The sequence below is a fragment of the Cupressus sempervirens genome, chromosome 4 (assembly GCF_028749045.1).
Source record: "Cupressus sempervirens isolate cs-2001-9-10 chromosome 4, ASM2874904v1, whole genome shotgun sequence".
Classification (NCBI taxonomy): domain Eukaryota; kingdom Viridiplantae; phylum Streptophyta; class Pinopsida; order Cupressales; family Cupressaceae; genus Cupressus; species Cupressus sempervirens.
The window spans coordinates 716,844,137-716,916,225 of NC_143121.1; positions in this window are offsets into that span (position 1 = coordinate 716,844,137).

The following is a 72,089-nucleotide window of genomic DNA, read 5'->3' on the forward strand; positions in this document are numbered from 1 at the left end:
TTCAGCACTAATGCATAACATGTTATACAAGAAATTGAGAACATTTATTGGATAATTGTGCTTGATACAACTAAGAAATTTAAAATGATATGCATGCAAGTATGAAAATATTCCTTCATAGGTGAGGTACCTAATAATGTGCATAACCAACTTGTTGTATGGTGATAGAAGAGACATCCTTTTGGAACCTTGCTTGGTGATATCCAACTGAGGGTCAGTTGGTATGAATACTTCTACTATTCACTCTTCTATAGCAACAACTGTTAAACCCCATACAATAGCTTCTCCCTCATTAAATGTTCTTGTAAATTTCGTAGCTACTTCATCATCAAACACAATTAAACTTAGGAAATACTCTAACTAGCCACACACATTAAATCTCCTGACTACCTCTACATTTGAGAGTAAAATAGTATGCTCCACTAGTTCTCATCACTGCAATTGTCCACCCATTCTACCTGACAATTTTACTCTCTGCTTTGCTTGCACTATTTCCCTTCTACGAATTCAGGCTTTTAGACACATTTTCACATTTCATTTTTTTTAGCTAATTAATTTCATAACAATTTTTTATGAGTAGTAATAATGTGGTTTATCATGGTTATGTGAAAATGATTTGAAAATAGAATCGAGATCACTTAAAAATTAAATATGGGTCACATCACAACTTGACAATAAGGAATCATTCAAGAATAAGGTGTATAACACCTGAACACTTGCGTACTTATAACAATTGAGTTTCATAAAAGAAGTATAAAGATTTGGGAAAAAAATATTTATGAATAAATAGGAATGTCATTAGGTTTTAGTAACATTCCCTGCCCCCTACAAAATATGGACAAGTGTCCACACTTGTCAGACTTAGTACGGGGTATGGAACTGGCATAACACTGCCATAATATAAATAATGCAATATTATATGTAACCAGAAAAATCAATGTACTATAATTGAATTAAGATTTGAAAATCTTATACCTATGAGTTGATTTTTGCACATACCAGAAGTGGTAGAAAGTACATCAACATTGACAACATAAGTCAGCAAACTTATGGTGTTTATTGAAAGTATTTTAAAATGATGACATGGAGGGTGGGAGGGTGGTAGGTAAAGAAGTGGGATGAGTTGGAAAAGAAGAAATTACAAGATGAATGGAGAAATTTGGAACTTTATGTGGACACAAAGTTTTTATTATGGGTATGCATGAAGAAATTAATATTGAAGAGTTGCAGGCAGGAGGTCAACACCTTCTGCTGCAGGAAGAGTTACCTAGTGTACATTTGAACTTGGCCGTTGGAATTGCTACAAGAAGTCCTCTTTTGTTTGTGGCCATTTATATAACTTGAGTCTATGGCCATTAAATAGTAACATAAAAGGAATTGGATCAATGGTAGTTAATTGGATGACTCCATTTGCAAAGACACAGATAATTTTATATGGACCCGACCATTGTGTCTACTACTTGCCTGACATATCTTTAAATGTGGAATCATATAGCAAAGCCCATTCAAAAAATTGAAATTATATGTTGCTAATATGGGAGTCATGCCATTATTTATTTGCTTCTATATAATTTCAGTGCATTCCAGAGCAACCTTGTGCATTTCATCCCAAGAATTAAGATGTAGAAGTTCAATATTTAGCTCCAGTGTGGTTCTTAAAGTTTTATGTTCAAATTCAATGGGAAACATTGCTATTTTCCCATATAGGAGCTCAAATGGTGTGAACCCTGTAGTAGTATTCCATGTTGTTCTGTAACCCCAAACAACTTCTAGTAATCTGCTACTCCAATCCCTACGATGCAAATGAACTATTTTTGTTAAGATAGCCTCTATCTCCCAATTTGTGACTTCTGATTGACCATTAGTTTGAGGGTGATAGGGGCTTGATTTTTGGTGCCTAATATTATATTGTTTCATCAGTTATGTGATCAGATAAGAAGTAAATTGAGCACCTTGGTCAGTGACTAGTTCTTTGGGTACACCATAGTGAGTAAAGATTTCTTCATACAAATTTTTTGCAACTTTATGATCAGAAGCATACTTCATGGCTTTGACTTCTACCCATTTTGTTAGGCAGTCAGTGCACACAAGGATATATGATTTCCCATTGGATGGAGGATCAATTGGACCAATGAAGTCCATACCCCATTTGTCAACTGGTGTTAATGCTAGTTGTGGATTAAGAGACATTTCATTTATTTTTGTTGGTCACCCTATCCTTTGACACTTGTCACACTTCCATTATAGTTGGCTACATCTTTGTGAAGCATAGGCCAATATTAACCAATTGTTAAAATTTTCAAGGCTATTCTTTTTGCTGCAAAGTGCCCTCCACATGGTTCATTATGACATGCATGTAGAATGTCATATGTCTCATCCTCTCTCACACAACTTCTCATAACTTGATTAGGTCCAATGTAAAATAAGATATTACCAATCCAAGAGAAATGGAAACTTTTCTCTAAAAGCAACTTCTTTTCCTTGTAAGAGAAATGTTCTGGCATTTTATTAGTTGTAATATAATTAGCAATGTTTGCATACCATGGAGTTTGAACAACAATATGAAATAAATTTTCATCTAGAAATGCATCATCTACTAGAGTAGTGTCATTCTCATCATGGTGGATTCTTGAGAAATAATTAGCTACCACATTGGATCTTCTAGGCTTATCAATGATGGTGATATCAAATTCTTGCAACAATAGTAACCATCTTGCTAACTGGATATTATAGTAGGTTTTTTCATGAGATATTTAATTGCTACATGATCAGTATGAACAAATATGGGATAGCCAGTTATGTAATGCCAAAATTTGTTTAGAGCATAAACTACTGCTAGTAGTTCTTTTTCAATCACCGTATAGTTTAATTCTAGTCCATGAAGGCTCTTGCTAATATAATATATTGCATTTTCAAGATGTTGAGATTGTTGTCCTAGAACTGCACCTATGGCATAGTCAGAAGCATCTGTATATATGTGAAAAGGCAACGTCCAATTAGGGCCTTATAAAATTGGGGCTGTAGTGAGAAGTTTCTTAAGCTGGAGGAAGGCTTCATTGCATGTTGACGTCCAAATGAATTCATCTTCTTTAGTCAGTAATGTATACAAGGGACTAGCTAGTCTTTTATGAAATGTCTATAATATCCAACATGTCCTAGAAAAGATCTTACATCTTTTGGTTTTTTGGGTATGGGCAATGTTTGGATTACCTTTATCTTAGCTGGATCCACTTGTATTCTTGTAGTTGATATGAAATGACCAAGTACCACACCTTCCTGCATGAGCACAAAATATTTTTCACTATTAAGTGCCAAATTATGTTCTTGACACCTTTTCAAAACTTTTTCAAGATTCATCATTGCTTCGTCAAAGGTGACTCCAAATGTTGTCAAGTCATCTATATATATTTCCATACAATCATGTGATATATCAGCAAAGATGCTAATAACAGCTCATTGAAATGTTGCAAGAGCATTACATAGACCAAATCACAAAACCAAGTATGCAAAAGTACCCCATGGGCATATGAATGTGGTTTTATCTTGGTCTTCAGTAGCAATACTGATTTAATTATAACATCTATACCCATATAGAAAATAAAAATACTTCTTTCTAGCTAGAATGTGTAGAACTTGATCTATGAATGGTAAAGGAAAGTGATCCTTTTTGGTGGCCTTGTTCAATTCTCTATAATCTACAAAAATCTTCCATTTCCCTCCCTTTTTGAGAACTATGACTAGGGGTGACACCGATTTACTATCAAATATAGGATAAATAAAACTAGCATCAAGCAATTTTTGCAATTTAGTTTTAACTATTTCTCTAAGGCTTGGATTTATCCTTCTCTGGGGTTAACAGAGTGGTAGACACCCTTCATTAATGTATATTCTATGAGTGCATAATGTAGGACTCAATCCTTTCATATCACCATAGTCCCATGCAAAAGCCTTTTCATGCTTCTGAAGTAGCTTTATTAATTGTTCCATTTGTGTGGATGATAATTTGGGGTTAACATGAAGATTATGACCTTTGGACAACTCAATAGTAGTGGTAAACTCTATCATAGTAGCTTCAAAAATTGGACTTATATCTAATTCACATGGTAAAATTTGATGAAGAATGTCTGGTTCTTTGAGAAAAGTATAATTCTCATCACATTCCTCATATATGGTTAATTCTAATGCGAAAATTTCAGATACATCTTTTTTACCACATAATTGTTAGTAAGAATACTTTGAAGTACTGAATCCTCTTCCTACAACTTTAGAAAGGATTGTTTATGTAACATCATAAGTTGTACTATAGATTTTAATTCTTCTTCTTTATCCCCTAAATCTGGCCAGATAAATGTGCTTAAATCTGGTAATGGTTGTGCTAGAGGATACAAATCAAATTTCTTTGTTTCTTGGCCATTTGATATTGTCATATTTCCTAATCTACAACTTATATTTGCATCAGCTATAGCAAACCATGGTCATCCTAGGATGACAGGGTAACCAGATAAGTTATTTCCTAATCTAAAACTTATATTTGCATCAGCTGTAGCAAACCATGGTCATCCTAGGATGACAGGGTAACTAGATAAATTAACTTTGGTAGATAGAATCATGAAATCTGTAGGATACTCTAGAGAGTGTAAGGTTACATCTATGTTTTCTATCATCCCATAAGGAGTGATAGTAGAACTATCAGCAAGTTGCAGAATTGTTGGAGTAACCCTTAATCCTTCTATTTCAACTTCTTTATAGTATCCTTGGTCATGACATTTATAATAACACCAAGATCTATTAAAGCATTTTTAACAGATTGATCATTTATACTCACATTCATAACTAGACTTCCTAGATCAAAATATTTTGGAGTGACCAATTTTCCTAACATAATGTCAACCAATTGTCCCATAACATGGACTATAGTTGGGTCCTTTTTCTTACTCCTAGTCTTCTTCAGGCAGGCTTCTCTAATGACTTTTCCATAGATAGGAACATATTTAATAGCTTGGAATAGGGGTATTTGGACATGCATGTTCTTTAGTTGATCAACAATATTAAAAGACCATTCCTCTGTTTGTATAGGTTTACTTTGTACAAGCTTCTCTGGAAAAGGAGGTTCCACCATTGACTAAGCTTGGCTTGAGATAGTGACATTGGTTGGGTCAACCTCTTTAGAGACAAGGGGTTTTGATGCTGCAAGAGTATCTAGTATTTCAGTTATAGTAGGCAATTTAGGTACTGGTAAAGTTGTACCAGATCTCAGATGTATATTTGCAACATTCAGAGCATAAGTTGGATATTGCTGAGCATTAGCAATACACATGTGTTGTTGCAACTACTAGTTATTTGGATTCGGCTGAGGTTGTGTAGGTAACTGTGTCTACTTTTGAGGTCTAAGATTCATAGGTGGTGGCATTAGTGCAGGTTGTTGAGCTGGGGGTGGTAATTGTGTATTACTAGTATTTTGGTTAGCCCACTATTGAGGTCCTCTCCATTGGTTTGTAGACTACCAATTCCCCTGGGATGGTTGCCATTGGTTCTGCTAGTTCTACCATTAGTTATTCTGTTGGTTGGGCCAAGATGGTTGGGAGTTTTGAGGCCATTGGGGCTATTGCAGATTATTTTGCCAAGCATTACTCCAATTAGGTTGATTATATTTTGGGGGGCCTTGGGGATTATGATTTTTCCATTGATTATCATATAAATTTGAATTTTGCAAAGGGTCCTAAGGTATACCTTGACATTGGGCCCATGGACAACATTGAGCAACAAAGAATACTTGCTCATTATCTCCATCTATCTTGATGTACTCAGTTGGAAGATGTTGGTTCTCCATGTTGGCAACTAGTTTGTATTGGCAATCCTTTTGCTTCTGACAATGAGGGTAGTATTTAGCTAGTTGTAATTAAGCTTCTACATGCTTCTTCTTTGTAGTCATTGTGTTGAGATGTGTAGCGACATCATTTATGATGTCCTACTTGAAATTTGACAATAGGTTAGATATCTCGAGCTTTGAAATACCCTAACTAATTCCTTTAGTGATTGTGGAACAAGGTCTTCGGCCTTTCTTCATAGTTGACCTTGAATAGTTTTGATAGATTTTCTTGAGGTCAACTTAGGAAGATTGATATACATCACCAAAAGCTATCAGAGCTAGTGCTTCTAGACAATTAGCATTCACACCTCTTAAAAATACTAGCTTTTGTGAATCCTCAGACAACACATGCTGAGGGTTCTTTTGCAGTGTATACAAGAAATGTGAAACATAGTCTTCCTATGTTTCTACCTCCTTTTGTGATATCCTAAAGATATCATCTCCTCTTGAACTAGATTCTTTGCAATACTCTTTATATTTATCCAGAAATAGAGTTTGCATTTCATCCCAAGTTCCTACTGCATTGGTTCCTAAGCCCATGAACCATCATAAAGTTGACTCTTTCTGCTAGAAATAATTTGAGCTTATGGGCATCAGTGTTGTAGTGAAAACTATGACAAAGCATGTCAAATTCAAACAAGAAAGTATTAGGGTCTTTGGTTACAAGGCCATAAAACTTTGGAAGAGCAACTGCAGGTATATTCTTGAGATTATCAGTATTTATTAGGCTTGGGAGAGGAAGGAAAAGTAGGTTGTGTCATTACTAGAGGTATTAGATTATGAGGTTGCTGTTGAAAAGGAACATTGGGTATTGGATTATTAATAGTTGGTGGATTTAGAGCAGTATTGTCAAGGAAATTGGCCAATATTTCAGTAAAAGGTTGAAGACCACTTGTATCTATAGGTTCTGCTCTTGAGGATGATTCTGTAGGAAAAATAGGGCTTGCATCTTCAAAAGGTAACTCAAATTCTTCTTCTTCAATTACTTCATTCAAATTAATAGACTCCCTTGGAAGAAATCTACCATATTCATCTCATTGTCTTCCTCTTCGATGCATATAATTGAATTCTTCACACTGGTGAAGAAAGCTCTAAGACTGTAAATTTGTAAAAAGACTTAACTAAGAACTATGAATCAAGAATGCTCCTAGCTTGACACCATCCTCGACAATGACACCAAAAATAGTCCACCTCATAATAAATATATAATAATCATGCCAAAGGCCATACTTAGGAATAGTGTATTCAATCTAAGGATTATTTTTCCCCACCATGAGGTGAATTTGATTTTGTCAACCTAGGGATGTATACTTGAAATGGTCAGCACAGTATATGCACTAGGTTTCTTAATGAGTCATTATTATTATATTGCAGGAAAATAAAATGCAAGGAAATAACCCATACTAGTGCTGTAGGAAACTAAAACACTACTCTTTACTAAAATGAATACTAGAATTACAATTAAATACTAAGGTATATTCCAACTTAGTTCATCTACTATAACTGTTCTTATAGAAGCTATCAGAACATTCACAAAGTATGATGCTACATGAAAGAACTTATAACTTCTACCTGCAATACTAAAGATGCTTGAAAAAAAATCTATACTACTCTAATCTAATCCACCTCCCAAGTGGGCCCCCTTGGTTGGCTTCTACTAATCTACTAACACAAAATGTAAACTAGGAGCTATTTCATTATGTTCTAGAAATTCATTACATGAGAACAATACATGAAATTGTAAAAATAACTCACTGCATGAGTCAGCAATTTCTTGTCATAAACTTTCTTCTAACTCCTTAACACTATTGGTCTAATCCCTATAAATAGAAGATCGACACTTATTTTGAAATATAAAAGCAAAACAAACTAACTTCAAATCTGCCAAAGAAAGGGAAGAAAAGATAATACCTTACTGAAAAAATAATGAAGTTTGGACAACTGCTTTGACACAATAATAAATGAAAAGAAGTATAAAAATTCTTCATAGCTCCTCCATATTAGTAGCCGTGTCCCTTGGTACCATTATGACTCTTTCCACTATAGCTAATCCTTAACATCTTTTCTCCTCAAATGCTATTGGCTATCTTCAATGTTTCCCTTTGAATACTTCTAACCATCTTTATCTTACTTTGCTAATAGGTTGGTTATTATGCAAATAAGCATTATCAAACTAAATTCAAATATTAGAACACACATTCTGATGGTTATATGAAATACTACATTATATATATAATATTGGAAAAATATAACATACTATCTACCCATATGTTAATCATCAGTTCAAGTAAACATAAGTTCATAAATGTCTTAGTGGAGGTAAAATAGAGTGTTTAAAACTATCATAAAATAGAGGCAATAATTAGCCTTATCAACCTTAACCCTATCATGGAGAGAAATCTCATCATGGAGAATAACTCTTCTCACTCTTCCCATAATGAAAGTGAATCCTTAAGATTTCTTCCTTCCCAAGTTGAAAAGATCATTCATGAATTTAACAAATTGGAAAATTGTGTTGTGTAAGAGAATCAAAATCTTGATAGTATTGCTGCTATTGAAGCTATAAAGAAAATAACTCTTCCTAATAGGGGTTCCATCAAGAAGTTTAGGCTGACTACACTCCTTGATGTGTCATACAAGATATTGGCCAAGATATAAGCCAAAGAGATAGGGAATATCTCCCCCTAAGTGATTTATCCAACATAGATTGACTTTGTCAAAGGTCATTACAAGTGAGAGAACTTTCTCACCTACTAGGAAGCTCAAAATTGGGCTAAAAACTCCAATCAATTGGTATGCATGATGCTATTAGACTATTAAAAATAATATGATAAAATAGAGTAGAGATTCATATTCATGATGCTAGAGAGTTTGAGTTTTCCCAAAATAAATTATCAAATGATCAAGACATTAATGAATGATGTCAATATATGGGCAAAAGTAAATGATATTAGATCAAAACCTTTTGATCTATTTTGGCCTATCGAGCAAGGATTACCTCTTGCCCCAATTGTATTTGTGATTGATGTTGATGGCATAGTATACTATTTATGAGGGATAGATCACTCTCTCCTAGAGTTAAATGATTTAGGTTACCTAATGGAAATAACTTATCTAACATATAGTTTACAAATGAAAAAAATATTCTAATTGAATTGGAATAAATAATTTTTTTAGTGAATTAATTCTCAAACTAAATTAAATAATCTAACTAACAAACTAAATTAAATTCTTAGTTAATTGTTGTACCCTAGTTAATTTCTGTGACAAGTGCTCAAAACCCTTAAAAATAGGTGATTTATGGTCTGGTACTGTATGGATACCTTTGTGAATCAAAACCAAGTGAATCTTGGAGTACTTTGAAAAGGGTATTACAATATAACATTAGTTTTGAAACTCCTTTGGAAGTTTGTGAAGTTAGAGACCAAAAACACAGTTAGAAGGTCTAATTGCTACTAGCCCTAGTAGCCCTCCTAAACAAGGGAATCTTGAGATTGTATACAAAATGATGACTCAAACCTCATCAAACAGCTTGTAAATTACTCAATACATAAGCATGTAAGCCCTACATTCCATGGAAGCCCTATGAATGTCTTGGTTCATCCTATGGTGGAATTCAAGACAAGGGATGAAGCTTAAATTTAGAGTTTGTGAAAAGTTTTAAATTGGTGGGAGTGGATTGGTGAAGTAGCGGAATAGTAGAACTATTCCCTGAAGATAAGACCCTAAGAAGGCTATAGAAGATCCTTGAATTCCTTGGTGGATAGGCTAAGGTAGATTAGGAATCCTTCCTCATCAAATTGGTAATAGAGTGAGTGAAAGATTTGGGATAAGTGCATGTCTGACTCAAAATGAGAGTCTATAGGTGAGAGTACCATGGTGAAAAAGGTAGAGCTAGTAAGGGATTTGATTAAAAAAGGGAGAGAAATAGGCTTCTATAAGAGTCCTTAGAGGCCATGAGAGAGAAAATTGAAAAGGTTATAGAGATAATAGAGCAAGTTAAAGGAAAGCTAGAAGGGAATGAAGATAAGGGAAAAAACATAGACGAAGAAGATATACAACCTGAACCAGATTGTCTATTGCAAGAAAAAGATTTCCTTAAATCACTCAGGGAAATGCCTAGAAAGTCACTAGAAGGTATACCCTTGTTCAGAGGTAGGATGGATTCAGAGTTGGTAATAAAATGGATAGAGGGCATGGAGAATCACTTTGAGGGTGAAGGGGTCATAGAGGCTCAAAAGGTGAAAGTTTCAAAGGCAAGATTGAGGGGATGATCCATAACTTGGTTGAAGTTTCTCCAAGAAGAGAAGGAGGAGGAAGGAAAGAAGCCAATAACTAATTGGAAGGCCATGGTAGCCAAAATTAAGGATAACTATCTACCTAAGGATTATGAAATAAAAATTCATAAGAAAAGAAAAAGTCTAAAACAATAGGACATGGATGTTGCCTCTTACATAGAGGAGTTTCAAAAACTATGTTTAAGGTCAAAGATCCAAGAGGATGAAAGTGTGAAGGTTGCTAGGTATCTAGGAAGATAGAGCTGGGGGATTTAAGAAGATATCAATCTATGGACCCCCATCACTATTCACAAGTGTTTTTAATTGGAACTTAAGGTGGAAGGGAAGAAAAAGAAGAGGCAAGAATCCAATTCAAGAGGAAGAGAGAGATGTAGACATACTAGAGGTACCCATTGTGGTTGATATGGAGGAAGGAGCAATGACTCCAATAACCAAGGAGACTCCAAGCTCAATGAGAAAATTAGTGATGGTAACATCAATTGTGGTTACAACAAAGGAAGAGGCCCAAATAGTGGAGGAAGAGGAAGATTTGGTAGTTTTGGTAGGATTTCACATTTTTCTACTATGAAGTGCTATAATTGTGGCAACCTAGGACACCCAACTTATAGATATCCTCACAAAACATCCTCATCATCCCATGTTGAGAAGAAAATAACTTATGCATGAGGAGAGGAAGATGACATGATTCATTCAGAGGTAATCCTTACTTTAGAGAGAGGAGACAATTTGATGTTCAAGAAAGTTTTGATTAGAGAACCAAATAAAGAGGAACCTAAGAAAAGAAGGTCATTATTTAGGATCAAATGAAAAAACCTTGGTAAGTTTTGAAAAGTAATGATAGACTCAAGGTCTACTGACAACACCATCTCAGAGGAAGAAATGGAGAAATTGAAACTTGTTAAGCAACATCATACTCATCCTTATAAAGTGGCCTGGTTGAATAAGGGACAAAATTTGTTAGCGAATGTAGAACCTTGGGTTGACTTTTCTATTAGGGAGTATAATGAAAAAATACTTTGTGATATGTTACCCATGGATGCATGCCATATTTTTTTGGGAAAACCATGACAATTTGACACATATGTTGTACACCAAGGAAGGAAGAATGCCTATACTTTCAAGAATAGTGAGCGAATTACAAAATACAATCCTTAGTAGAAGAGGAATCTGATGAAGCAACAATAGTACACAGCTTGTTGATAAGTGAAAAAGAGTTCTTGAATAAAATTAAGTAAGATGAAGGGGTAGGGTTTTCCATTGTGTTAAAACCCAAGGAAGAAGAAATCATCAAACAATCTACCATTCTTAGTGAAGTGAAGCAATTACTTGAGGGGTTTCAAGACATCATATGTGAAGGGACACCTACTATCTTACGTTCTCAAAGAGTAGTAAGCCATCAAATTGAATTTTTACTAGGGGCATCCTTGCCCAACAAAGTTTCTTACAAGATGACTCTTGATTAACACAAGGAGATAACAAGACAAGTACAAGAATTGATGGATTAAGGCCTCATTAGGAAGAGAATCACCTCATGTCTAATCCCAGTGGTCTTAGCACCCAAGAAAGGAGGTAAGTGGAGAATGTGCCCTAATTCTAGGGCCATAAATAAGATCACTATTAGGTATAGGTTTCCTATTCCTAGAATAGAGGATTTGATGGATTGTCTAGGTGGTGCTAGGTACTATTCCAAGATAGACCTTAAGAGTGGTTGTCACCAAATTAGGATGAGGGAATGAAATGAATGGAAAACTTCATTTAAAACCATAAAGGGTATTTATGAATGGATTTTTACACCTTTTGGCCTTACAAATGTACCCAACACATTCACGAGGTTAATGAATGAAGTCTTGAAGAACTACATAGGTGAATTTGTAATTGTGTACTTAGATGACATCCTCATCTTTAGTAAAAGAAAAGAGGATCACATGAAGCATCTAGAGATAGTATTGAAAAGGATATAAGAGGAGAAACTCACCATTTATCTTGAAAAGAGTGAGTTCATGAAATAATAATTGGTGTACTTAGGCTTTATGGTTTTTCAAGGAGATTTAAAGATGGATCCAAGCAAGGTGGAGGCTATTCTAAACTGGCCAACTCTACAAAAGTTAGAAGCTTCCATGGATTGGCTCATTTCTATAGGAAGTTTGTGAGGAGATTTAGTGAAATTTGTTCACCTATACTAGATACCATCAAGGGAGGACTAAAAAATAAGTTTGTTTGGACTAAAGTGATAGATGAAGAGTTTTAGAGATTGAAGAAAGAGGTTGATACACAACACATCCTAGTTTTGCCAAGTTTTCCCCAATTGTTCATAATGGAGTGTGATGCTAGTCAGATTGCTGTGGGAGCTATCCTAAGTCAAGAGGGTAGACCTATGGAATTTTTCAATGAGAGATTAAATTAGGTTAAGTCAATGTATTCTCCATGTGATCTAGAGTGGTATGCATTAGTCCAAGCTCTTAGGAAATGGAGGCATTATCCATTACCTAAGGAGTTTTTTTGTCTATACTAACAATAAATATTTGAGCTTCATAAATACATAGGAAAAAATCAGTTTGAGGCACATTAAGTGTACAAAGTTCTTACAAGCATATACATTCACCATTAAACACAAAAATGGGCAAACTAACAAGGTGGCAGATGCATTGAGCATGAGGCTCTTAATAGTACAAGAAATTTAGTTAAAGAGCATTGGCATAGAGGGATTCAAGGACCTTTATGAGGAAGATGAATATTTTTCAAAAGATTACAAGGTATGCTCATCATTTAAAAATCATTTTTTTAGTGAGTTTGCTAACTATACCTTGCAAAATGGTTTGTTGTTTAGAGACAATCGGTTATGTGTTCCAAGGGGTTCAATGAGAGAAAACCTCATCCAAGAAAAGTACAATGGAAGTTTGAATGGGCATCTTGGTTTGAATACAACTCTAGAACTTGTGAGTAGGAACTACTATTGGCCAACAATGTAAAGGGATATTAGAAGATATGTTAGCAATGTATCATTTATCAGAAGGATAAAAGAACCTCTTCAAATGTTGGCTTATATCAGCCTTTAACAACATCTAATAGACCTTGAAATGAATAAGTATGGATTTCATAGTTGTTTTACGAAGAACAAGAACTAGTTTTGATAGTGTTTTTGTAGTAGTGGATAGATTTAGTAAGATTAGTCAGTTCATACCATGGAAGAAAACTCATGATGCTAACTACATAGCACACCTTTTCTTCAAGGAAGTGGTTAGAATTCATGGCCCACCTATTAGTATTGTATCAGATAGGGATGTCAAGTTCATGGGGCATTTTTGGAAGATTTCATGGAAGAGGTTAGGCACTAATCTAGCTTACCATCCCCAAATTGATGGTCAAACAAAGATCATTAACCAAGTTCTTGGGAACCTACTAACACACCTAACCAATTAATATGGTCAGTCATGGGATTAGATCATACCAGAAGATGAGGTTGCTTATAATGACAATGCTAATAGAATCATTGGAAAAGGTCCATTTCAAATTGTTTATGGTTTGCATCCAAGGGGAGTTTGTGAGCTTAGAGAGTTAAAGGAGAAATAAGGAATTAGTGGGCATGCTGAAGATTTTTCCCAATCCATGATCAAGTCAAGAAGACTCTCATAGAGGCAAATCATAAATTGAAGAGCAAGGTAGATGAGGGAAAAATAGATATTCAATTTCAATTGGGATATTGGGTGTTAGTACACCTAAACACTCCATATTAAAAAAGGGAGTTCCAAGTAAACTTTGGATGAAAAGGATAGGACCATGTAAGGTCTTTGCCAAGTATGGTCAAAATGCATACATGATAGACTTACCTAAGGAGTTAGCCCTTTCACCAATCTTTAATTTGAAAGATCTAGTTCCATACAAAGGCCCTAAACTAACTGAGGACACAAATAAATTAGAGGTTTATAAAGAGGTCAAGGACATTAGTATACCCACTCTAGTTAAGCAACAAGATGAGAGGATACTTGATTCAAGGGTGAAGAAGAAGACTAGGCACAAAATCTACATGGAGCACCTTGTGAAGTAGAAACATATTTCTACTGTAGAGGCTACTTGGGTAGCTAAAACTAATTTTAGGAATCTAGGTATTGGAATGGATTTGTTACCTGAAGATCCTACTTAATTTCTTGTTGCAGGGGGAGAGTGGTGTAGGAGCACCTAATGATCATAGTGAAAGGTCCTAGAATTTTTGGCTTATAGGTGGTTTTAGCCAACCACTAGGGAATAAGGGATAATATGAAGCCCCAAGAGTGTGATTAAAGTCATATATATAATTAGGTGAGTGTAGAAAGTGGGGAATCAAGAAGTGCACTTAGAATGCCTATGTTGCTTATAATTGGTTAAATAGGTCAAAGGTTGACCAAACTTTGACCAAAAATCTAGAGTTGGGAAATAGTATTAGAAGTTAGTTTTGTAACTTGCTAGACTCATTTGAGATGTCTTGAGGTCTACACATGGTCCAAGTGCAAAGTTGTAAAAAGTTGCTCAAGCAACTTTACATTTTACAAAAGTTGCACTTGACAATATCGACAATAAATTGCCAAAATCAAGCAACTTGAAATTTTTCTATTATGGGTCCATATAGAAGGTTTCCACATGTGCAAAAAGAGTATAAAAAACCATTGCACACCCAGGAGAAGGGTTGGCGATGAGATTTTACGGATTCAATCTTGAAGAAATAACAAACAACAAGCAATTTCCTATTACAATTAACTTGCACGTCCAAATCCACATGCTGATGGATTGATTGGACTCTCTACTTTATCTTGTTAGTTAGAGGATTTAATTTAGTTTTTTTTCATATTTATTTTGATTCCTTAAGGTTGGTCTAGATAGGTGTTTGTAAATTCTTTTGTGATTCACTAGTTCACTGTCCTCATTGGAGTAGCACCAAGAAAAATGACTCTTTCTTGAGTTCCAATGGTCAAAACAAAATGGCCCTTTAGAATAAAGGAGATAAATGTATATAATATTTATATATGAATTTTTGAGTGTTTAGGAGTTGGTTTTCTATTTTTAAAGCAAATCCCTAGGCGAGTATGAGGCTACTTGACTAGGTGAAGTTCAATAAAACAAAGGTCAAAAAGCATAGTAGATGGATTGAAATGATCAATCTAGTTATTTGGATGTAAGAAGTACTCAATGAAGGTAAACTAGGCCAAGGGAAAAGACTTCAAGTTATCTTCTTGAAGGTTTTTTGATTGACGCTAGTTAATTACTTTGACAAGCCCTCAAAACTCTTAAAAATAGGTGATTTGTGGTCTGGTACTGTACATAGACCTTGGTGACTCAAAACCAAGTGAATCTTGAAGTAATATAAAAAGGATATTGGAATATAACATTATTTTGGAAAATTATTTGAAATTTTTTGAAGTTAGAGATGAAAAACATAGTTAGGAGGCCTAATTGCTACTAGCCCTAGTAACCCTCCTAAAAAAGGGAATCTTGAGATCGTATACAAATTGATGACTCAAACCTCATCAAGCACCTTTAAAATTATTGAATTCATAATAATGGAAGCCCTACATGCCATGGAATCCTAGTGAATGTCTTGGTTCATCCTATGGTGGGATTCAAGACAAGGGGTGAAGCTTAACTTTGGAGTTTGTGAAGAGTTTCAAATTTGTGGGAGTGGATTGGTGATGTAGGGGAATACTAGTAGTATTCCCTTAGTGGTAGGGTGAAGATAAGACCTTAAGAAAGCTATAGAAGAGCCTTGAGGTCCTTGGTGGATAGGCTAAGGTAGTTAGGAATCCCTCCTCATTAGTTGGGAGATTTTAGGTATGCCAAAGGGTTTTATTTTGCTATATTATTTACTACAGCTCTACTTGGCTATTTAATCAAGTTGAATTTAACTACATTTATAAGAAAATTAGAGATTTTCTTTGGTCAAATATAAATGGAATGAAAAGGGAATTAAAAAAGACACATTGCTAACTAGAAATGATGTACTACAAGTAAGGGTAAAGGTGGAATGTGAATGAAATATTTGAGGACCTAGGGACTTGCTCTAGTAGCTAAATAGATTAATCTTCCACATTATTTTTGGATTTTATTGTGTTAGTCTTTTTATGGATCAACATTTTTGATCACACCCTATGATCCATCATGAGGATGATTGATAAAGAACATAAGCATAAAAAAATAGTATAATAGAAGACTCAACCACCTAAAAAGAGGTAGGTATAAGAGAGATGAGAGAGATAAATAATAGAAGAGTGAAAAGTGGTAGTGAAAAGACCATAAATATTGTTTAAAAAGGAAAAATAAGACATAATATATATTCATCCATCCACAATCACACATGTATATATACTCAAAAATATAAGTACACACACACACACACACACACACACACACACACACACACACACACACACACACACACACACACACACACACACACACACACACACACACACACACACACACACACACACACACACACACACACACACACACACACATGTATGTATGTATATATACAAATATAACGATAAAGAAAAATTATAAAAAAGAGACCAAATAATTTAAATCTACAACACTAATATATTAATAGTACACTAATATAAATTGTTGATATCTATGTCCATACAACTCATTATGATATGCACACTTGGGGATATGATATTCAATGTCCATACTACCTCCTATTAATTGTACACATAACAATTCACTCACTATGAAGTTCACCAATAAGAAAGGTGTCTCTACTGGTAGTTAATCTTCATAACACCTAGACAATTTTCTAAGTTATCTTCTCCAAAACATAAATGCAAAGTTTTTCCACTGGATATAGCATGTATATTTCCATAAATGACAACCCCATAGTATCCTCTTAGCCAAATTTTCAACAACCATAGGTTCAATAAGGTTTCCAAGAAGAGAAGAAGAGGAATCTAGATCAAAAAGGGCCATGAGTCTATGACTTCTCCTAATATGAATGCTATAAGTAGGCATTAAAGTAGTAAACTAGCTCATACACGAAATATGGAAATAATACACAAAGAGATCTAACCTTATGATGTGAACTTAAATCAAATGTAATGTAATATATGAAGTATACTAAGATAGACCACTAGATAATACAAGAGAATGCAAAGATCTAACTTTGAATAAGAAATCTAACACCAAATCAAAAGTGGAAATGTCATAAGTTGGATTCACAACTTAATGTAATGGTGTGAAATGTAAATCAAGGATAAGAGCCTAATTATATCACATAACCACACATAAATACCATAATAGAGAGAGGGAAGTCAAGGAAAAGAATCCTTTTAGTCCCAATTCTAGAGAACTAGGTCTATAGAGATTAGTGCTAACCAAATAAGCAAGGAGCACAAATGCAAACTAGGTCTACTAAGAATATGGGAAAGGTATCTAAGTCCTTGAAAACCCTAGATGAATATAAGAAGCTAAGGATAGATATATGTAAATATGATGAAAGGACAAAGAAGGTAAATAACACACATTTAAAGTTAGTTTTAGAATGAATGGAAATCGTTAGATCTAGGCTAGAAACTATGCACACACAAAAACCTCAAAAAAATGGCAATCTGTTAGGGGTGAACTAGATCTTTAGGGGAAAAATGGAGAATCAAAGGTGCAGTGTGCCCCTAATTGACTATGTGCAACACTAATTCTTATTTCACAATTTTGAATAAAACTGAAAAGGGTACTCATATTTGCAACCTATTCATCAATTTGATATCCATAACCTTACAATAATAGGATCTCTCAAATTGAATGCAATGTGCTTACTTGACCAATTAATGTGGATCAAGAAGACAAAGATGAATAGAAGTAGATGATGCAACAAATGATCTTTAATGGATTCAAGAAGATTTTGAACATAAACTCCTTTAATTTCTTGAATGCTTAAATTCTTGATCTTCAATAGAGGAATGCTTGAATGGATGCTTAAATACTTGAAGGCTTGAAAACTTGAATATTTGAGTACTAGAATACTCTAATGCTTAAATACAAGCCAAGAATTTTTGTTTTTACAAGTATGAATGAACATGACAACATCATACAGGGATCACAAAGATCGCAACGGAAGACTTCACCGCAATCCCAGCAACCAACAGATCTCCAAATGCCACTACGAAACTGACACACACGAACAAAAGCCAACAACCACCACAAATAAGATGAGGGCACAAGAAACGACCACTCATCAAGAAAAAACCAAGCCGGGTTAAAATGCAGAATCCTGAAATTCGGCTAAGCCTGAAATCTTGAAGCCCTCAAAAATTGGCAAAGTTGGGATTTCTGAAGCCTTGAAATTTTCTAGAATCCTTAACTTGTCTCCGAGAGGTCTGAAACCTATCTTAAAAGATTTTTCACATATATTAAAATATATCTCAACTTATACTTAAATGATATATTTTAAACCCCTAGGAAATCTGTTTTCAATCAGGAAGGTGTAACAACTAAAAGGGTGTTCCAAACCAACTTCTGAACTTTCATCCGAAAAGCCTAGATAGCCCCTATTTCTCATGCGAGAGAGAAAACTGGTCTTGACTTTTGCGCAAGATCTTTCATTTCTTTGCGCAAGAAAGTGCGCACTTCATGTGAGGACTACTGAGCTTCGTGCGAGGATCTCCATTCTTACGCGAGGATTCCTTGCGCATCGAGCTAAGATTTACATTCTCACGTGGGAAGTGTATTCTCTCGCGCGAGGAAAATACATTCTTGCATGAGGAAAATATAGTCTCACATGAGGAAACAAATTAGCACGACACAAAATGCAAACAAAAAGCTAAAAAAAAACAAGGAAACCTCCACACTGGGGAGTATCAGATCTGCACAAATCGAGGAATGAACACTCGAGAGCAAGAACATAAAGGAAAGAGGAACATCTATCCATCTAAACCATAACAGCAAAGAGCATACTGAAATAAACATCGCAATGAATAGAAATATATTAGAACTAAACAACCAAATAAGTACGCGGTTCCTCCCAACTGTCAATAGCATCATAAGACCATCGTGGATCTTAGCCATCCCCCGTGCATAACATCCCAAGCCACTGACCAGATCATCGATACTGTTGTAATAGGGATGTCACTACTAAAAACATGCACAAAAATAGCATAAGGAAATCTAAAATGCTAGTGACAATGTATAAGATAATTCTACAGTAGATAACATCACCTATCACATGCTAAACAACAGTAAGCAATAGATATACTACTAAATCAAATAACATCATCTAATCATATGCTAAACATCATGATAAGAGAATGCGTCAAGTAAACTAACATCATCTAAATATGATATCCAAGCATTCCAATGAAAGCATAAATCACAAGAAAGCATATTTCAAAACTCGAAGTACCAAGTGAAAACATCTAGCAACGGTCACACTAGGATAAGAGACCATCTCTATACACTAGTCCCTTGTAATGGTTAAGGTAGCTATGCCTCCCAACCATGTGGCATCCATAGGTCCACACTCACCGTGCTGATGGAGATAATGATCCAACCACAAACACACAAAAAATACAACATCCAAGGCTAACACTCACGCCAGAGAGTATGATGGCTGGGCCAAGAACCTAAGACAATGCAAGGAGTATAGGTCCTAGTCAGACACTCAAAAGGCTAATAAGTAGGGGCTAACATCATGGAGAGTTTCTTGGCATCGACAAGCCCAAGCTCAGATCATGCATTTCAACTCCTCAATGGAGGGCCCCACACACACATTTTATTATCTTAAGTTTAATTACCAGTCACACATTTTCTTTAATTATCACTTATTTAAAACTTCCTATCCTCTACCAACCCTATGGGACTAAGGTCACCAGGCTGCAAGATAGAAGCCCTCTCCAAATGCTACCATACCCTACCAATGCTCATCCTACGACAAGTGTCCGTGGGCATGCATACTCCCATCCCAACCCCAATGATCAAAACTTCCAGAAAAGACATAGAAGGTCGAGACTTGCAAGTCCTCCGACAAACGTACGCGCACGTACTCGTGTGTAGCACACCACCATCATGAAGATCATAACACAAGGACAGGAATGAGAACACAATGTAAAACAAAACACCGAACTGAAAGCAACTCAAGAGGATAGATTCTACACGAATTCCAAAGCTAATAAAACCATACATCATAAAATCACTCAATTGGCCTCAATCCGAGAGTATAGATTCTACATGAATCCCAATGATGTAACAAAACCAAAAGTCATGAACTTACTCAACTGGCCTCAATCCGAGAGTATAATTCTACACAAATCCCAATCTCTAAGAAACAAAACAAAGGTCCAAAAGAAACCATAACAGGTATAAAATCACTCAACCAAACACAACGTCGGGAGTACGGGTGCGACACACATCCTAATGCAACATCAAAGCGCAAAAGTGGTCTAACTGATATCCAAAAAGATCATCCAGGTCCATGACCCACATTGTGCCAAGAAAACCCGAGAAAATAGGATGGCACACAAATCGAGGTAAAAACCCCAAAATTTGAAAAATAAGAAAATTAAAACCCATTTGACCTTTGGGCACAAAAACTCCAAAAATCCAAAAATAAATAGAATCAGACACCGTATGCAAAAACGACCAGCATAATGGTGGAAAACTCCAAACCCTCATCTCAAAAAATATGGAAATGTTCATACCCACCCAACCAGATAGAACTAACATATAGAAATGAAGGGGAACACTAATTCTCAGCCTCCAACCAAATGGCTACCAAAAATAGAAGCAGAAACAATAAAACGGGAAAGCCCTACCTCACAGCCAAAAGGGAAAAACGAAAAAATTGAACCAAAAAATAAAACGCCCGCAGAAGTGGCTAAAAATTGCGGCAATCCAAGGTTTCCCCGAGCTGGATCCAACAAGCTCAACCTCACGACGATCCCACACCCATAGCTCCCACAATGAACAAAATAGTAAATCCTCATGAAGAGGATTTTGGGTTTTACTCTCCAACTTTCCAATTCAAAAGTGAGAAGTGAGGAATTAAATTCCTCTTTGGATATTTATTCACTTTTCGAGTGAATAATCAATTAGGGTAAATAACTAGCCAACCTAGTTAAACCCTGAATCGACGCAAACAAAAATAGACTATTCTTATAAATAGGAATTCATCTATGGAAAAGCTACTAGAAATTAAAATAAATCAATTAAAAAGCCCGAAAGCTCAAAAACACAGAAATCACCTTAACAACTTTCGCGACAATGCGAACCTCTAAATGCACAGACACACTTACTGGTCTAATCACATAATGCAATGAGTTTGGATTTAATAATCACTTAAAGGTTTAAATTAAACATTTAATTAAAGATACGTCGACCATATAAGGACGACATTGGTAAAATATGAAAGGGTGAATCACTAACTCCATGTGCCACTGCCAGGGATATAAATCCTGCACACTAAACAACACGATCAAGTGCAATTGCATATAATAACATCGTCGAAGCAATAAATGCATTAAATTACCTAATTTAACCATTTATTTAATTATATTAAAATAATCTATTTACATCACTCACGTTCGCATAAAGCATAACAATGCAGGAATGAAGTAAATAACCATAGCATTAAATCCATCACATAACATAATCAGAGGTATGTCCAAATACCAGATATCATCATAAAACACACTGTCATCTCAAAAGGGCATCATCATGCAATATGATTAACTGAACAACATAGTAGTCTAATATCTATGATACTAAAATCAAAGAGTAACATCTGACCCTCAAGTCATCTCAAATGTAAACATAACATGAGTAACAAATATCTCTCTAATAAAAAATGTAACAAGGTAAATGTCTGCAACACATAACCAAAAAATCCCACATGAACAATCCATTCTAATTACTTCAGCATTTAATAATGATTGTTTAAACAACAGTAAAAAGGTGCTTAAAATGCATAAGCAAACACAGTCATAAACATGACTAACCACTGCTATAGGAACCTAGTCCAGTGTAGCATGGTAATAGTACACAGTGCAATCTCTGCACACATCTCAGGGTAATCACGAAACAACCTCATGATAACACATCAATCCTAGTAACCACTGGCACAAACCTCAGTGAACCAAAAATTACATCATAATCTCATAGATCAGTCAAAAGCATAAAAAAAGCAACTGATATAGAAACATAAATCCAAACACCTCAATGGTGTAGACAACTCAGGGTCAAAATCATGATCCCATCACAACAAAAGATCATCAAGGTTGTATCCATCAGGATGACTTACAAAAGTCAAATGGGAGAGGCACTACATCATCCCCCCCAAAGACTAGGCTTACTCCTAGAAGCCTGCAATCCAAGAATAGAAACCAAGACACATAAGAACCAAAATCAAAAGCGAGCAATAGGGATGACTCAAAAACTCTCTACAAGTGAAACCCAAATCACTCCAACATTCTCAAACCATCATGTTAACCCCTAAATAGGTTAACCGCAAGAGAATGGGTGTCACACAGACATAAGGTCCTCCAACAAGGAACCTTCTATGTGCTAGGAAAACCCCATCTAGTCATAAAGTCAACAACACAAGGTAAGGAACAACCCTCTCTACCTCGTCAACAGGTGCCCAACTATGACATGCACCAACCACATGACCACAAAACAAGGTCAAAACATAACACACTTCCAACAAAAGTTTGAAGCATGGGAAATAACCATCCCAAAATTCCCAAGAATACTATCATGTCACACATGATCATTCTGGAATCCACCTAAACTCACCGTTAGAACAAAGCGGATGACAGTTTACTGAAAAAAGGACACACTCCAAAAGACTACTCACCACCAAGTGTAGGAGTACGATGCCTCACCATGGCACAAAAGCCCAACTATCACTGGGAACTAGGGTAACATAACCCAACTAGACAGGATATCACCTTCTCACAAGGTTCAAAGACTTTTGTTAGTCGACACAATAATGTAAAGTCTACATACCAACTCACAAGATGGTAACATGTGTCGAACGATATCATGTCCCTCCAGCATCATGCTAGGAAAACTACACCCAATCTACTGGTAAACTCAATCTCTAGCCTCAAGTCAATGGTTAAAGAGAAAACTTGACTGAGACAATCCACATGAAGATATAAGCTTAGGGAGAAGGATACTATAGAGTATAGGACTGAGAGGGAGTCGCTCTCAACCTCTGCACAAAACCAGCCCAAGATGCATTAGGGAACTCACAATTCCCGCAACCATCAACATACTCACAAGAGAACACTAACTGAGCTAGTAGCATAACCACACTAGCCTACTCTCACAAGAGAGAAAAGGATACAGAGGTGCACCCAAGACAACATCCAAAAAGGAGAATCTAAACTAATCAAAGAATTGAGTCACTCCCAAACAACCATTCAACATCATCCACAACAAGGAATGCTCACAAACCACACTACACCTCACAAGGGTGGGTCAGTGCAATAGGAAACACAAAAACCCAAGCACGAACTACATCAAAGTACCTAGTAGATTATGAAGACAAGATAACTCTTCCATTATGAATAACATGAGGAGTTAAACTTCTCCAATGGCCATAAATATGATATGTCATGATTGAATTGGCCTCTACTCGAGAAGGTACTCGAAACATCAATCAACAACTCCAAAAGCCATAGCTTCAGATCCGGACTCAGATTGGCTCCATTTGAAAAGTGCCAAAAAGACAACGAAAAAAACTACAACAAAATGGAGCTTCAAGAGTCCTAAGACCCAAGATCTGAGTCACCACTCAAGACAAAACAACAAAGACAAAATCAACAGCCTTGGTCAACAAGACAAGCAATGGAAAAAACGTCCAAATCCACACAAGAGCACACATGCCCAAACAACATAAGACATGGAATGAAAGGTAATTCACACATTGAAACCATCATTACTCCTCTTTCATAATTTCATTAATTAAACATAACATAAGCACTAATGCATAATGAACTGAAAGATTTTCAAGCAAGGGTCTAAGAGTCACTTACCATAAAACAAGTACATATCTTTCAATTTCTTCCAAAAATAACATTAAGTTCAATCACCATTTAAACCATTGACTTACAATAACAACATTAAATCTAACAAAGATACACTAGCATGTTCTCCATGATATTATCCCTTGTACGTACTACCAGAGGTTTGAGATGAACATGATAGAGTCACAACACACAACTGGGCAGCATTGAAACACATCTAGAATAGTCATCATGAAACAAAATCAAAGAGCCCAAATGGAGGAATTATCAATTCCAATAGTAAGTACCAAAAAGAGCTCATTTCAACAATAAGTCAAATGTGACAACTATCACAAAGAGAGCGATAGATAAAATTTGATGACTACTCCAAGAGAGGAAATTACTAAAAAATAATGCTAGCTCAACAACATGAGGAAAGTACCTCCAGCCAAATAAAATAAGGCATCAAAAAAATCACATTACAGGTGATGACTGAGTACAGTCACACAAGAGGGATAAATCACCACACAATGCTAAGGAATACATCATCCTAGCATCATTAGAGAACACACTCACACACATCGAGCAATATCCCATCAGTCATCTCATGTATACATAGAAAGCAATAATTTCCATGCAATGCAACATTTAAATATCCATCAAATTAATATAGTATTACATAAGCTTAAGAAGAAATCAGATTGGGGACTTAAGTCATTAACCAAGGGATATAATGTAAAACTACTACTTTGCAATGATTCACAATAAACACTCATATTCAATGAAAGGAACCATTTCATTATTATAACAACAAAATAAAGGATCACAATAAGATTCATCTATTAACTTATAATTAGGAGAAAAATAGGAAATCAATGCACCTAACTCCACAAGGAGAAACAAGAAGAGGCACACAAGCCAAGACATGGAAACCAATCAATGGCTCCATCCAAAAAGGGTCACACAAGCAACCAACCAACAAGGCACATCTATTCTACTTACCAAACTAGGAATACTCACTTCCTTCTCGATACACTACTCTAGTCATATCTACTGGACAAGAAAATCCATCCCAAGTAGATACCAAAGCAACAAGAATCATGAGTTCTCACCAAGACACTCGCACTCAACCAACACAGCAATAACTACATGGGCAACATAAACATAGAGATCCCAGTGTTTGAACATGGGCTCTGATACTAGATGTAATTCCCCACCTGGAGATCCTTGGAAATGAGGATGAAATACAAGCCAAGAATTTATTTTTTTACAAGTATGAATGCACATGACAACATCATACATGGATCACAAAGATCGCAACAGAAGACTTCACTGCAATCCCAGCAACCAACAGATCTCCAAATGCAACTACCAAACTGACACACATGAACAAAAGCCAACAACCACCAAAAATAAGATGAGGGCATAAGAAATGACCACTCATCAACAAAACACCAAGCTGGGGTAAAATGCAGAATCCTGAAATTTGGCTAAGCCTGAAATCCTGAAGCCCTAAAAATTGGCTAAGTCTGGATTTTTGAAGCCCTGAAATTTCCTAGAATCCTTAACTTGTCTCTGAGAAGTCTGAAACCCATCTCAAAAGATTTGTCGCATTTATTAAAATATATTTTAAGAATAAGGAATTAAATACACGCTAACTTAAGTATAAGGAATTAAATATCTTATACTTAAGTTGACGTATATTTAATTCCTTATACTTAAACAATATATTTTAAACCCCTAGGAAATATATTTTCAACCAGGAAGGTGTAACAACCAAAAGGGTGTTCCAAACCAACTTTCAAACTTTTATTCGACAAGCCTAGATAGCCCCTGTTTCTTGCAGGAGAGAGAAAACTAGTCTTGAGTTTCGTGTGAGATCTTTCACCGCTTCGTGCGAGTAAGTGTGCACTTCACGCAAGGACTATTGAGCTTCGTGCGAGGATTTACATTCTCGAGCGAGGATTCCTTGTGCATCGCACAAAGATTTACATTCTCGCTCGGGAAGTGTATTCTCTCGCACAAGGAAAATACAGCCTCGTGCAAGGAAACAAATCAGCATGACAAAAAATGCAAACGAAAAGCTAAAGAAAAACAAGGAAACCTCCACACCGGGGAGTACTAGATCTGCACAAATCAAGGAATGAACACTCAAGAGTAAGAATAGAAAGGAAAGAGGAACATCTATCTATCTAAACCATAACAACAAAGAGCATACTAAAATAAACATCACAATGAACAGAAATATATCAGAACTAAACAACCAAATAAGTACGCGGTTCCTCCCAACCATCAATAGCATCATAAGACCATCGTGGATCCTAGCCATCCCCCGTGCGTAACATCCCAAGCCACTGACTAGATCATCGGTACTGTCATAATAGGGATGTCACTACTAAAAACATGCACAAAAATAGCATAAGGAAATCTAACATGCTAGTGATAACGCATAAGATAATCCTACAGTAGATAACATCACCTATCACATGCTGAATAGCAGTAAGCAACAGATATACTACTAAATCAAATAACATCATCTAATCATATGTTAAACATCATGATAAGGGAATGCATCAAGTAAACTAACATCATCTAAATATGATATCCAAGCATTCCAATGAAAGCATAAATCACAAGAAAGCATATTTCAAAACCCGAAGTACCAAGTGAAAACATCTAGCAACGGTCACACTAGGATAAGAGACCATCTCTATACACTAGTCCCTTGCAATGGTTAAGGTAGCTATGCCTCCCAACCACGTGGCACCCATAGGTCCACACCCACCGTGCTGATGGAGATAATGATCCAACCACAAACACACAAAAAACAAAACATCCAAGGCTAACACTCACGCTAGATAGTATGATGGCTGGACCAAGAACCTAAGACAATACAAGGAGTACAGGTCCTGGTCAGACACTCAAAAGGATACTAAGTAGGGGTTGACATCATGGAGAGTCACTTGGCATCGACAAGCCCAAGCTCAGATCGTGCGTTTCAACTCCTCAATGGAGGACCCTACACACACATTTTATTATCTTAAGTTTTATTACCAGTCACACATTTTCTTTAATTATCACTTATTTAAAACTTCCTATCCTCCACCAACCCTATGGGACTAAGGTCACCAGGCTGTAAGATAGAAGCCCCCTCCAGATGCTACCCTACCCTACCCATGCTATCCTACGACAAGTGCCCGTGGGCATGCATACTCCCATCCCAACCCCAATGACCAAAACTTCCAGAAAAGACATGGAAGGTTGAGACCTGCAAGTCTTGCGAGAAATGTATGTGCATGTGCTCGTGTGTGGCGCACCACCATCACAAAGATCATAACACAAGGAAATGAATGAGAACACAATGCAAAACAAAACACCCAATCAAAAGCAACTCAAGAGGATGGATTGTACACGAATTCCAGAGCCAATAAAACCATACATCATAAAATCACTCAACCGGCCTCAATCTGAGAGTATGGATTCTACACGAATCCCAATGATGTAACAAGACCAAAAGTCATGAACTTACTCAATCGGCCTCAATTTGAGAGTATGGATTCTACATGAATCCCAATGTCTAAGAAACAAAACAAAGGTCCAAAAGAAACCATAACAGGTATAAAATCACTCAACCGAACACAACGTCGAGAGTACAGGTGCGACACACATCCTAATGCAACATCAAAGTGCAAAAGTGGTCTAACTGATATCCAAATGGATCATCCAGGTCCACGACCCACATTGTGCCAAGAAAACTTGAGAAAATAGGGCAGTACACAAAATGAGGAAAAAACCCCAAAATTTGGAAAACAACAAAATTAAAACCCATTTGACCTTTGGGCACTAAAACTCCAAAAATCCAAAAATAAATAGAATCGGACACTGTATGCAAAAACGGCCAACATAATGGTGCAAAACTCCAAACCCTCATCTCAAAAAATATGGAAATGTTCATACCCGCCCAACCAGATAGAACTAACATACAGAAACGGAGGGGAACACTAGTTCTCATCCTCCAACCAAACGGCTACCAAAAATAGAAGTAGAAACAGAGCCGAAACAATAAAATGGGAAAGCCCTACCTCATAGCCAAAAGGTCAAAATGAAAAACTAAACCAAAAAATAAAATGCTCGCAGAAGTGGCTGAAAATTGGGGCAATCCAAGGTTTTCTCAAGTTGGATCCAACGAGCTCAACCTTGCAACGATCCCACGCTAGTAGCTCCCACAATGAACAAAACAGTAAATCCTCATGAAGAGAATTTTGGGTTTTACTGTCCAACTTTCCAATTCAAAAGTGAGAAGTGAGGAATTAAATTCCTCTTTGTATATTTATTTACTTTTCGAGTGAATAATTGATTAGGGCAAATAACCAACCAACCTAGTTAAACCCCGAATCGACCCAAACGAAAATAGGCTATTCCTATAAATAGGAATTCATCTATGGAAAAGCTACCAGAAATTAAAATAAATCAATTAAAAAGCCCGAAAGCTCAAAAACACAGAAATCACCTTAACAACTTTCGTGACAATGCGAACCTCTAAATGCACAGGCACACTTACTGGTCTAATCACATAATGCAATGAGTTTGGATTTAATAATCACTTAAAAAATAATGTGAAGTTTAAATAAATAATCTAGTAAAAACCAAAATAACACGACACAAAGACATTTATCATGGAAACACAAATATTGTGGAAACCATAGTGGGGATGATACCCACAATAAGATTAATACCTTGGGTAGAAGAAATAAGTTATGTCTCAAAATTGTGGAAGTTTGTAGATTGAGATCATACTATTTTAGAAACAAGTGCTTGTTTTTCTCTAAACTATAGAAGTCTGGGGATTGAGATCATACTATTTTAGAAATAGGTGCCCGTTTTAAAAAAAAATAGGCACCTATATAGGCTATCTGAGTTATCTAGTGATGATCAAGGCTGAGGAACACAGTATTGGAAGAGTGTCAGCATTTGATAATTTGTGAAGGAACTGAGATTCCTAGCCAACACATTTGAAATTTTGGATTGGTCAAAGCATGAGAAGGATAAGTATTGGTGAGCTAAAGCATTTAATTCATGATAAACCATGTTTAAGCATTCCTAGGTATGGATTCAAAGAATTTTTTTGAGAAGTATCTAGAAGGATAGGAGGAAATGAAATGATGAAAGGATTCGATGAATCTAACCTAACTTTAAGATCAATGATGATGTTTAAGTGGAAAAAAATAAAACCTACCTATTTAAGGAGACACAAGGATAACCTAGAGAGGTTGGAATAGTTGTTGATTCTATTGATTAGATAACTTAAGTAAAAAGTTTGAAGAGATGAGTAGAGGTGGAGTGTGATTGCTTGAAGGGTTTCCAAGAAAATTAGTGATGGTGATATTAATTAAGGCCAATCAATATATCAACAGATGAGCTACATTGTGATCTATATTTGTAAAGTGAGTTATATCTATCAGATCAACCTGTTGTTACTTTCTAACTATTATATTAGTTAAAATACTTTAATCAAGGTTTACTTAACAATCATTTGTAAACCTTTTAATCAAAATGGCATTCTAATGGAATTCTCTTAAGTCTTTTAATAAGGCTACTCCTAATAGGGTGATTAATCATTTAACAGGGTCACACCTAGAATTTTGTATTGTAACCTTTAATAGGGTTGGATCCTAATAGAGCTCACTTTAGAAGAGTGAAAATTTGGTAGCATGTTACTAGTAGTTCTTCCCAAATTGGGTTTCCACATTAAATCCTAGTGTCATACTTGTGTTAGTGTTGTTTAAGATGTTTTATTGTTTAATGTTTTACATTTTTCAAGTAGGTTACTATTGGGATAGTGAATTGCGAGTTTATGTTACTTATAACTTTTTATAGAGGCTGAGTGGACTAATTAATAAATCTGAGTTGTTGAAAGTAGTTAAAAGTTTAACTAAAACATCTGGACCTGAGGATAATTGATTCACCCCCCTAGTTATTCTAAATCATTCTAACAATTGGTATCAGAGATCATGGTGCTTGGAATTTTTTTAAAAAGGGACTTAAAGCTAAAGAGAAAGATGTACAAAAAGAATGTACCCAAGTTAAACAAGGAGAGCTTCCCTACACGATTTTTTTTGATGAAGCTGCACATTGCTAGAATTGGAGATTCAACAATATACTTCCTGGAGAATAACTACATAGAATACAATCACCCATGATAGCCCAATAGATAAAGGAGAAACAAGTACACAACCATGCAATGTTTGAGATTGCATCTGCCCTAAGTTACTTAGAGTTTGATGATATAAAGGAATGCACTACTGCAAAGAAAATGTGGGACAAAATGGAAAAGATCCATGGAGGAGACAAGAATGTACTAAGGGCCATATCAAAAAACTTGAGAGGAAAGTTTGATGACATGAAGATGGTAGAAGGTGAGAAAATTTCTCAATATGTTGGAAAAATCAAAGAAGTGGTGAATGCTATCAAAGGACTTGAAGGAAAAATTAGTGATGAGGTTGTGATCAACAAGGTACTAAGAAATTTACTTCCCATTTATGCTATTAGAGTTTTTGCAATACAAGAATTGAGATGTATTTTTGGTAATGATCTAACCTTGGATAGCCTAGTTGGTAGACTCACTACTTTTGAATTGTCAAATTTTGATAATTTTCTTGCACCTGATATTGAATCTACTTTTAGGTCACAATTGGATTTACATAAGTCTAAGAAGAAGAAAGGAAAGTATGCGAATAATGAGATTAAATCTTATGATGATGATCTTGAGGATCTTGAAACATTAATGCCTAGAAGACTACCAAGAGGCAAATGAAGATTTGAAGGTAAACTTCCTATAATATATTTTTCATGCAACAAAGTTGGTCATATTTCTACAAGATGTCCTAATAGGGATGGAAAGGATGAAAGAAAAGATAAAAAGTTTAAAGAAACAATAGATGGAAGAGACAAAAAAGGATATACAAATTAAAAAGGTAAATGTAAGAAATCTTGTTACATTTATGATGAAGAGACTAATAGTGATTTCGATAGTCATGATGAAGAAGTTATTTATATTGCTATGAAAGATGATTTTGATGAAGATGAGACAAATACAATTATTTCATATGTGAGTAAAGGTGATAGATGGATAACTAATAGCAATAGCTTACATCACATAAATGGTGATAAAAGTAAGTATTAAACCTTAGAATATTATTAAGGAATCCATGTTCAGTTTGGAAATGATGCACCATGTCTTGTGAAAGGAAAAGGATCAATTAGATTGACTTTTAATATTAGATGTGATAATTCTTATTGGGTTGCATAACTTAACTACAATTTTTTGAGTATTGTACAGTTGAACAATTCAAGTTACAAAGTTGAATTTCAACACAAGAAGGCTAAGATCTATGATGATTTTGGTGAACTAATTAGAAGTGGAGACCAAACAAAAGGTAACTTGTTCTATCCAGACCTATCTAATGATACATGATTTTTTGTACAATGTGATGACATTTTCTTATGACATAAGAGGCTATGTCATGTCAACTTTGATAATTTGGTAAGCATTAGTAAGATGAAAAGAGTTAGAGGGTTACCGAGATTGAAGAAACCTAATAATATAATATGTAAACAATGTCAATTGGGAAAAAAAACAAAGTCTAGTTTCAAGAAAAATACCTATACCTTTGATGATATTTTAAAGTTGGTTCATAGTGACCTTTGTGGACCTATTGGAATGCAAAGTTAATGTGGTGACAAATATTTTATTCTATCTATTGAAGATTACTCTAGAATGATGACTATGATGTTTCTTAAAGAAAAATATGATGCATTTTAGATGTTTAAGTGGTATTTGGCTAGAATTGAAAAGGAAAAATGTAAAATCTTGAAGTGTCTAAGATCTGATAGAGGAGATAAATTCATATATGAGGAATTCAACACATCTATAATGATAGAGGAATCAAGAGACATATGTTTGCTCCTAGGACCCATCCACAGAATAGTATAGCTGAAAGGAGGAACATATCAATCATGGACTATGCTAGGACATCGATGATGAAAAATAATATTGCAACAAAGTACTAGAGAGAAGCTCTACACACTATTCTTTATACCTTGAACAAAGTACAAGTCAGGAAAGGTACAAATATCACACCTTTTGAGTTATGGTATGGATATGCACCCATGCAAAATATCTCAAAGTATTTGGAAGAAAATTCTCTATGTTGAAAGAGAATAGACATGAAAAACTTGAAGCAAAATTTGATGAAGGCATATTCATATGATATTCCACTAAAAGAAAGGCATGTAAATGTTTGAATTCTTACACTAACAAAGTTGTCGAAAGTGAACATGTTAGAGTTAATGAATGTGTATAAAAGAATGAAGTTGAATGTAATAATGAACCTAGAGATTAAATAATTTTCATATACATTGATGAAGGTGATCCCAACACTCTACCTAAATTTGAGAAGAAAATTGTCAAGTAGAAACAACCAATGAATGTCGAGCTACAATTGCAACATTTTGAGCATCAAGCAATTGGTGCCAAACACTAGGAATAGAATGTCAAGCATCAAAAAATGATTTTAGAACAACTAGAATAAGAAGTTGAGATCCAACAAGTGCTACCTAAAATGATATTAGAATATGAAATTGATGAACCAGTGCACAGAGTAAGAAGACAAGAACCCAACCTAGCAAAATATGTGAGAAGATATCATGTACCCGATCAAATAATTGGAGATAAAGATTTAGGAGCTATGACAAGGAAAATATTGAGAAGTGATACATGCTTATTGTGTGAATTTGATATTAGATTAGTCAAGGATGCACTTGATAATGAAGATTGGATTGCAACCATGAATGAAGAGATTGAGAAAATAGAGAAGAAAAAGACTTGGACATTGGTACCTAGATCAAAAGACAAGAATTTTACTGGTACAAAGTGGGTATTTAGAAACAAGTTGAATAAGAAAGGTGAAGTCACAAGAAATAAAGAAAGAGGAGTTTTTAAAGGATATGTACAAGAAGAAGGTATTGACTATGGGGAGACATTTTCCCCTATTGAAAGATTAGGAGTGAGAACTTTTCTTGCATATGCTTCTTATGAAGGATTCAAAGTGTATCAAATGGATGTAAAATCTATATTTCTAAATGGATTACTAGAGGAAGAAGTCTACATTGAACAACCTAAAGGATTTTTTCATCCAAGCATGAGGAATATGGTATGTAAGTTACACAAAGCACTTTATGGATTGAAAAAAGCCCCTAAAGCATGGTATGAAAGGTTGCACACATATTTTGAAAAGATTGGTTTTTCAAGGACAAATGATAATGATAATCTATACTTGAATATTGAATTTGAAAAGGGATACTATTAGCTGAGATATTTGTGGATGATATCATATTTGGAGGATAAGATTAATTTTGTCAATCATTTGCTAATGAAATGAAGAAAGAGTTTGAGATGTCCATGTTTGGAGAGATCAAACTTTTTGTTGGTTTGCAAGTGTATCAAATGAAGAAGGGTATATACATTACATAATCCAAGTACATTAAGGAGATATTAAAGACCTTCAAAATGGAAGGCTCAAGGCCAGTTGGAACACCTATGGCTATTAGAAATAAAATTTCAAAGAATGATGATTCTATTGATGTGAATCAAATCTTGTATATATGAATGATAGGAAATCTACAATATGTTGTTTACAATAGACCATATATTGCACTAGCAGTTGGGATTGTTGTTAGATTTTTTGCAAATCCTAAGGAGAATCATATGATGGCTGTAAAAATAATACTAAGATATCTGAAAGGAATAGATGATTATGGATTGTATTACAAGAAGAATGACACATTTGAACTAAGAGTGTATATAGATGCAAATTATGCTAGAAATATTGATGAAAAAAAGAGTACAAGTGGAAAAGCTTTCTTTCTAAGAAAGAGACTAGTTTCATGGACAAGTAAGAAGCATAACTACATTTCAAAATCTACAATAGAAGTTGGTTATGTAGAATCAATAATTAATCATTCTAACATAGTGTAGATCAAGAAATTGTTGAAAGGAATGAAGGAAGAGATCACTGAACTTGTTGTTATATTCAATGATAACACAAGTTTTATAAACATATCTAAAAATCTTGTGATGCACACCAAGACCAAGCAGTATCATTACTTGAGAGAGTTGGTACAAGACAAAGAATGTGATTGGAGTATGTGAATACAAAGGAACATATAATCGATATTTTCACAATAGATTTACCTAAGGATGCTCATTAATATCTAAGAAGTAAATTGGGAGTTATTCCCTTAATTGAAGATGCTTAAGCTAAGATGGAGCTCTGTAACAAATGTTTTGATCAAAATATCTTAGAAATTGATGTAGAATGTCACACTTTAGGATTTGCCTAAAGCTTGTGAGGAGTTTGAGCTACAAAGTTGACATTATTTCAATCATAAGAAAGATGATAGAATGAGAACCTAGTTCAAAAATAGACATAGAGATATCTACATGTTGTAGATGTATGAGATAGATTAAAGTGTCTTTGCCATTATTATCAAATGATGCAAGGAAGGATAGGGAAAACTAGGGCCAAAGGCAGACCCAACTTTCTGAACCACCCTGCAAGAGTTAACACAATGGAAGCAAACACAAAGAAAAACAACCAAAGGAGGAAGAAGAGTAAAATACTTTCATTTATTCTTCAAATATTCAACATACATGCCATATCATTTGATTGATGAAGATGATTTGAAAAGAAGAGATAACAAGAAGACCTAGTGGAAAGGTTGAGTTATGTGGAACTACAATGTGCAATTGATCCGTTGGATCTTGAAAAGATAATGTATTGTTTAATCATTATACTAATTGAAGAAGATATTTGAAGTTAAAGCCTAGTAGAGATGATCAATGAAGGACCAAATGCATAGGCTTAATTGAGAAAAAGAGCATAAGATTAAGGAACTTATAGTAGAAGCTAAGATGTGCTAGTATTGACCAAGTGGACAATAGAAGGTCAGAAAATATAGTATCAATTGACCATTAGTAAAGACTGCATATCAAAAAAGTTAGATTGAATGAAGACAATATAAGCCAAGCAAGTCAGTTAGTATTGATTGAGTTATCTAGTGATGACTAAGGTTGAGGAGCATAGTATTGGATGAGTGTCAACATTTGATATTCTTTGAAGGAATTGAGATTCCTAGCCAACACAATTGAAATTTTGGATTGGTCAAAGTGAAAGAAGGATAAGTATTTATGAGTTGGGGCATTTAATTCATGATAAACTATTTTTGAGCGCTCCTAGGCATGGATTCAAAGAGAGGTTTTGAGAAGTACCTAAAAGGAGAAGGAGGAAACAAAATGATGGAAGGATTCGATGAATCTAACCTAATCCTAAGATCAATAGTGATGTTTAAGGGGAAAAAGATCAATGCTACCTCTTTAAGGAGGCATAAGTATAACCTAGAGAGGTTGGAGAAGTTCTTAATTCTGTTGATTGGTGAACTTAGGTAGAAGGTTTGAAGAGCTAAGTAGAGGTGGAGTGTGATTTCTGGAAGGGTTTCTAAGAGAATCAACAATGATGATATTAATAAAGGCCAGTTAGTAGATCAACATATGAGCTACATTGTGAACTATATTTACAAAGTGAGTTGTATTTATCAGATCAACTTGTTGTTACTTTCTAACCATTGTATTAGTTGAAATCCTTTAATCAAGTTTGACTTAATAGTCATTTGTAAATCCTTTAATCAAGGTGACATTCTAATGGGATGTTCTTAATTCCTCTAACAAGGTTTCTCCTTACAGGGTGATTAAATCCTTTAATAGGGTCCCCCCTAACAATATGTATTGCAACCTTCAACAGGATTGGCTCCTAACATAGCTCACTTCAAAAGAGTGAAAATTTGGTAGCATGTTATTGGTGGTTTTTCAAAATTAGGTTTCCATGTTAAATATTGGTGTTATAATTGTGTGAGTGTTGCTTGAGATTTTTTAGTGTTTAATATTTTACATTCTGCAATTAGGTTACTATTGGGACAATGAACTGCAAGTTTATGTTACTAATAAGTTGTTATAGAGATTGCATGAACTAATGAATATATACGAGTTATGGAAAAGAGTTAAATATTTAACTGGAACATCTAGACTTGAGGATAACTGATTCAACCCACCCCCCTCTTAGTTATTTTAAATCATTCTAATGATTGTATCATCTTTCTTTAACATGTCAACCTAGAACATAAAAATATAACTTATAACTAGGTAAAATCTTTTGAATTATCCACATAGATCAATATAAACTTCCAAATAATCAAACAAATAGTCCTAGGTCATATTAAGGTATCATGAAGCTAAAAACATGATCAAATCCATTACATCCAATAGATTTGGCAATTGTTCTTCCCACACTCAAGAACATTGTCACCCTTTACTAAAATACTTGTAAATTCCTCATAGATTATTGGAATCACTAATAGTTTGAGTCATAGGTATATGGCCATATCTTTAACACATTCGTAGCTATGAAATCATAGATCTTCTCATGTGTACTTGTGCAAACTCATACTCTACAACTCCATCACACTATCAAATAGTAAATAACTAGTCTCTAGCTATTATGCCATAACTTTGCCAAGTCATCATGCCAACACTTCTAAATAAACATGAACAATATAGAAAACCTATAAGTTAATTTATGAGGTGTGTGATTACTCCTCTTTAGTAACCTTCCTAAACCACTCTTATAAGCATTCCTTGTTACTAGAAAATTTACAAAATAAACATTCATGCTATATGATAAACAATATACTATATAATATACATCCAAACTATATAATAAACATATTTTCATCAAAATATTCTATTGAGGTGCTAAAGTGCCTTGGGTAGCTTTTCTCTATTTTGTCCCTAGTTGTTTTGGTTGATGGTCTTTTTGCAAGCTTTGTCCTTTCTTGTTATGCTTTTATTTTGTCCTCTTCAATACATGTTTGTTGTTTGTTATTATTTTGCTAGTTGAGATTTAATGGTTTATACCTTTATCTTTTTGATGTAAAGGGTTTCAGGGCCTCTTCAAAAATTGTTGTCACTTAATAAAAATACATATTTTTATCAAACTATTGACACATTGACATCCATGAAAGTGCATCCAAATTCCCAACAATCTCTCCTTTGGAAATGATGGCAACATGTGATAGAAAAAATAAGTAATGCAATAAAAAACCACAAGTACTATTAAATGTATCCAAAAATACATTATTATCTTTAAGAGTCTCTCTAAACCAATTTTAATATTTCTCACCTTTGGATTTATAATCCTATGAATATTCTCTCCAATATTATTCCCTTGGATGTACATCATCCTCCTTTGGATAGAAACCATTTTTTTGTAAGTATATAAACTCGCTCTTCCTTCTTTGATATTTCAATTGTTTTGAAACATCTACTTCAAACACATATTGTTCTTTTATTTTCCCTTGGTGACTTTTATCTATATCCCATCAAGGAGCTTGATTATTTAGATCTCACTCTCTTATCTTATCAAGTCAATTGCTCTCCCTGCAAACATGTTGACTTGACCCCCTCTTGACATAAATGAAAAATGTTTCATATGCTTGTGTTTAACTTGTGTTCTTGGTTAAATTTCTACTTCCGTTTCCTTCTCTTCATTTTTTACCTTATTAAAATCTTCTTTCCACGTCTTTTGATTTTTATTTTCATTTTAAATCTTCCTTATGATGATTTAGTTTTATTATTATTCATATATCAATTTAAACTTAATAATAATGTAATTTATAATATTTGTGCTAGTTTTTTCTTTGCATTGTAATTCATTTATGTGTTTATAATTCATTTATATGTCTAACCATTTATTTCTTTGAGATTTTTTTATTATTGTCTCTTTAAAGTCACTTAATCATGAACATATATGATGGGAACAAAACTAAGAATGTGTTAGGATAAAGTAAGAAATATTAATTTGAAAGGTTCAAGAAACTGATGAATTCTCATGAGACAAGTACTATTTTATTAATTGTCTAAAACTTGGTAGTAATTTTTGCAAAACTAATTGATGACTTAATCTTAAAAATAAAATGCTGCAAAATTTAGCTAAGTCTAACTTAATTTTGTGAGATCATTTCTTTGTAATGTTGCAAGTGTCATAAATGATATAGAATGCAAGAATTATGTGAAATCAAGACATAATTGACCTTGCCAAATATTAAAAAGAAGCAATCTTGTGGCCACTTTTTCTAGTCATATACATATTTAAAATAGAGGCAAACTATTTGATCATTGTAAGGAAGCTAAGTTAGCATAACCACCTCTTGCACTAAGTTTGAAAGTAAGGTCATGATTTTTTTTATCAAATCTTTGAAATACTTATAAAAACTTAACTTAAATAAAACACATGCCACAACACATTGATGTATGTGGGAAAACCTCTTTTGTGAGAAAAGTGCCACTAGGCAAATGTCTCCCAAGATATTATTCAAAAATCATTAAGAAATTGCAATATACTTGTAGAACACAATTCTTATAGAATATCACCAACAAAGATCTACAAGTAACTCGATGATTATCAGACTCTCAAAATACATCACAATACATTTCACTTGCCTATTATATAGGAGATATTAAAAATGAAAATATTAAATGGTATTATGAAATCATGGACTAAAATTGTCCAAAAAATGGCACATAAAATATTCACCATTGGAACCATGACCTAATGATATGTAGTCAAGGTTTACAATGATAAATTATATATAAACTTTTGTTTCAAGAATACTACCCATGAATACTCCTTCAAGATATGGTAGCTCAACCACCAATCGATCTTCACACAATAACATTGCAATCTTATAAGAATTTTCTTTATGCCCATCTTATAAATGAAGGCATGCCAAACACTAATGGAAAAAAAATAATAAAAAATCCTATACCTACATCTTCTACATAAGGACATGCCAAAACCTAAAAAATAGTCTCCCCTAGACATATTTTCCATTTGTAACCCATGAAGAACAAATCTTCTCTTCTAAATGAAGACACACCATTTGACCATAACGAATTGATCAAACATTTCCTATTAATCTATGCGTACCAAACTTTATAAATTTTACTTACCAAAATTTGACAAGATTTTGTTGAGAAAAAGCCAAAAACCAAAACCTAAGTCCAAGTCAAACTTAAAGCTATCGAATTTTACACACAAGTTTTTTTAAATTCGTTGAAAATATATTTCTTTTATGAAGAATAGAAAATAGTTTGGCATGCATTGCATTGAATGTTGTATGACCCACCATATATGCTTGCATAATTGTTGTTACATGGGGCTCGCTATTTTTCCCTTTGCTTGCCTTGGAGTCAACCCTAGCGGGACCCACACTTAGCTAAAGTTAATATAAGTCCTGAACCCAATGTCATATGAATATAACATTTTCTTCTACAATGGTCAAGTCTTTTGATTTTTTCAAGGTTAACACTCCCTTTTATTTATTTTTTAATACTCCACATCACATGTCACATATCCATCAAGCCAAGCTTGATAGAAATTTGCTTTTCCTTGGAATTTTGGAGAAAATGATTTCTTTGATTGGAAAATACAAGTTACATTTGATCAATTTGTGGCATATGTAGGAACTCATGGTTTTCAAAATGAGCACTCCTTTTCACTATATGGCTTCTTTGAAAATTGAGGACATTGGGGAATGGGGTAAATATATGGTGTTGCATTTAGATGACACATGGTATAAGTAGATAATGTGTTTATTCAAGTGAAAGAGATTTTTAGAAAAAATATTAGGTGTGTCCATGGATTGTTAGACAAATTATGGAATTGTAAGAGGAATATTATTTTTGTAGCCATCTCACCTATTTGGTGAGAGACATGTAAGATTAAAAAATCATATAAAGCACAATGTACATTTTGTTCACAAAGAAAAGTAGGTGGACTAGAGTCACAATCCAAAGTTTAGTGGAGACAAAATAAAATAAAATAAAGATAAAATAATAAAAATGCTTATCACTCACAAATTAATGAAAATGGTACTGATATAGATCTATAATATTATGATATCATTAATATTAAGAAGAAAAAAAAATATGAAAGTTACTTGACTTCTTAAAAAAAAAGAAAAATCTTTGTACTTTTTTCTAATGAAAAAACCAAGCCAATTTTTATGATAGTTGAGAAATTATCTTTCCAACTTTGACAATATTGTATGCATATTGTTTTATATGCTTTTGTGATCTTAACATGATGGTGTAATAGATATGGGTATACTAGACAATCTTTGAACATGTGATATTATGTGAGTGGTGTATAAATTTGTGTCTCCCTCTCTAATATCACCCTTAAAAAATTATATCAGGTTGCTAATAAATAAAATTATGAAAAAAAAAAGATGATCTATATTATTTGATTGCTCAATTACATTTACATTCCACATAGTGAATGGATACACAAATGCATAATAAAAGAGTCTTAAAATGATTGGACTTTCATGTGTTTATTCTTGTGGGTGGTTAAATACATGAATGAACAATTGAGAATATTTGTTTTAATAAATTTTATCATTGTTTCAACAATATTACATGAAGATATTAATTAAATTACAAAACATAGAAAATTTCAGTACTTTAAAAAAAAAAAACATTTTCAATTGCTTGGAATTTTGTTTCCTCTACTCTCTTTCACTTAAGTTGGCAATAAGTTAACCTTCCCCTTTTCTTATTATTAAATTGCACGATTTTGACATAATTAATTGTGTGAATTCTCATTTGATATTTTTAGAACAATGATCTTAAGAATTATCGTAACATGAATGCCATCTCTATCTATTATTCTTGATGTGGTTACTAGAATATATAGTAAATGAAAATATTATAGGGTGTCTTCATTATTAAATATAAGCCATTGGTGTCTTCTCTAAAAGAGTTACTTAATGCAATCAATTTCTTAAGAAAAATATCAAATGAAATGGTAAAAGTAAAGTTTATTAAGATATAATAGTAAAACTTGTAAATAGAAAAATATAGTTGTGTAATAATGTCACCAAAATTATAAAACTTATTAACAATAGAAAATGTTAAATAGTTAAGAGATGCCATGAAAAAAAGACGAATTTCTCGCTTTTAAAGTTTTTTTTAAAAGAAGAAAGTATCCCAGTGGTAAAAGTCTAAATGAAAAAGTAAAGTATGTGTTTTAATGCCACCAACCTTTAAAAAATTTCTATCAACAATAAATTTTACATTGCCAAGCAACCTAGTTATCAAATTTTAAGGATAATTGACAATTATACAATATAATGAAACATGTCAAAATATCAAATAACTAGGATCACTTTATAAAAATAATTAGAAAAGATTAGTGTAATAATAATATTTTAATATTATTTAAGTTGAAACACAAGCTATACTTCTCTAAATGCTTCCCACTATGGAACATACTTATGCTCACAACATTAATTACATAACTATATGTTTCACAACAATTAAATTGTCTAAATTTATTATTGCTTTCATAAAATTTCTTTTTTAATATTTATCGTACCATGAATCTATAAAATTGTTAAATAACATTGATTTGGATTATTCAATCATCCAGACATCTTTTCCTTTTCTATGTGGTGAACCAATTCTTTGAATTGATAAATAATATAGAGATAGTTTCAATGACTAAGTTTTCAATCTTTATTCATCCATGAACTATACTAACGAATGTTTCATAAATAAATTTTGTGTATATTATTTTATAGATGTTTAAACTTTTTAGTTATACTAAATTCAATAAATGTAAGATTTGTGTCATAGAAATAAAATTTTTAAGGGACATCCTCATTGCACATATAGGAAATTTTCTTCTCATTAAATTTCATGTAGTTAGATATTCTTCCCCTTTATTTATTTCATCATATTATCATATGACATTTGAAGTAAGAGTGTTCAAATTTTAATGCACGGGGGTTCTGTAGTATTACATGTTTCAATTGTATAAAAAAATGTCCAAGGATGAAATGCAATAGAAAAGTAAAGTTTGTTAAGATATAGTAAACATTTTAAACTTGGAAAAGTAATGCTTTAGATTTGATGACACCAACATTTTGCAATGTTATCAATAGTAAATATTAATATTCAAGAGACATAGTTATCCAAATTTATGAAGAAAATACACCAAGATATGATAATATCACATGTCAAAATCAACTTTCAATGCTCAAGAATACTTTTGAACACCTATACAACATATATTCAATGATAGTCAATTTAATACTTGTTTATTCAACACTATATATATGTACTGTAAATGCTCCCCATTAAAAGAACACATGCATAATAATAGTTAGCAATGCACATTAAATATTAATGGGTACATTAATAAGCTTGAAAATAGAAAGTACACGAGGATGAGGTAGAAATATTTTTTGATAAGAATTTAGTCCACATAATATTTATCATGAGGAAATCTTTGAATTTTTTTTTTCTACATTTCTAATGTCTTCATTTTTACATTTTAAAGTCTTATAAAAAGGCTCCTTGTAGCTTCCACAATTTTATATGCACATTTTTTTTGTATTTGGTATTATTGAAATGGTAATGAATAGAGAATATATAGACTAGAGAGTCTTTGAACTTAAGAGTTGTGGTAATATTGTGAACACTATCCAAATTGATATTTGCCTTCCAAACATAACACTTTAGAGATTAGTTTACATCATTGATCCACAAAACTCCAAAAGAAAAGTAATACATTTAAAAAAAAAAAAATCTCAATCATATTTTCCTTCCCTTACTATAAACTAATTTTTCATATACATAAATAATATATATTTTTAATAATAATAATTTGGTAGTTTTAATCACTTATGTGGAATGAAATTCATGAATGTGATTAAGAGTGCATGTATTTTATATTAGCAAAAACCTAACAAGGGGGTTGAACCTTACAAAAAGATAACCAAAGTATTGTTAAGGAGGAAAATCAAGAAAAAAATAACAATACACAATCAACAAATACCTTAGAAGAGAAGGTAATTAAAGCACACAAGGCCAAGAGAGACCAAGTAAAACAATAAGTACAAGGCTCTATTAGAAATAGGAAATACTGAGAGGGGGGGTGTATCAATATTTTTAAACATTTTGCCTAACTATGGATATCATTACTGATCTTAAAACATGCACATGGGAATAAACTGAAAAGTAAACATAAAAGTAACACAATGCAACTCATAACACCATTATTTTTAAACTAGGGAAACCCTGGACAAGGGAAAACCTTGGTGGAGATCTAACCCACAAAATGATCCACTAATCAAAAGTTTCTTGTGAAATATATTGACCCTATTAGGAGTTTATTACATTTGTATAGTGTCTCAGTCCTTCTTAGAGGACTAGGCCTTGTTAGAAGCCTTGACACTATTAGGAGTTGTTATTAAAATTAGAAAATGTATGTAAAATGATCTTAGCACCCAAACATGCAATATTTAATAATATTCTATACACAAAATATATTGATATAAAAACCTCTTGCCAATGCTAATATCATCAATACTTGAATAAACCTTTGTAGCTCACTATACAATCTTCACATAGAATGTCTCTTACTCATCTCAACATCAAATTCACATTACAGAACAATAGCATAACTATCACAAAAACATTATATAACTTCACGTCCAAAGTTCTTTCCTTTATACCATGTTATTTTGTAATGTTGGCCTTCATATCTTCACACATGCCCCAACATAAAAAACTAACCTTTTCTCACTTAGGGTTGACATCTAGGATGTTTTTCCTAATTGGTTAAGTAATAGTTTTCTAAACACAACAATTCCTTAACTGAAAATATCTGTTTCCTTATCTTTGTCTTATTTTTCCTGTGCATACTTGCAATCACTAAATCCTTCATATCTCTATTTGTACTACTCATAATGACTGACACACATAGGTACAATATCCTGACACTCTGTACTATCACCAGGTAATTATGCACATACCAAAACTTCATGTGTGCACCATGCCGATGAAAATGTTATATGTGTTGATAGATAAATTCTTTGATACTTAGACAATTTTCTAAGTTATCAACCCAAAATTGTATCTCCAAAATATGTTGACTTTATACAAGTAATATGTTTCTATAAATGAAACCAAAATAATTTTTCATATTCTCCTCTTAGTGAAATCATCAACAATCTCCCCCTTTAGCATTGATACAAAAACTCAAAATTTCAAAGTTTGTGAATTTATTCACATGGCTATAATTTTTTTTTCAAAATGTGGATAATTTTCTATTTATATACCATCTTTACATACTTATGTCTCCTTATTACAATATTACCCCCTTCCTCTATTCTCTACCTTATCCCTCCTTTTACATATACAATATATAATTTTCCTTACAATCACTCCCCCTTTTTTAAAAAGGCGAGTCAAAAACTATATACAAGTAACAAATATACAATATATAATTTTCCTTACAATCAATCCCCCTTTCAAACCAGATTACATAAAAGTTACACTTACTCTTCTCATTAAACTGTTTCTTAAATGCCTCTCAAACATTTAGTTTAAACCAAAGATTAATGAAGCCACACCAACTTGAAGTTAGAAATTCTCAAAAATAATGAAAAACTAATAATAAGGCCAAAGAGGATCACTGTTATATTACTTTCAGAAGGAGCAAATGCTCAAAAAATGCATCACAATATAGGGCATGAGTTACATACAAGACTCTCTTTGCAAGGAGAAACAACAAAGCCTCCTACAATGAGATAGGATGCAAGAACTAATTGAAAAATGCTAAGGAAGGGGGTATAAATAGGTTAAAAAACCCACAATATACACTATCCCCTAAATTGGAAACCAATCCATGATTTTTATTAGATTAGCTAGAAAATGAAATACGTCATCCTCACGAATCATGCTACAATCTAAAAACTAACATCTTCACCAAATTAAGGTGGTAGGTGAATATAACTTTGGAAACTCATCATCAAGGCCCACATGACTTACACACAATCAATCTTAATCACCTCCTTAATCTTTGAATTTTAAAACTATATTTAAATGGAATGATTTATAATGACATCATCCATTTAAATATTTACATTTAATATCAAATGCAAAATTACAACCCCCTTTGTACACTAACATTTTCTAATTTTCTGCAAAATATATAATGCCTTTATAATAAATTCTCACTTCTAGGCATTTTGGAAATACAACACTCCCCATTACAATAATATTTAAAATACTTTCGCCCTTCATACTTAGGCATTGAGATAATCCTTCCTATGATAAAATTTTGCAAATGCCTTTACTTTAAATCATAAACTTACTATCACTCAAAACCCTTTAATAAATCATTATCATACTTAAGAAAAAGGGTCAATTCATAAGGTGGGAAAATGGCTTTAGGAAAGCCATACACATGATGCCCTAGCTTGAACCAAAAAATAAATAGCTCAAATTGGAGAAAAACTTGGAAAGTTTTCATTATGGAACAACTTGGATTGAATTTACTGTAGCATTATTTTGGGAAACAAAAGATACTTTGAATGTACAAGGTAGGCTTCTGATTTCCTTCTCTCCATTTGATTGATTTACTAAAAATGCAAGGGTTTTTGTAATACCCCTTTCATCCTAACTCTATGTTGCACTCCTCCTTCATTGCTTGTAACTATGTGTGTGTGTGTGTTTGTGCCCCCCCCCACCCTTCTTTTTATTATTTGATTGGTGAATTCTAGTGTTTAGAATTATGCGTACATGATTTAGATATTTGTATGATCATGTAAACAACTTGTCAAATAGTAGTTAATTACATAAACAAAGATAATTTTGGATTTTGGAATTACTTCTATTTAAAAGGTTGGTGTCTTTTCCCATAAAGTGCTATGAAATCTACTCAAGAACATACATATGTAGTGTAAAATGAAAATATAAAGGGGGAGGATGGCTAAAAGGTAGAAGAGAGATTTGTTGTACTTTTATGAATATTTTTATGGATAAAAATTAATGATATGTAAGGAAGAGTTTATGAGTATAATTCTTTAAGGAATTGTAAGTTTATTTCCTTTTGGAGAGAGAGTTATAAGTGAGAGTTTAAGGGGTTGAGAGAGGAACTTATTTTTGTGGAATTAATTCTTCTTTAACCATGGAGGTTTTTAAGATTGGAGTGGGTTTGAATGATGTATCTCAAGTTGGATTTATTTTCTATTTGCTCTTGTTTCCATTGAATATCCATATGACTTGACGTATGGATTGAACTTATTAACTACGTTATTTGTGTGATTAAATATAAATATATTGATATGTTATCTTTATGTACTATAAATTATATTAAATTTCTATATTAAATTAGATGTTTTTAGTTTCTATTTGTGAAAATTGTTATGTATTTCCTATGGTATTTAGCCACTAGTTTTTGGAGGATATATTATTTTCTGTTAGAGAGTTGTTGGTAAGTCAAGTCATAGAATATTGTATCGGGATATCTTTCATGTGTTCTTATCCATGGTTTCTTTTGCATACTACAAATTTATATTATATGCTTTAGAATTATGTATGCTTGATTTGGGGATTTTAACCTATTTGACTTAGCACTTGAGTATTGATGCTTCAAATTGTTGTTTAAGACACTACACGAATGTAAATTTTTAATGTGATATATACAATTTATACTTCGTATTGGAAATTAGTTTAAAGGCATGTACTTATAGTCTTTGTGACTCTTGATTAATTATGTACTACGATGCTTATATGTGTTCAAAATGCTTTAGAATAACTAAGCGGGGGGGGGGGGGGGGTGAATCAGTTATTCAAGGTCCAAATGTCCAATTAAAACTTTTTTCATCAAGTAAAGTGAGCCTATTAAACTGTTCATGCATCCAAGCTTAAACTTTTCCTACTTAGCAAGTTACTATAAATCAACATGCAAGCATAACACATGAAAGATCAACACATAACACAATGATTTACATAGAAACCCAATTTGGGAAAAACCACTAGTAACATGCTACTCAATTCTCACTCTTCTAAGGTGATGCCCTGTGAAAGCCTACCCTGTTAAAGGCTACAACACATTGTTAAATGTGACATGGTTAGAGGATTTAACCACCCTATTAGAAGTGGGCTTGGTTAGAGGACTTTTGAACATTCACTTGGAATGCCACCCAGTTAAAGGATTTACAAATCACTGCTAAACCAACCTAAGTCCACATGATTTTACTCTAGCTTTCACAATTGTTAGAGAGTAACAACAAGGGATCTTGACTTGATACAACTAGAGAGTAACAACAAGGGCTCTTGACCTTATACAACTCACAACTTAACTTGTAGATTTTAGATCTCTATTCAGCTCTTCACAATTTGCCTAGCTTTCAGTCTCTGCCATTTTGACAGCTTGTCCTCCTTTGAAGCTTCCTCTCCTCGAGTCTTCATGCTCAATGTAATAGTGCAATCTCCTATATGGCCACTTATCGAAGCAGAGTCTCTATGCTCTATTCTTTCTTCTTAATACCTTCTCCTTGACATCCTTTAGCAACTTCACATTTTGGCACCCTAGCTACTCTTGCTTGTTGGCCTGTGACTCCTTAAATAGAAGTTTGGAAAATGATTTTCCCGCTTGATTCTTACCTCCTTTAATTTTATTTTGAATGGATTAGGTAGGATTCATTGAATCTAACTCATATCTTGTTCTTTCTAGAAATATCATGAAGAATCCTCTTGAATTTGCCCAAAAATAGTTTATCTAAAATTTTGTGCCACCAGGTCATCATCCTTATCCTCCATCCGGTTCAGAAAATTCAAGGTAATAAAGTTGTTCGCTTAGATCTAGCAAATTTTTGACTTTTCAAATAATGCAATAGCTGAACACTATTGAAATTTTGGTGCTTGACACATATTGTGTTACTCGACAATAACTATATTTTACTGATACTCGACACCTATTGTGGATTCACTTGCCATCCACTAAGTTTTTCTGATGCTCGAAACCTATTACTTTGCTTGACACCTGAACATGATCGTCTCCTTCTGTATCACTCGACACACACTAGATTTTACATTTGCTTGACACTAATTGAAAATCTACTCAGCTTGAACTAGCTTGCTCGGCACTCATTAATGAACTTAGTTAAGCTTTGTAGACAACCTTGCTGCAATTTATGCTTCTAAAATTTCTAAGTTTGACCAACCTCTATATCTTCAAGTGTATTTTCAATACATTATTTTACCATTGTCTTAACTGATCCTTGCACTTCATTACAAAACCATAACTCAACCTTTCCCTTAGGTGCTTTTGTTACATCTTGTTGATTAAATCCTCTTCATCAATCAACTAAGTGATAGTACTTGGATCTTATATAAGAAATTTTCATTCCAACATATAATAGGTTTGACATTAGTGACAAAACAATGATTGAAAACATTCTTCATCAACAATCTCCCTCTTTGCAATCAATCTTCTTTGTCTTTTCAACAATAATCTTTTCAATTAGATTTCCAACAATCTCCATTGTTGGCATTGATGGAAAACCAAATTGATCAACCAAGTTAACAAAATGCTAGCTAGGTTAAAATAGTAAATCAAATGCCAAAAAAGAAACTTTTATTCCAAACTAGTCATTTTATCAGCAACATAAACTAGCTTATGAATTCCTCTGAGTTCTTTTGCTAATAAACTATCTTCTCCCTTTTTGTTCTACTATTCCTCTAATTGATTCTTGTCTTGTTTGCACTATTTTCTCCTTTTGAGCTGCTATTTCTTTTTGGTCTATTTTCTGCCATTTTCTATTCTCCCTTTATATATCTAAACATTCTTTTTCTTTCTCTTTTTCATGGCTCACCACTGTTCACTTTGTTCTTGTGTTGCTCCTAAATCCCTCTTACATTATTTCTTGCTCTGCATGCATTGATCATTTTCTACTATTTTTATATCAACTGTTTCTCCCTCTGTTCATTTGATCCTACAGATTTGATTAGTTTCTACTATATTTCCCTCTTTGACAACAATGCCAAAGACATAGTATCTTACTATCTTAACATGCAAGTATAGCATTTGTAGGTACTCCAATTTCTCCCTCTGTCACCTTTCTTGTGACTAATTTGGAACTTCAACACTTTTATTACTTTAGGCATGATCCTAAATTAAATATCCACTGCATCAATTTGTAATATTTTAGCAATCAACTTATTTGATACAGGGTAGTCTTGCTTTTTACTCAAACAACTTTGGATAGGGGTATCAACCCTAATTTACCTCTAAGATACTCAAAATCATCTTTATGTAGTGCTTTTGTAAAGATGTCAACAATTTGTTCCTTTAAGCTAACATATTCCATGCTTACTTGCTTTTCTTCCACCAATTCTCTTACATAGTGATACTTAATCTCAATATGTTTTGTTTTGGCATGCATCACATGATTCTTTGATATGTTGATGGCACTTGTGTTATCACAATAGAGTATCATAGGTTTAGTTACCTCTTCCTTCATACCTTGCAACATATGTTTGATCCTGATGCAGGAGCATCCAGAGGTATAAGGGAAATCCTGTGTCACCCAAAAAATTGTACTTAGACTTAGTTTCTATTTTATGTATTTACATTTTTGGATACCCATTTGGCTCAAATAAAGGTTCCAACTCTCATAGTTCAACTATCAGTGCATTTAAAAATCTCAAAAAAATAGGAGCATGCAATTTGACCATCATTTTGGTGACCTAGAAGGTGTGACTTGGCAAGATGAATGTAATCGAGATTTAGAGCATTCCAAAAAAAGAATCAGGTCAAAAGGCCCCACGGTTTGAAAGTTATTGCAGTTTTTCGGGTTTTGGAGACCCCCTAAGAATGCTTCAAAGTCAAGTTTGGGGCATTAAATGACCTTGAAAAGGGTTGAAAAATGGGGGACGAGAAAAGCTGGTCCATAGGGCTATAGAGCACTTCGAGAGCTTTCCGAAAATGTAAATGGTTCGTCAATCGGAGTTACAGTTCAAAAGTTATGCCTCCCGAAAGTTCGGCTACCGTTTCTGGATTCTTCTAGAATTGCACCGACTTCTAACGCAGCTTCTGGAACCTTCTATTTTGTTGGTGGATGCCTACTAGCACTTTCTAGAATGTACTCCTAGTCCTTAACCCTCTGGGATCTATTTAAGGAGATTTCTGGCATTGTAAAAGGCAATTCGGATTGGAGCTTGAGAGGAGGTGCTAAAAGGAGAAATATTCTCCAGATTTATGCTATTGTAAGCCCGCAGGGCATGTTTTGAAGTTTATTTTCTCTGCACTGTTTGTACTAGCTTATTTTCTTAGTTAATATAATTTCCCCTTCCTATTGTGTCTATTCTGGTTGTTGGGTTGTGTCCCCATCAAGTGGTATCAGAGCGGGTTTTCCTGAGTGTGTAGACAGAGCGCCGACTGTGACGCAGTTTGCACCAGGACTGTGTGGTTGTGGGTTTGAGTTAGAAGATGCCCCCATGAAGAGAGTGTGGTGGAAGGGCCAGAGCTATTGATCCTGAGGAGGTTAGAGCCCTCCAGAGACAGGTACAAGCATTGCAAGAGGAGCTTCGTAGAGGAGAAAATATTGCCGCAGATGACAATAGTGAGGATGACAATGAAGAGGAAGTAATGGAAGTTGACGGGGAAGTTCTGAATCCTGTAGAGGAAAGGCTTTTTAGGGCCACTTCTAGGTTTGGGAAAAGACCTACAATTGAAGTGGGTATATTTTCGGGAAATTTGAAACCAGATGAGTTGATCGATTGGATCAATGAACTGGATGAATACTTTGAGTATGAGGATATAAGGGACCCAGATAGGGTTAAGTTTGCAAAGGCCAAACTAAAAGGCCATGCCAAAATCTGGTGGCAAGAGATTCAACTGGAAAGACTTAGAAGAGGAAAGGAGAAGATCACAAGATGGGATCGCATGGTGGACAAATTGAAGAAGCAGTTCATTCCTGTGGACTACGAGCTTGATCTATTTAAGAAGATGCATGGGTTAAAGCAAGCAGGAAGATCAGTCCAAGAATATACAGAGGAGTTTTACCGACTCCTGATTAGAGCAGGGCATGCAGAAGCAAATAAGGAGAAGGTTGCTCGTTATATCAGTGGGTTGCGACCTAGCATCCAGGAGGAATTAAGTTTGGTAAGAATGACCAGCGTTGAAGAAGCATACCAGTTTGCCCTACGAGTTGAAGAGAAGCTGAGTAAAAGGTTTGAAGGAAGACAAAGAGGGCGCGGTCAAGGAGGAAGGGGAAGCAGTAGATCATCTGGAGGCCGCAATGAAACTCAAAAGAAAAATGAAGATGAGAGTACTAGCAGGAACCAGAGGAATGAGGGTTTCAACCACTCCCGCGATCAAGACTTTGGAAATCAAAGAGGAAGAGGTAGAGGACGTGGGCAAGGAAGAGGAGGCTTTCGTGGTACCTATTTCCATTGCAATGAAGAAGGTCATCGTGCCTTTGAATGCCCTCAACAACAAGGAAGGACAAATAGGAGAGCTGAGGGCCAAGCTAGGGTTGCTCATGTGGATGAGGATGCACAATCATCACATTCAGAGGATGCAGAAAGAGGAGAGACCTTGGTAAATGAAAGAGTCCTACTAAGTGGTGAAAATGAACCAGGACAATGGAGGAGTTTGTTTCGTACCAGATGCAAGTGTGAGGATAAATGTTGTGATGTGATCATTGATGGTGGTAGCACTGATAACTTGGTATCCGAAGAGATGGTCTCTAAGCTGAAGCTCAAGAGGGAGAAACATCCCCAGCCCTATCGGATTTCTTGGGTAAAAGATGATCATAAGGTCTTGGTAAGTGAACAATGTTTAGTAAAATTCAAAATTGGGAGTTACCATGATGAAATTCTTTGTGATGTTATTTCAATGGATGTTTGCCATCTATTGTTGGGTAGACCATGGAAGTTTGATAGACATGCAATACATGATGGACATGCAAACACATACTCTCTGATAAAGGATGGAGTTCACCACAAATTGAAGCCCATGAAAAAGGAAGGTGAAAAGGTATGTAGCAGTGCTAGGATTTGTCTTGTTGATGGAAGGAAGTTTTTAGATGGCATGAAACATCAGCGCATGTGCTATGCTTTGATTCCTAGAAAAGATAAAGAAGGTAGTAGTGAAATACCATTTGAAGTTTCAGATTTACTAGGAGAATTTGGAGATATTATCTTTGATAATGTTCCAGATGGATTGCCACCAGTAAGGCAAATCAATCATCAAATAGATCTGATTCCAGGAGCTAGTTTGCCTAACAAGGCTGCTCACAGGATGACTCCTACTGAAACAGAGGAGCTAAATAGATAGGTTCAGGAGCTGTTGAGGAAGGGCTTGATTCGAGAGAGCCTGAGTCCATGTGCAGTACTTGCAGTACTTGCACCAAAGAAGGATGGAGAGTGGAGGATGTGTACAGATTCTCGAGCTATAAATAGGATAACCATCAAGTACCGGTTTCCTTTACCAAGGATGGATGATCTTATGGACTACTTGAGTGGAGCTCAGTACTTCACAAAGATAGATCTGAAGAGTGGCTATCATCAGATACGGATTCGAGAAGGAGATGAGTGGAAAACAGCCTTCAAGACCAAGGAGGGTCTTTATGAGTGGTTAGTCATGCCCTTTGGATTGACAAACGCCCCAAGCACCTTCATGCGGCTCATGAATGAGGTACTTAAGAAGTTCTTGGGAAAATTTGTTACTGTCTATTTGGATGATTTTTTAATTTTCAGCAAGACTTTGGAAGAACATTTACTGCATATTCGTAGTGTCCTTGAAAGGCTAAGGGAAGAGAAACTATTAATTAATCTAAAGAAGTGTGTCTTTGCAAAAAGGGAGTTAGTCTATTTGGGATTTGTTATATCACCTGAAGGTCTCAAAATGGATCCAGAGAAGGTAAAAGCCATCTTGGAATGGCCTACTCCAAGGTCTGCTACTGAGGTAAGATCATTTCATGGTCTGGTTAGTTTTTAGAGAAAGTTTATAAGAATTTCAGTGGCATATGTGCACCTCTAACTGATACAATAAGAGGGGATAGAAAAGAGTTCAAATGGACTACAACAGCTGCGAGAAGTTTTGAATTGCTGAAGAAGAAGGTGACTGAACAGCCTGTGTTGGCACTTCCAGATTTTAGAAAAGTATTCCAGGTGGATTGTGATGCTAGTGGTAGCACTATTGGGGCTGTATTAAGCCAAGAAGGTAAGCCTATTGCATATTTTAGTAAAAAATTGAATGATGCAAAGAAGAAGTATTCTGTTTATGATCAAGAATTCTATGAAATAGTTTAGGCCTTAAAGAAATGGAGGCATTATTTATTGCCAAAGGAATTTGTTTTGTATACTGATCATCAGGCATTACAGTACCTAAATAGCCAAGGTAAATTGAATCAAAGGCATATGAAGTGGGTAGAATTCTTGCAGAGTTATACATTTGTGTTAAAGCATAGAAGTGGAAAATCTAACAGGGTTGCAGATGCATTAAGTAGGAGACAATTGTTGCTTACAACAATGTAGGTTGAAGTAGTTGGGTTTGATGAACTCAAGAATTTGTACCCCAAGGATCCTGATTTTGCTGAAGCATGGAAAGCTTGTAAAGAACCTATGGCTGTAGATAGAACCAAGTGGTTAGATTATTTGATTCAGGATGGCATGTTGTTCAAAGGTAGTCAATTGTGCATTCCAAGGAGTTCCATGAGGGAAAATCTGATTAAGGAGAAACATAGTGGAGGGATGGCAGGACATTTTGGTCGGGATAAGACCATTGCCATTCTTAGAGAACATTAGTTTTGGCCTCAAATTACATAGGATGTGAAGAAGTTTGTACAGAGTTGCCAGGTTTGTCAAGTTGCCAAGGGGTTTAGTCAAAATACTGGCCTATATCAGCCATTGCCTGTTCCATCAAGGCCATGGGAGGACATAAGTATGGATTTTGTTCTTGGATTGCCAAGGACACAAAGGGGTAATGACTTAGTAGTCGTGGTGGTTGATAGGTTCTCCAAAATGGCACATTTCATTCCATGCCACAAAACTCATGATGCTGTCCATATTGCAGACTTGTTTTTCAAAGAGGTGGTAAGACTACATGGTCTTCCAAGGAGTATAGTTTCTGACCGAGATACTAAATTTGTGGGGTATTTCTGGAGGACATTGTGGAAGAAGTTGAGAACAGACTTGAAATTCAGTTCCACGCATCACCCACAGACTGATGGCCAAACAGAAGTGGTAAATAGAAGTCTGGGCAATTTGCTGAGATGTTTAGTTGGAGATAAGCCCAAGGGATGGGATTTGATTCTACCACAGGCAGAGTTTGCTTATAATAACTCTGTAAATAGGAGTACTAGAAAATCACCATTTCAAATTGTATATGGAAATAGCCCAAGGACTGCACCAGAATTGAGGAAGATAGAACAAGGGGAGAGAACAAGTGCTGAAGCTGAGGATTTTGCTGAACACATCAAGCGTCTACATGAGGAGGTCCAAGCACACATTATCAAGATGAATCAAGAGTATAAAGCTAGGGCTGATCAAAGGAGAAGACATAAGGAATTCCAAGTAGGGGATCTTGTCATGGTGCACTTACGAAAAGAAAGATTTCCAGTTGGTACTTACAACAAGCTGAAAATGAAGAAATTTGGCCCCTGCAAGGTTTTGAAGAAACATAACTCAGGAAATGCATATGAGGTGGAGCTGCCAGATGGTATTCACATTTCTCCCATTTTCAACATTGCAGATTTAACAGAGTATCATGATGATGGTGCAGATGAGGAGCTGGTTTTAGAGCCATGCCCAATTCCTGCTTCTAAGAAGGAGGAGATAGAAGACATTCTAGATCATCGTGTGGGTAGGAGTACCAGAAATAGGCAGTATGAAGAGTATTTGGTCAAATGGAAAGGATGACCGATCGAAGACTCAACTTGGATTTCAGCAGCTGAGGTTTCCCATTTGGGATTTCCTCTACCATCCATAAAGTGACAGGGTCACTTTTCAATCTACCCTGGGTGTCTGATGCAGGAGCATCTAGAGGTATAAGGGCAATCCTGTGTCACCCAAAAAAATGTACTTAGTCTTAGTTTCTATTTTATGTCTTTACATTTTTGGATACCCATTTGGCTCAAATAAAGGTTCCAACTCTCATAGTTCAACTATCAGTGCATTTAAAAATCCCGAAAAAATAGGAGCATGCAATTTGACCATCATTTTGGTGACCTAGAAGGTGTGACTTGGCCAGATGAATGTAATCGAGATTTAGAGCATTCCAAAAAAAGAATCAGGTCAAAAGGCCCCACGGTTTGAAAGTTATTGCAGTTTTTCGGGTTTTGGAGACCCCCTAAGAATGCTTCAAAGTCAGGTTTGGGGCATTAAATGACCTTAAAAGGGTCGAAAAATGGGGGATGAGTGAAGCTGGTCCATATGGCTATAGAGCGCTTCGAGAGCTTTCCGAAAATGTAAACGGTTCATCAATCGAAGTTACGGTTCAAAAGTTATGCCTCCCGGAAGTTCGGCTACCGTTTCTAGATTCTTCTAGAATTGCACCGACTTCTAACGCAGCTTCCGGAACCTTCTATTTTGTCAGTGGATGCCTACTAGCACTTTCTAGAATGTACTCCTAGTCCTTAACCCTCTGGGGTCTATTTAAGGAGATTTCTGGCATTGTAAAAGGCAGTTCGGATTGGAGCTTGAGAGGAGGTGCTAAAAGGAGAAATATTCTCCAGATTTATGCTATTGTAAGCCCGCAGGGCATGTTTTGAAGTTTATTTTCTCTGCACTGTTTGTACTAGCTTATTTTCTTAGTTAATATAATTTCCCCTTCCTATTGTGTCTATTCTGGTTGTTGGGTTGTGTCCCCATCAGATCCATACAATATTAGTACAATTAATAGCAACAACAACATACTTAGCTTCTGCTGTGGACTGTGAGGTACAACTTTGCTTCTTGCTAGTCCAAGTAATCAATCTTTTGCCTAAGAAAAGTGCTCCTCCACTGGTACTCTTTCTATCATCAACATTACCTCCCTAGTCTGGATCAATGTAGGCTTTCAACTCAATATTTCACTCCTCTTCTAGTACAAGCCAAAGTCATCTGTTCCTTTTAGATACCTCAGTATTCTCTTTACTGCCATCAGATGATTTTGTCTTGGGTTAGCAAAAAATCTTGCCACTATTCCAATAGCTAAAGCAATGTATGGTCTACTATGTACAACATACTAGAAATTTCCAATCATTGATCTATACATTGTTTGATTTACTTCAGCTGACTTATCATTGTTGGATAACTTATCTCCTGTTACCATTGGTGTACTGACTAGTTTTGTGTCTTCTAATCCAAATGTCTTGAGTATCTCCTTGATATAATTTGATTGGGTCACAAATATGCCATCCTTAAGTTGATGTACTTGCAATCCAACAAAGAATTTGATTTCTCCAAACATTGACATCTCAAACTCATGTTTCATTTGGTCAGTAAAATCTTTGCATACAACATCTTTGCCTCCAAATATTATATCATCAACAAAGATTTCAGATATCAAAATGTCTTTACCTTTTTCTACCTTGATATATAGGTTGTTGTTGTCATCTATTCTCTCAAATCCTATCTTCACAAGATATTTGTGCAGTCTCTCATACCATGCTCTAGGGTCTTACTTTAGACCATAGAGTGCTTTATGCAATTTTCAAACCATATCTTTGTTGTTGTTATCAACAAATCCATCTCGTTGTTCTATGTAGACTTCCTCTTCAAATATACCATTTAAAAAAGTAGACTTTACATCCATTTGGTAGACTTTGAGACCTTTGTAAGCAGCATATGCAAGTAGTGTTATCACTCTTTCCATTCTTGCAACAAGGGAAAATGTTTCCCCATAGTCCAATCCTTCTTCTTGTGCATCACCTTTGCAGACTAGTCTAGCTTTATTTCTTGTTATCTCAACATTCTCATCAAGCTTGTTTCTAAAGACCCATTTCGTACCAATTACATTCTTATCAACTAGTCTAGGAACTAGGGTCTAGGTTTTGTTCTTCTCAATTTGATCTATCTCCTCTTCCATAGCTTTATGCCAATTATCATCTTGCAGTGCATCTTTCACTGTTTTGGGTTCAATCTTGCTCAGAATACATGATTCATTCCTTATTCCATTCCTTGTCATTGGTCTTGCTTCCATATCTCCAATGATTTGTTCTAAAAGGTTGATGTCTTCTCACATACCTCGATAGTCTTGGTTCTATCCTTGTTTCCATGTTTGATCCTTCAGCTTTAGAATCACTTTGTACATCACTATTTGGTATTTCATTAACTATTCTGTGTGTACTAATTTCAAAATTAGAATGTGCATTATCTTCATTTTGCTACTCAACTTCTGAATGCAACTTGGCATTCACTAGCTATGACTTAGCTGATACTGAAACTTGTTTTTGATTCCCAACTTGATTGGTAACATCATCTTCAATAAGCATTCCTTCATAGAGGTATACAAAAGATCTATAATCTTTTGGTTTCTTAGATTCATCAACTTGAACTTCTACATGCTCATCAAAATTTACATTTGCACTCTCCACAATCTTGTTAGTGTTAATATTTAGACATTTATATGCTTTGCTTCTAGTGGAGTATCCAAGGAATATGCCTTCATCACTTTTTGCATCAAACTTTCCATTTCTAGTATCTTTAAGAATATAGAATTTACAACTAAATACTTTGAAATATTTTACATTAGGTGATTGACCATATCATAATTCAAAAGGTGTTACATTTGTACCTTTTTTGACTTGTACTCAATTTAAGGTGTATACAATAGTACTTATAACTTCTCTCCAGTACTTCAGAACAAAATTTTTCTCCATCATCAAAGTTTTTGCACAATCTATCACTGATCTATTTCTTCTTTCTGCAATCCCATTCTGAGGAGGAGTTCTTGGTGTTGATGTTTGTCTCTTGATTCCTTTGTCATTGCAAAATGCCTCAAATTCTTTTGATGTAAACTCTCCTCTCTCTGATCTTAGGCACTTCAAAATCTTTCCTATTTCTTTCTCAACCCTGGCCAAATATCACTTAAAAATTTGAAATGCACCAGATTTTTGCTTTAAGAACATGGCAGTCATCATCCTAGAATAGTCATCCACAAATAGCATTATGTATCTATCTCCTTGGTAGCTTTGCACATCTATTGGGCCACATAAGTTAGTATGCACTAACTCTAGTACTTCTTTGGAAACGTAGAGTTTACTTTTGAAACTTGACTTGGTCATCTTTCCTAGTTGATATTGTTTGCACATTGTGTTTTCAGGATTTTTTAGCTTAGGAAAACCTCTAACTTTCTTCTTTTTGTTGATGATATTCAGATTATTAAAGTTAACATGACATAACCTTTTATGCCATAACCAAACATCATCAAGTTTCATGATAAGACGAGTTGCATCTTCCATATCTAGGTAAAATAGATTACTCCTAGTTTGTTCACCTTTTCCTATTAGATTTCCATCAGTGTCATAGATTTTGGCAGTTTTGTTTCTAAATTCTACTTTACAAGTTATATTTCCTAACTATGATACACTCAACAGATTATAATTCAATCCTTCAATATAGTATGCATTATCACATGAAATTTTCTTTGTAAGTTTAATAGAACCTTTTTCTTTGATTTGACATGAAGCATCATTACAACACTATTTCCATCATACTGAGTAAAGGTAATAAACTTACTTTTGTCTCTTGTCATGTGATGTGAGCATTCACTATCTATGATCTAGTTTCCATTTTTGTTCACACAGGTTACTGGTTTTGTTTTCTCATCTTCATCTGATTAATCCTTCATGGCTACATAAACTACCTCATCATCATTTTCATCAGAATCTTCTTCTTCAACAATGTAGCACTTTTTGCCTTTCTCTCTGCCATCACCTTCTCTTTTGTTCTTGTTCTTGTTTCCTTCTTTGTAATTATTCTTTTGTGTACATCTCACTACAATATGTCCCACTTCATTACAATTAAAACAAATGATAGGAAGCTTACCTTTGAATTTATCTTTGCCTTTGTGGAATCTTCTATCTAGTAATGCTTCAAATTGTTCTACATCTTCTTTATCTATGCTACTGTCATTGGATGCGTTCTTTACTTTTTTCTTCTTCTTCTTTGATTTCACCTCCTCAGTGTCTTTTAATGATAGCTTGGCCTTGAAAGTAGATTCAAGATTCTTAGGTTTGCAGTTATCAAAATTGGACAACTCAAATGTAGTGAGTCTTCCTACTATTCCTTCAAAAGTTAACTGATTCCCTGGGACACAGCTTAGCTCTTGGATAGCTAAAACTCTAATAGCATAGATGGGGAGCAAGGTTCTTATGTATTTTCTATTGACAGTATCATCTTCCAAATGACCACCCAAACTTCTTATTGCACTTGCCAATTCTTTCATTCTAGAGGCATATTGAGCAGCATTCTCACCTTCCTCCATTTTCATGTCATGAAACTTTACTTTGAGGCTTTCTCTTTTTACTCTCTAAACATTCTAATCTCCTCCATATATATCAGTCAAAGCTCTCCACATCTTAAATGTAGAGTCACATCCCTTGATGTCATCAAATTCAACATAGTTGAGGGTAGAGGAAATCTCCAGTATTGCTTGATTGTGCTCCTTCTTTTTCCTCATATCTTCTACTTTAGATATATCTAGATCAACATGTTCTACTTCAATTGAGGTTTGAGCATGGTCACTTATTGATCCAAGGTGCAACTTCATCAACCTTTTCCATGTAGTGAAGTTGTCTCTGTTAAGCTTGGGAACTTCTCTCTTGGACATCTTGATCTTCCTACTTCTAATGCCAATTGTTAGAAATGCTTTAGAATAACTGAGAGGGGGGGTGAATCAGTTATTCAATGTCCAAATGTCCAATTAAAACCTTTTCCATCAAGTAAAGTGAGCCTATTAAACTATTCATGCATCCAAGGTTAAACTTTTCCTACTTAGCAAGTTATTATAAATCAACATATAAGCATAACACATGAAAGATCAACACATAACACACTATTTTACATGGAAACCCAATTTGGGAAAAACCACTAGTAACATGCTACTCAATTCTCACTCTTTTGAAGTGATACCCTATGAAAGCCCTGCCCTGTTAAAGGTTACAATACACTATTAAATGTGACCTGGTTAGAGGATTTAACCACCCTATTAGAAGTGGGCCTAGTTAGAGGACTTTTGAACATTTACTTAGAATGCCACCCTATTGAGGGATTTCAAAATGTTTGCTAAACCAACCTAAGTTCATAGGATTTTACCCTAGCTTGCACAGTTTTTAGAGGGTAACAACAAGGGCTCTTGACCTCATATAATTCACAACTTAACTTGCAGATTTTAGATCTCTATTCAGCTCTTTACAATTTACCTAGCTTTCAGTCTTTGCCATTCTAATAGCTTGTCCTCCTTTCAAGATTCCTGTATTTGAGTCTTCATGCTCAATGTACCAATGCAATCTCCTATATGGTCACTTATCAAAGTAGAGTCTCTGTACTCTATTCTTCCTTCTTAATACCTTCTCCTTGACATCCTTGAACAACTTCGTATTTTGGCACCCCAACTACTCTTTCTTCTTGGCCCATGACTCCTTAAATAGAAGTTAGGAAAATATTTTTCCTGCTCGATTCTTCCCTCCTTTAATTTTAGTTTGAATTGATTAGGTAGGATTCATTGAATCTAACTCATATCTTGTTCTTTCTAGAAACATCATGAAGAATCCTTTTGAATTCACCCAAAAATAGTTTATCTAAAATTCTATGGCACTAGCTCATCATCCTTATCCTCCATCTAGTTCATAAGATTCAAGGTAGCAAACTTGTCGACTTAGATCTGGCAAATCTTTGACTTTTCAAATAATGTAGTAGCTTGGCACTATTGAAATTCTGGTGCTTGGCACATACTGTGTTACTCGACACTAACTACATTTTATTAATGCTCGAAACCTACTATGGATTGACTCGGCATTCACTAAGTTTTTCTGATGCTTGAAACCTATTAGTTTGCTTGGCACCTCAACATGCTCAGCTCCTTTTGTATCACTTGACACACACTAGATTTTGCATTTGCTTAGCACTAACTACAAATTTTCTCAGCTCGAACTAGCTTGCTTAGCACTCACTAATGAACTTAGTTAAGGTTTGTAGACAACCTTGTTGCAACTTATGTTTCTAAAGTTTCTAAGTGTGACCAACCTCTATATCTTCAAGTGTATTATCAATACATTATTTTACCATTATCTTAACTGATCCTTGCACTTCATTACAAAACCATAACTCAACTTTTCCCTTAGGTGCTTTTGTTACATCTTGTTGATTAAATCCTCTTCATCAATCAAATAAGTGATAGTACTTGGATCTTATAAGAAATTGTCATTCCAACAAATAGTAGGTTTGACATTAGTGACAAAACAATGATTGAAAACATTCTTCATCGACAATCTCCCTCTTTGTAATCAATCTTCTTTATTTTTTCAACAATCATCTTTTTAGTCAGATTTCCAACAATCTGATGAATTAGGGTCTTGTTTAAACTAGGGGTATGGGATCCTAGGAATGTTGTTCCCTAAACTCTTTGATGATTTTGGTTTTATATTTTTGAGTAGGGTAGAGGCCCTAGGTGAGTAGCTGAGAATAGGTGTTGGGCCCCAGAAGTGGTTGCTAGAGAATCCTATGTGTTAGAGACCAGGACCCTATGTAGGCTTTCTAGATATGCGAGTTTTGTAATCAAGGGGAAAGATTAATAAAATTAATGGGTTATGGGAGTTGTTAATTTACATTAATTAAGATAATAAGGATGTATTTTTGAGAGGTTGATCCCAAAATTATTGGGTCATGCCTATCCTCATTGGAGTACTTAGGGAAAATACATTTTGTGCGATAGAATGGTCCTAGGCCTGGGAGGTTGATCCCAACACCTTAGAAAGGAATGATGAAAATCACATAGATGTGGTTGAATCCCTCACTTTGATTTTTCCTCTTTTTGTCCATTTACATTGTAATGTCATTTTGGGAATTATGCTTTGTGTGGTTTTTTATTATCTTGTAACTAATTTTGGGGTATAAGCCTTAGATTACCTTAGAAACTATGTGGATCATGGTCTTATCTCCTAGGTCAGGGGAGTGGATCATTTATGGATCCATGTGGTTGTGTGGTAAAATATTTTTGAGGTACTATTTGAGTTTTCATGGAAGCCTTTTTATGGGTCCTTGTTGAGCAGTTGTTATAGATTGATTATTGAAGTCTATTTGTGGCATTTCATTGAAAGAAATCTATGTAAATTTGTGATGAAAAGTCTTGATAAAAGTAGAAGTCATTTGTGTATGCATCATGAAATGAAAAGATATGTAAAAGGGTAAAGGGTATCTCTACAAGAAATAAAGGGATATGTGAATATATTGTATTAATTCAAAGGATGAATGAAGTTATATAATAACATTGTGTTAGGGTAAAGAGTTAGTTTTATTTTATTTATTAAATTACCTTTACTCCCTTCTTAAGACTTCCCTTTATGCACTTGCATTTCCATTTAATAATTAGATATTAATTATTAAATATCATTTACCTCTTAGGGTTTCCCTTTTAGGTTTTACGATCTCCTTCTATAGAGATTGATCAATTGTAAATTTCATTCATTCTTTCAGTCTAATAATATAATTTTCCATATTATTAGAGCAAAACTCTTGCCCCTTCTTTGTCTTTTCTTCTCTATGACATGTTCTTTCATATATATTTTATTCAATTTCTATGGATTTTTATTTCTCAAATCCTTCATGGTATCAAACTCAGATCTATTGTAACTTATTCATTTTTTGAAGAAAGTGAGAATGAGGGCTTTTTGGAATAGATCTGACCTTTTTAAGATTTTTTTTTTTTTTTTTTTTGTGAAAATAGGGGTGTCTTTGAGTTTTGGAGCACTTTGAGGCCAAACAGACCTCACGATTGGCTTTAGAAGACATCAAAACCTCTATTTTCATATAAAATTTGTCATTTCTGGACATTGGACAAATTTGAGGCCTTTTTTTTGCCTACTAGGGTTGTACAACCCTTGGCACACATTTTGAGGTAGAGAAAAATAAAAAATAAAAAATTTCATTTTAAAAATTTTGTCGCCAGAGAGCCACCATGACACTACCTAACAACAATGATAGAACTGCCTAGGCAATTGTCGCACCATTGGTGCTTGGCCCTTGCTTCCTCCGCTCGACTGCCATTGAATCTATAGGAAAATGCCACTGTATCATTGCCTTCATCGATTGAGCTACCAGGGCATAGCCTCCTAACCTTCACCACCAAAATTGTAGTCACATGGGGGGTAAGGGCCAAAATTAAAGCCCCTTCAGATGTTTTTTGGGGTTTGAATTTTTTTTATTACACTTTTGGAGGTACTGTCAATTTTTTGGCTCTAACTCGAGCATAGAGTGTCATTTTTAAGAAAATGAAATATCATTAGAAAGCTGATTTTGAGACAAACATGATGGTGAAGGTATTTTAAATTTTTTTTTCCATATGTTTACCTATTTTCTCTCGAAGTCAGATGATGCTTACTATCTTCCAAGGGGCATAACTTGCTCATTTTAGCTTCATTTTCCAACTTGAAAAAAGCACTAAAAAGATCTTCTTGAGAAATTTCTATATTCTTTGTCATTTCACTAGTATATTTTTCTAGGTATTTTTGATACTCAGCTGAAAGATTTTTCTCTTTTCTCATATACACATTCCTTCTAGTAGTTGGGGTTTGGTTTTTTACATTGTTGGAGGTATTTTTCCATTATTTTCTATTAAATATCAATATATCATAAAAATTCAAAATGCTTTCATAAAACAATGGCCAAGACATCTTCTTGTCTAGTTCTTCTAAGCCCACATAACTATCACACATGGAAAAATGTTATGTAATGAATTCATCGCTCAAAGGGTTTGTGGTCTTGTTTAGATACAATGCAACTAGTTTTTTAGAGTCAATATAAGAATTTACAACATAGGAATAAGAAGGATTAAGCCATGAGTCTAATTTATTTGAGTGTTCAAAACAATTTATAGTTTCATCTTGATGGTTGTTCTACTCCTCAAGAAATGTGGGACAAGTTCAAGGACTTGTTGGGTACCATCAACAAGTTTAGAGAACTTCAGATTAAGGCAAAGTGATATGACAACCAATCTTGCTCTCAAACCACAAAATATTTAGGGTCTTTACTAGGTCATTCACTTGACCAAATAGCGCTTCTACACACCCTATTGCCTCTAAGGATCCTAGCTAAACTGGTGCACATCAACTAGTTAGTTAAAGTTTGTTTATAACCTCCATAGACACACAAATAACCCTAATTCTCTTTGGATCTTCCATATGGTCAAATGTATAGCTAGGAATAATTTAGGACTCTCTGTAAGATTCTTAACCAAAAACAAGATCTCAACCCTAATTGAGCTGCAAATCACAAGTGCAAATGCACTCAAATGCTAGGAAAAGGCTACAAGGATTAGCCCTCCAAATGCACAAAAATTGATATATTTTGCAAAATACCTTAAAAAGTGCCAAAATAAACTAGCAATCCAAATACCCCTTTTAGAGATCTTGGATATTTTTAAGGTCTTGAGTCTCCAAGTTGTCCATATAGCCCAAGCACAATTTTTGCCTATTAATGAGGGTTTCAAGGGTTTAAGTGTTGTTTCCTTCAAAACCCCATTCCACAACCTCATGAAAAATTCTCCTTTTGATTGGGGTTAGGCCACACCTCCTTCTCACTCACCACATTCTTGGATTGATGTTTCTATACTCTCAATCCTCTCCACAGCTCATTTTGTAATCTGTGATCCCTAACCAAACATGAATGGCTTGACTAGGGCATCACTCCAAAAATGGTTACTATGTTGGAAAAATAGATGGAGTAACTAAGACGGGGGGTGGGGGGCGGGGGGGTGAATTAGTTACCACATAAATATTTTAAATCCCTTGGATGTTAATAATAAAATTGATTGCTGCTGTTATTTGGTAAACACACAGAAATTGTTGTAACTCAATAAAAGTAGTGTGATTTACTTATTTCAGATCTTAAACATTCACAATGATTAAATTGAAAGCATAAAAGAAATAACATGAACACATGAGACACCAGGATTTAATGTGGAAACCCAATATGGGAAAAACCACCAATGTAACTAGTTACTATTTTTCACTCTGCAGAAGTGAGCCCTGTTAGGAGCTAACGTGGTTAAAGGTTACAAAACACACTATTATGTGTGACCTTGTTAGAGGATTTAATCACTTTATAAGGAGTGGCCTTGCAAGAGGTCTTTATAACAACTCATTGGAACTATCACTTTGTTAGAGGATTTACAACTGGTTGTTAAACAACCCCTATTAAGAGATTTTGGAATCATTGCTACAATGGTAAGAAAGTAATAATGAAATGACTTGAATGAGATGCCACTAAATTTTTGATTACAAATCTATGTTCTACTACATGCTAGATCCTTATTGATTGAATATTACTTTTCTGCTACACAAGGATATCTAACCATCCTTCAAGTTCGATCACACTCTTTCCTTCTCAATCAATCAATACACTTACATTCTCTCACATACACTAGAATCTCAACTTGACCTTATATTTATACCATACAAATTATCAAGTTAGCTCAATTATAGCCTACAATGACCAGTAAATATTACCACAGTTGGCTGAAATTAATACTTGAAATAATTAAACTTCATATCCCCAAATCAACAAAATTCTTCATTGGTTGACCTTGCTCAGTAAACACTGATCCTAAAATGATTTCCTGTGTTAACCAATAGATGCTTGGTTAACTTTGTGATCTTGAAAAATCCTTTGGCAACCAAGTGAACTCAATGAACACTAACTCTGACCAACTTTCCTTCATTAACCATGAGAACTTAGTTTACATTGCTTTTTGCCATAATTTCCTTTGATGCCCGAGTGAGCTTGGTAGAAACTATCTTCACAGAGTAATCTCTAGGAATTCTTGGTAGACAAGGAAAATTGTCTTGCTGACCAACTGACCTCAGTAAGCATTGACTGACAACTGATATAACATTTGTGTAACATCAAAGACAACACATAATTAGACAATTGTATCCAACAATCTCTCTCTTTGGCATTGATGCTAACACAACATGTCATAGCACAATAAAATTTGAAAACAAGACTTTCTCTCACAGAATGTTTTCTACCTCTTAGATTTTATACCACAAACTTTTTCTTCAATGCTATAATCTCCCTCTATGAAGGAATTACATAGCTTCTTCCTCAAAACAATTTTTAGAAAGATATGATAGGAAACTCTCCCTCTTTGACAACACATGCCAAAGACAACACATACCAAATGAGTATCAATGTACCTTGAGTACCGATTCATATAAAATGTTTCCTTGACTATGCTTCATCAATTAATAGATCTTTAATTTGGTTCATGTTGATGCATCACTTGAAACTTCATTTATTGAGCTTCAGATAGGGGAATGACCCCTAACTTACCTCTTAGATACAAGAATGCATCCTTAGGTAATGGCTTGGTAAATATGTTTGCAATTTGTTCTTTTGTATGGACATATTCCAATATGATTTCTTTATCCTGCACCAATTCTCTGACAAAATGATATTTTATAGCAATATGCTTGGTTTTGGAATGCATCACTAGATTCTTTGATATGTTAATTGCACTTGTATTATCGCAAAACATGACAACAGGTTCTTTGATATCAAATTTCATGCCTTCCAACAAATATTTAAACCAAATAATATTAGATTAGTTCACTGCTGCTGCAACATATTCTACTTCTACTATGGATTGGTATGTGTAGTTTTGCTTTTTACTTGTCCAAGATACCAACCTTTTACTAAGAAAGAATGCTCCGCCACTTGTACTCTTTCTATCATCAATATTTCCTACCCAATTAGCATCAGTAAATACTTTTAAGTCTAGATTTCCTCCAAGTTTATACCATAAGTCATAGTATTTAGTACCTTTCAAATATCTAAAAATTATTTTGATTGCCATCATATAATTTTCTCTAGGTTTTGCTGAGAATCTTGCCACTATACCAACTACAACAGCAATATCATGCCTTGTATGAACTACATACTGTAATTTTCAAATCATTGATTTGTATAAGTTCTAATCTACTTCTCTTGAATCATCATCTTTGGTAAGCTTTAATCTAGTATACATGGGGGTTCCAACTAGTTTTGAATCTTTCATACCAAACTTCTTGAGTATCTCCTTGATATATTTAGACTGGGTGATATAGATGCCATTCTTGCTCTGCTATATCTGCAATCCAACAAAGAATTTAATCTCACCAAATATAGACATTTCAAATTCTTTGTTTATTTGCTCTAAAAATTCTTTACATAGATCATCATTCCCTATAAATAAAGTATAATCCACAAATAGTTCTGCCAAAACAATCTTTTTGTTTGCTCGTTCCTTGATGTACAAACTACTATTATCATTAGTTCTCTAGAAACCAATCTATATAAGGTAGTTGTGCAACCTCTCATACTATGCTCTAGGAGCTTGTTTTAGACCATAGAATACTTTGCATAATTTGTAGACCATGTCCCTTTTGTCTGGATCAACAAAACCTTCTAGTTGTTCAATGTAAACTTCTTCATCAAGAATACCATTGAGAAATGTAGATTTAACATCCATCTAATACTTTAAATCCTTTATGTGCTGCATATGCAAGTAAGTTCTTGACACCTTCCAATCTTGCAATAGGAGCAAAAGTCTCACCATAATCAACACCTTCTTCTTGAGAGTAGCCTTTACATACCAATGTAGCTTTATTTCTTGATACTTTACCATGTTTATTCAACTTATTCCTGAATACCAATTTTGTTCCAATCACATTTTTATCTTTAGGCCTAGGTACAAGAGTCTAGGTTTTGTTCTTCTCTATTTGCTCTATTTCTTCATTCATAGCGCCAATCCAACTTTCATTTTCCAATGCATCTTTTAAATTTCTAGTGCCAAAATTAGCAAGTAAACATGTACCTTTTATCTTACTTCTTGTCATAGTTCCTTCTGATTTATCCCCAATAATCTAATCTGGTGCATGATGCCTCCTAACATACTTGGCTAATACAAGTTCCTTACCTTTTGAATGGATTGCATTGTCATCTTCTTGAATTTCAACTTCTGGTTCTGGTTGCTCAAACTCAGTAGGCATTGGGTCGGTAGCTTTAGAATGTGACTCGAGTACTTGTGACTTAGTTCAAACTTCTTGCAACTTGGTGACTAAGGAAGACTGAGGAGTAGAAATCTCCTTATTGATAGATGTGTCTGGCAATGTATTAAGTTCAATGTAAACAAATATCATGTAATCTTCTAGTTCCTTTTTTCTTTCTTCTTCAGTCCTTTCTACAAACTCATCAATTCTCACATGTACACTTTCTATTATTTTGTGAGTAGAAAAATTTAAATATCTATATACTTTACCTTTGAAAGAATAACCTAAGAATATATCTTCATCACCTTTCACATCAAATTTTCCTTTTCGAGATTCTTTCAAGATATAACATTTACTTCCAAATACTTTCAAGTAACTTACATTGGATTTATAGCCATACCATAACTCATAGGAAGTTTTGTATGAGTCCTTCTTCAACTGTCCTTGGTTTAAGGTATGAACTATAGTGTTGATAGCTTCCTTCTAGTATTTGATAGCAATATTCTTTTCAATCATTAGAGCCCTTGCACAATCTATGATAGATCTATTTCTTCTCTTAGTTATTCCATTCTGCTCAAGAGTTCCAGGGGCTGATACCTATCTTTTGATTCCTCTTTCAATGCAAAAGTTATTGAAATCATTGGGGATGAATTGACCACCTCTATCTGATCTTGAGCATTTTAGTCTTTTCCCTATTTCTTTTTGCACTCTTGCTAAATACCATTTGAATTTCTCAAATACGTTTGACTTCTCACTTAGCTACATAACAATCATCATTCTAGAGTAGTCATTAACAAAAAGAATAAAGAATTTTTCTTCACTATAGCTTTCTAACCCAATAGGTCCACATAAATCAGTATGCACAATTTCCAAGATATCTTCAGATTGATAACTTTTTCTTTTAAAATTAGTCTTTCCCATTTGTCCAATCTGACAATTCTTGCATAAACCAACATCTGGTTTCTTCAAATTAGGAATGCTTGTTACTTTCCTAAATTTTCTTATTTTTACTATGTTATCAAAATTTACATGACATAACCTTCTTTTCCATAACCAAATTTCTTCAACTTGAGAAATAAAACATGAGCAATCACCAAGATCAAGATAAAATAGGTTACCTTTTGTTTGTTTGCTTGATCCAATCATTTTTCCTTTGTCATCTAGCAATCTTGCTTTGCCATGCATGAATTACACCTTGAATCGAACATTGATTAGCTATGCCACACTCAACAGATTATGTTTTAGTCCTTTAACCCAATAGGCATTGTCACATACAAGTTCTTTAGTTAATGAGATTTGACCTCTCCCTTTTCTGCAACAAGGTTCATTGTTTCCAAACCTTACACTATCACCATCATAGTCTTCAAAGTGTTCAAATTTTTTTATATCTCTAGTCATATGATGTGAACATCCACTATCTATGATCCATGTATCATTTTTTATCATGTGAGAGGTAAGTGCCATCTTATCTCTTTCATCATCATCAGATTCATCTTTCATAGTAATGTAACCTATTTCATCTTCACTATTATAAAAATCTTTAGCCATAAAACACATCTTCTTACCTTTGTCCTTGAATGATATATGATTTATGAAATCCTTCTTGCCATTGCACTTGTTACTTTTCTTCTCATCCTTGCTTTCTTTGTTTGGAGACCTAGCAGCAATATGACCAATTTCTTCACATGAAAAATAGATTAAGGGAACTTTACCTTTATATTTTCCTTTACCTCTAGAATATTTCCTTGCAAGTAGAGCTTCAACAAATTCAAGGTCATTGCCAGAACTTTCCTCTAATTCTTCTTCAGTTTCTGATTGAATGTCCTTTATTTTCTTGCCCTTCTCCTTAAGTGAAAGCTTGGCCTCAAATGTAGATTCAATATTCTTGGAAGTTAGAACATAATTGCCATAGTTGTCTAGCTCAAAAGCCATCAATCTTCCTACTAAGGTGTCCAAAGTTATCTTATGATTTCTTTCACACCTCCTTTCTTGAATAGTAGATACTCTAATTGCATAGATAGGAAGCAATGTTCTAATAAATTTACTTACAACAATTTTTTCCTTGATATCTCCTCCAGAAGCTTTGATTGCACTAATACTTGCTTTGATTCTTTCAACATTTTTGTCAATGTTTTCATCTTCTCTCATTCTCGTCTGATCAAATTGTCCTCTAAGGCTTTCTTCTTTGGCTCTCCTCACATTGTTATCACCATCATAGATGTCCTTTACCTTGTTCCACATTTCAAAGTCAAATTTGTAGTCCTTGATATCATCAAATTCTTCATAGATAAGAGTAGATGCGATATCTATCATCATGGTGTTATGGTTCTTTTTCTTAGCAATGTCACCAACAGATAATGTACCAGTAGGAGTTATGTATTCTTCATCAAGATATTTGCATCTTGAATGACCAATGGAAGCCAAATGAAGTCTCATGTGTCCCTGCCATGCTAAAAGGTTATCTCTATTAAGCTTTGGAATTTCTCTCTTGTAAGACATCTTGATCTTTAGCTTAGGTCCTTAAAACCTTTCTTGCAAGCACCAAAAGCTCTAATACCAATTGTTGGAAATATAGATGGAGTAACTGAGAGGGGGGATAAATTAGTTACCACAGAAATGTTTTAAATCCCTTGGATGTTAATAATAAAACTGATTACTCCTATTATTTGATAAACACATAGAAATTGCTATAACTCGATAAAAGCAGTGTGATTTACTTATTTCTGATCTTAAACATTCACAATGATTAACTTGAAAGTATAAAAGAAATAAAATGAAAACATGAGACATTTGTGTAACATGAAAGACAACACACAATTAGACAATTGTATCTAACACGTTATGCTTCCCATGGGCTCTCCTTTTCTTTATATTATGTACAAGGAATCTTGTTACAAGTCCCAAGAGGCCATACAATTCATATAGTGGGAAATGGCCCTAAGACCTCATTTTGCACTCACAACCTTGCTCAGATTAGCAGATTGCTGGAATACAAAACAATTAATCATAGTACTACAAACCCTATGAGAAAAAAAAACTATAAACAAATCTCCACTATCACTTTCTACATAGAAAACACCAAATCTAATCCATACACATGCCAAGAACTTGAAAAATACAAAAACTATTACTAAGGTGTTGTTGCACAGTCCGTACATTGCAGTAACTTACTTCTCAAACCCCTTGAAAAGGTTGAGATTGAACTTATATAGGCTTGGAATGAATGAACCCAACTACCTTTAGTGGTTTAAGAGCTCCCACAAAGAAATTTCTTATTGAGCAAGAAAATTGTAAAAGTTGTCAATGACAACTTTTGCAAGAATTGAGCAATTTTTGCAATTTTCTGCATTTGCTTCCCAAACTTGCTCAACTTGATATTAAAATTTACAAAAGGCCTTAGATAGGTACAAAAAACCTAATAAGGACCTTAAAACACTTACTTTCCCTATTTATCCCTCAAAACTATCTCAAAAGGACTCTTTCAATTGGTCCTATTCCTGCTATTGTTATAGGCATATTCTACTTGTGAAATGATAACATCCAAACTTTGACCATATTGCTTAGTTAGACACCTTAGAAGGTTCCCTAAGGTCCTATTAACCAATTTAGTTTGACCATCAATATGGGGATGGTAAGCTGAACCAAATGACATGTTTCTCCACAAGGTTTTCCAAAAATGGCTCATAAATTTAACATCACTATCTGACACAATGCTTAATGAGAGTGCATGAAGCCATACAACCTCCTTGAAAA